General features: G+C 28.7%; 4 protein-coding genes across 4 annotated transcripts; 3 read left to right on the top strand and 1 right to left on the bottom strand.

Annotated features, from left to right (window-relative positions):
• The first annotated feature begins 17,878 nt into the window (after nucleotides 1-17,878).
• On the top strand, nucleotides 17,879-66,140 carry LOC100198978 (pyruvate kinase PKM). Its single transcript, XM_065805576.1, has 9 exons — nucleotides 17,879-18,134; nucleotides 38,061-38,217; nucleotides 61,628-61,719; nucleotides 62,016-62,132; nucleotides 62,470-62,796; nucleotides 62,919-63,197; nucleotides 63,264-63,416; nucleotides 63,490-63,653; nucleotides 65,780-66,140. Exons 2-9 carry the CDS (start codon nucleotides 38,070-38,072, stop codon nucleotides 66,114-66,116), a joined length of 1,617 nt encoding a protein of 538 aa, XP_065661648.1. The 5' UTR covers nucleotides 17,879-18,134; nucleotides 38,061-38,069; the 3' UTR covers nucleotides 66,117-66,140.
• Nucleotides 38,747-39,286, top strand: LOC136084948 (uncharacterized). Its single transcript, XM_065806350.1, has one exon. It carries the CDS (start codon nucleotides 38,747-38,749, stop codon nucleotides 39,284-39,286), a length of 540 nt encoding a protein of 179 aa, XP_065662422.1.
• Nucleotides 53,164-55,521, bottom strand: LOC136084755 (uncharacterized). Its single transcript, XM_065805580.1, has 2 exons — nucleotides 55,387-55,521; nucleotides 53,164-54,935 (listed from the first exon to the last, which is right to left on the bottom strand). The coding sequence occupies exon 2, from the start codon at nucleotides 54,680-54,682 to the stop codon at nucleotides 53,882-53,884; it is 801 nt and encodes a 266-aa protein (XP_065661652.1). The 5' UTR covers nucleotides 54,683-54,935; nucleotides 55,387-55,521; the 3' UTR covers nucleotides 53,164-53,881.
• Nucleotides 66,141-66,312: 172 nt separating the features above from the next.
• On the top strand, nucleotides 66,313-70,408 carry LOC101234414 (uncharacterized). Its single transcript, XM_065805577.1, has 6 exons — nucleotides 66,313-66,443; nucleotides 67,054-67,635; nucleotides 67,707-67,905; nucleotides 69,204-69,533; nucleotides 69,679-69,785; nucleotides 69,969-70,408. Exons 1-6 carry the CDS (start codon nucleotides 66,396-66,398, stop codon nucleotides 70,089-70,091), a joined length of 1,389 nt encoding a protein of 462 aa, XP_065661649.1. The 5' UTR covers nucleotides 66,313-66,395; the 3' UTR covers nucleotides 70,092-70,408.
• Nucleotides 70,409-72,089: the final 1,681 nt, after the last annotated feature.

Genomic DNA, 72,089 nt, shown 5'->3' with positions numbered 1-72,089 from the left:
CGGTTGCTCAAAAAGTTCAAGAGGAATTAGCTGAGCTTTCGAATAACTCAAACTTAAAACTACATTTTCCAAAAAAAACATTGATTCTGGATCGGAACAAGACATAAATTCCCCACAATCGTTGATATGGCGTTAAATGTTCTTCTGCCATTCAACACCACATATTTATGTGAAGTTACTTTCTCAGCTTTAACATATTAAATCCCTATATCGTTCATCTCAATAAATGTTGAGGAGGTCTTACATCCAGAAGTGTCAAACATTTCACCAAGATTTAATTGGTTATGCAATTACAAACAGGCACATCCATCTCATTAAATATTTTCTTTAAATTTTAATTTAATACTTACCACTTAACGACTGCCTTTAAATATATTTGTGCGAACCGAGACGGTTAGAGTTCCCTTTTATTTGTGTTATTGCAAAATATGCAATTTTGATGAAAAATAGATAATAATTGATTAAAAATGCAATTGCAAAATATACAATTTTATAACTTTTTGTGCAATTTTTAATTTTAGATTTTTGTATGTTTCTAAACGAATTCTAAAACTATAGTTTTATATAGTGTATATATATATATATATATATATATATATATATATATATATATATATATATATATATATATATATATATATATATACATATATATATATATATATATATATATATATATATATATATATATATATATATATATATATATATATATATATATATATATATATATATATACAGATATATGCTCAGAGGCGTAGAAAGAATTTTTTGGTGTTCGAGATAGGTAACTTCCAGACATGGAGCAAACTCCAAATATTTTTATGATTATACTTATGTCAAATAATGAGGTTTGCAAAAAATTGCGATGATTGGAGGCTGGGAACAAAAAAGCCCCAAAATTTTCGCCCCCCTGCCCCAAACGTGAGAACAACAATTTGATGAAGTATTTTTTGTACTATTCTTAACTAGACTTATATTCATCGATAAATTTTAGATTTCATTTTAAAATATTTTAGCGTTCAAAAAGAAGATTGTTTGTACTTATGCAGAGATTACGTAAATTGCCAATGTAGCCTACATTTGTAGTCAACGCTTTTGAAGTATTGTAGCCAACGCTTTTGACGCCCACAAGGTATTTAAGGCATTAAGAACCTCAACTGTTTTATAAACGTTATTTGGCCTTTTTAAAAGACACAATAAGACACAACAAAAGTTAGTGAAGTACAAGAACAAAGTAATAAGTGAGCTTTTTGTTACAAATCATCACGTTTCCCACAAGAATGGGTCATTACTTATTATCCACTTTGTACCTTATCAAAAAAACTTGATAATACTTTTGATGAGTAGGGGGGAGCTTTGTCTTAAATTAAATTAAAAATTGTCTTAAATTTGAATTAAAACTGAAGATTTAACAAAAATGAGAATAAGGGTGGCAAAATATTTTTTGCTGGTAATATATGAAAGAGATTCTGGTATACCTTATGCACCTTTTTTTTCAGGAGTGACCTTTAACCCGCGTAATTTTCATTCCGTTATTTTTTTTTTACGATTAAAATGAGAGTTTGTTAAAAGTTGCAATTTTTTTTTGTGGAATTTTTTAATTTTAGACTTGTAGTTAAGTTTTAGAAATGAAAAAATAATTTTCAAGTGCTTGCAATATGTATTAACCCTTTAAAAATAAAGCATATATTTCATTTTAATTGAATTTTTTAAACAATGCACTTTTTTTTGTTTTTGTTTTTATGTCCTCAGTTGCTTAAGATTTTGATTAAGAGTTTCGATTTTTTTCATGAAATAACTGATACTTACAGAATTAAAAGTTTTTTTTTTTTGTTGCACTTATTGAGTTCTTTCGTTTGTTATAGTGGAAAACGTCAGTTATATTAGTAGAAACCATGTCAATAAAATGTCTAAAAAAAAAATTTATTTTTTTTTTTTTTTTTTTTTTTTTTTTTTAGTATTGTATTTGCCGATTGAAAATAATTTACACTCGTAATTTATAAAAACAAATATTTACATGACTGGGGCTTGAAGAAGACAAAATTCATCTTATCATTAAGCCCCCCCCCCCCCCCAAAAAAAAAAAATGCATATTCATCAAATAAAATGTTTTAACAAAATGCAAAAAATAAAATATATAACGTTTAAAATATTTAGTAATTCAAAGAGTATTTATATTTAAGAACTGATTAGTAAAATAAGATGATATATAAGTATTAATATTAACAAAAAGAATTTACAATAACTTTTTTTAATAAAAATTGAAATTATAAAATTTTACAATATTTTTAGTAATTAGTATTTCAAATAATAAAACTTAAAAAAATCGTTTGTAAATTCAAAACTTATAAGATAAGAAATACATTTACAATAGCAGACTATTGTTTAGAATATTAAATATAATATTAAAGAGTAATTAGTAGGTTAATTTTTGTTTTTGTTTGCTAGTTTAAAAAGCTTTTTAGAAGAACTTTAATTCATTTTCATGTATCATCAGTAATTGCTTAAGTTTTGTTTTAAACTGGTTTAAAGAATAATTAGATTTCAGCTCATTATTTAATATTGTATTCCACAGCTTAGGACCTCGGTTAGCAATTGAGAATTTGGTTGCTGAATAATGTGTTTTGGATTGAATGTAATTGTTTTTTGAAAATCTGGTAGGGTATATGTGGTTTATTTTTTCAAAAAGTGAATTAAATAACATTAGTGATATTTTTTTATCAAGTTTAAACATGAAGATAAGAATATGGTAAAGGTTTAGTTTATATACATTTAGAATATTAAGTTTATTAAATAATGTTTGAGTGTGAGAGAAACGGTCTACGTTTGTAATTATCCTTATAGCCTGTTTTTGTTTACTAAACAGTTTTTTTACTTTTGTTGCGTTTGTGCTGCACCAAGCAACGTTTGCATAATTTAAGTAGCAATGAATTAATGAAAAATATAAGTTTTTTAAACAAGATAGATTTAAAAACTGCTTGGCTTTATACAAAACACCTATATTTTTTGATATTTTATTTTCAATTAGACCTATGTGGTCCCTCCAGGTTAAATTTTCATCCAGAACCACACCTAAAAATTTTATTGATTGCTCTCTTTTTAATAATGCGTTATCAATAAAAAGATCAGGAAGTTTTAATGGAATATCTTGTTTTTTATGAAGACAATGGAACAAAGTGTATTTGGATTTATTGATGTTCAAAGATAGTTTGTTTGATTTGAACCATTGGGTTAATTTTTCAAGTTCTTTGTTTACTGTTTGAAATAATTTACTGATATCTTTACTAGAATGAAACAAGTTTGTATCATCTGCAAACAAAATTAAGTTTAAAATGTTAGAAAATTTATATAAGTCGTTAATATAAACGAGAAATAAAAGTGGTCCTAAAATTGATCCTTGAGGAACACCACAGGTGATTGACTTATATTCCGTTTTTCCGCTATCATATGAAATAAACTGCTTTCTATTAGACAAGTAACTATCAAACCAGGACAAATTAGTATTTATTATACCATAACTTTTCAGTTTGGATAGAAGGATTTGATGATTGACAGTGTCAAAAGCTTTACTTAAATCTTACTTTAAAAATGATTTTATTGAGATTTCAATTGTATTTTTTATTTGAGTTTTTCTTTTTACATAAAACTTGAATTGCTGTATTTATTTCAGTAAATCTAGTAAAATACGTTTTAATATTATTTATTAATTCCAGCTTTTGATTTTTTTCTTTTTATTTTTTTGTTTACCGCTTTTAAAAATATATATTTTCTCAAAGTTACTCAAAAATACTTTATTCCAATATTAGTAAATAAATGTGCAAAAAAAAAACAAGTTTCCTTAAAATAATTATGTAACTTAAAAATAAAAAAATATAAAAAATTCTTTTTCAAATCAAATGTAAACTGCTGCAGGTGCTGCAAAATATTTAGTTACTCTAGAGATGTGATCCATTTTTTGGTGTTTGAGATAACTTTCAGACATGGAGCAAGCTCTAAACATTTATATGTTTATACTTATGTCAAATAATGATGCATTGCAAAATTGGAGGATGTTTTTTTTCCCTAGCCTCCAATCATCACAAACAAATTTTGCGATGATTGGAGGCAAGGAAAAAAAAACCTAAAATTTCATCCATCCATCCCTGATTATAATCTGCGTTCAAATACCAGGTACAACTACCACCTAGGAAAAATTAAATCATAGCAGTCAAGTTTTATAATTAAAAACCGTGGTCCGTAAAAATATGGAATTATTTCCATAATAAAATAGTAAAGACCTAAAAAACATTTTATCGTTTTAAAGGCAAACTAAAATGCATCTGCTTAATTCCCAACATATATATATATTATAGTTTACAGTATTTCTTTTCAGATTTTTGAATTTTTTATCTTCTGTTTTTTTTCTTATTTGTTTTAATAGTATTTGTTTTCAATTTTTTACAATAAAAAAAAAGAATAGGCTTTGTTTTATTAAATTATACCTTCTTTGAGTCCCTGATTAATTATAACAGTATATAATTATAACAATTATAACATATATACATACATATATATATATATATATATATATATATATATATATATATATATATATATATATATATATATATATATATATATATATATATATATAATAAAAAAATTAAAAAAATTTTAACAAGGTTTTTTATGTTTACGACGTTATTTATTTTTTACATGATTATATGAAAAATTGTAATATTGTTTAATATTACAATTGTAATATTGCAAAATAAAAGTTATAATAATAATAAAATTTAAATTTCATAGTTTTCATAACCCCCTAGTACAAAAAATAGTTCATTAACTTGTTCCCCTCACAGTTGTGGGAGGGGTGATCAGGGGGGGGGGTGATGAAATTTTAAGGCTTTTTTGTCCACATCCTCCAATCATAGCAAATTTTTGCAAAGCATCATGATTTTACATAAGTATAAACGTACAAATGTTTATGAGTTTGCTCCATGTCTAGACGTTAGCTCAAACACCAAAAAATGCTCAATCCGTTACTGATTAGTTTATACAAGAAAATTTATTTTTAAACTAATCAGATTGCTAGTTTTAAGAGCGAAGAACCAATTAAACTCATCGAATTTTTTCATTTTCTGCAAAAGATAGCATACATTAGAAAGTTTTATAAAATAAGATTTGTAACCTCGGCAAAGCAATACTTTGCAACGGTTACATATATTAGTTTTTCAAAATACATTTTCTAATAAAAATTTAAAGATCGGCAGTCTAATATTATGCAAGTGGTAGACGTCATAATACCAATATTAATATTTATTTAATCAAATTTAAACACCGTCACTTGCGGGAGTTGACGGGGTTTAGATTTGTCTCTGCTCTCAATACAAAATTAGCTCTGGAAAACGGAAAGTAATTCTATTGAATTTTTATTTTTATTTTTTTATCTTATTTTTCTATGTATATTGCAAGGAATAAAGCTTACATAATTGACGTAACCAATTCGTAATTATTTTACCATATTTTCACTACTTTCCTCTGCTAGTGCAGGTTAATACAAAGTCATATATCAATTTACAAAGAAATTTACTAAAGAAATGCTTAGTAATCATTTGAATCATCTGCCAAATAAACTTTAAGCTGTTTTGAAAAATGTTTTCTAAAAATTGGTGATGTATGAAAACTTTCTTATTACAAAATCTGAAAACATTTCAGAAAATGACACAAATATGTTTATCAAAAAGTTGACCATTACAGTTGACTCTTGATATCTCAACTACTCGTTATCTCGAACTTTTTTCCCTGTCCCCTGTGAGTTCGAGATATCGAGAGTCAACTGTAACTTAATGAGATCTGTTGTGTTATTATCTGATAAGCAAAGTTTATGACTCAATTATGACGTTTTGAAGTACCTCCTTTTTAAAATAATTCGTCTTTTATTTTTCTTCCGAACGATACTGGCTAGCTAGTCTGTTTTTTTCATATATTTTTACGATTATGTAGTATTAACAAGGTATAATACTTTTACAACAAATACATTCTCTATTAAAAATTTTTACAGTAAATACATTCTCTACAATAAATTTTTACAATGAATGCATTTAAATATTCTTCTAATATAACAAGAAATAAAAATGCTTACTTAATAAGAAATAAAAAATACTTTTAAGATATTTTCAAAAAACAGCTAATATTATAATTTAGATTGTAAGAAAATAGAAAATAAAAAACTTTAGTAGCGTAGTCATGAGAAATTTGTAGAAAATTGTGACTTTTCATCAAGTTTTTCTTTTTATTTATTTTACAATATGCTTATAATTTTTTTCACTTCTGCCTTGATATTATTTCCAATATAGTTATTTATGTTAAAAGCATTAGATGATATATATGTTTATGATTTTAGTCTTTGTTTATTTGGTTATACATTATTAAGTTGTTGTTGTTTTTTTTAAACATATTTTTAACATTTATTTTTAATAGATTAAAAAAAAATTCAGAAAACTTTCATATAACAGTATCAAAAACAGGATTTTTTGATATTAGTTTTTAGAATTAGTTTTTAGAATTTTCCAGAAAAAATTGCCATGGTATTTTTTTAGAACTAAAGAACAAGGTTAGTTTTCTTTTTTTCAAAGAATGTTTCTAGTTGATCAAAATGTTCAATTTATTTGTTATAAATTTAAAAAAGTTATTTATTAATCTTGGGGCAATTTCTTAGCATAAACATAAACAATATATTTTGATATATGTTGATTTAGTAAAAATTAAATGCGTTAATTTATTTAAGTAATAATTTTTTATGAATAAATTTAGGCAAAAACGAGTTTCTGTTGTCATTGGAGGAATTTTATTTAGTTTTATTGGTATATTAAAGATTTTTGTATTAGCAGCATATATGTGAAAACTTTAAGATAAATTCTCATTGAATGCACATCAGGAAATTTAGATTTAGGTTTCTTTCACTGATTGTTTTTTTCATGCCATGAAGTGGTAGAATTCATTATAACGCATTTTTGGTTGAAGTGCTATAAATTACATTTAGTTTTTTCTGATTTTAATTGAACACATGGTTCAGAGGTAACAAGAACTTGTTAGCTCTGAGCCACGTGTTCAATTTTAAAGTTCTAAATTTGCTCTTAAAAAACATTATGTTAATAGAAATAGACGAATAAAACAGATTTGTGTAAGCTGCAAAAGTTGTGCAATCAAAGTATGATGACACTTTTGGAAGGTTGTGAATGTAAATTAAAAGTAGAAGAAGTACCATAATAGATCCTTGAGGGACACCACCTTCAATTTGTAAATGTTTCAAATAGCTATTATGATCTATAGTATCACGTTGTTGGTCGTAATCTAGAGAATTTGGGGTCAACTTTAATACTTAAATTTTCATTCCGCATTTTCCCCTTTTTTTCAGTAATACTTCACTGTTTACCAAACGCCTTAGTTAGATCAATTAAGACTCTTAATACAAATTTTTTACTATCATAAAATGTACTAATATTATCAATAAGTTCTAAGATGGTTTCGTTTAATGTTGTTTAGAATGACGTTTAAAGTATGCTTTACTAGAGCTAATAGATAAAATAACGCCAAGGCTTTACTATTTGCCAAGGATTCTTTTTTTAAATTCAATTCAATTAGTTAAAAGATTTTTACTATTTTAGACAATATATAAAACAAATGGGTATCCCATCTTCTTTGGCTCTAATGTAAAATAAATTAGTATAACACTAGAGCATAGTACAAATGTCAACTTCGTTTAAAACACACAAGTTTGCCGCCAAATCAAGTGTTGTATCCCCAACTGGTATAAGGAAAACTTTGGGATGTTACAAGAAAGTTTGATTAAGCTAAAAGATTAGTTAGAGAGCAAACATCCAGATTAAATCTAGGTTTATAATTACTCAACAAATTTTTTTCTTACGTGACTTTTACAATAAATTCGTTCTTTACAATAAATTTAGAATATTTTACTGACATAAAAATGATTAAATAAGAAATTTAGTTACAATTGTTTCTACAACCAACAAAAAAGTAGAAACTTAAAAGCTAACAAAAAAAAAGGAATTTTTTTTTTTTAATAGGGGTTATTCAAAAGATATGCCACAAGAAAAATTTTTATAAACCCTTCCTTTCGTTTAAACTGAGTATGACTTATGAGTTGATAGTATGTAATTATCTCTTTAGTGTCTAACGTTTATCATTATACTCTTTAGTATGTAACATTTTTTAAAAAACAACTTTATTTAAAAAATAAACAACATTTTGCAAGAATAGAACAAGGACACAATACTATGGTGTTTGAACAATTAAAGTATATCTCTTTGAAATTATTATTAAATAAATCACATTGAAATACACCTTTATATGAAAAAAAAGGCGTTTTTACTACACCGATGCATCATTTTCATACCTTAGTTATTTCAGCATAAGCCATTGTATCAACATTATAAAACTAAACGTCATCTATTAAAACCCACTCGATTACCTGAAACTTTATCAAGTAAAAGTTCACGTTACTACTGAGCACCAACTTGTACTGTGTATTCACGCTCATTTTTACTTCTGGTATATAAAGTGCCTGTGAAGGGTTTTCATTTTAAGAGAAAAAAAATATGAGCTACAATTGGAACAAATACGTTGCTTAATAACATCTTATTTAAATGTTGAGCAAGAATAATGATGGAATTGTAACATATTCAAAAGTTTTCTAATTCTGATTCTGTTATTTTAATGACATTAATATGTTTTTATCAATTCTCACTTATCGCATCTCAGGTTGATCTAAATCAGAGATTTATATTAACCTGAGAAGCTTTTTACACCAATTTTTTATTAGTTGTTTGATCAATAACTTTAATTTGGTTCTTTCATCTCGTAGCTTTTTTTGAATTTCAGATTGAATACTTTTTTTTAAACCGTTTTTTTGGTCGTTTTAATTCTACTTGACTAGCTGTTAATTTCTTATTAACACATTAACGAGACTTATGATCACATTTAGATCATAAGTCTTTTTTCGATATTGACACAAAGACTTTATCTTTCACATTAATTTTTTTGACTTTAACTTATTTCGCTATAATCGTTTGTAAAGGTTGTTTTATATCTTAGTTGATATTCTTTTATTTTATATTGTATTTACAAATAATAAATTATTGTAAAGTACATTTTTAATTATTTTATTACAGCTTTCTATCCCTTTAAAGGCATTAATTACATTAATGTGCTGGATAGATAGTTTCAGACCTTATACTTTTTTTTTTTTTTTTTAATTTTTTTTTGTTATAAATACCTTTGAGTAATTAATTTGCTTATAAAACAGTTTGATATTCTTACTTTTCAATTAACTAACCCCCTAACTTAATAAAAAAAATGAAGCCTTATTTTATTTAAAGTTTTTGTCGCAACAAACGACAACAACAAAATACTTATTTTTCTCAAAATTTACAATCATATAATTACAATAATATATTAATAATAACAATAATAATAATAATAATAATAATAATAATAATAATAATAATAATAATAACAATAATAACAATAATAACAATAAAAATAATAATCATAACAATAATAACTTTACTCATTAATCGAGCAAAATTAACAGTAAAAATAATACTATTTATAATAATTATAATAATAATAGTAATAATAAAAATAGCAGTATTGAAAATAATAAATAATAATGACAAAAACTATAAGAAGTTAATAATGATAAAAATTAAAATTAAATTTTTTTAGAATTTATTTAAATTTATTTTCTTTTAAATAAAGAAATGAAGATAAACTATTTTGAAGTTTTAATTTTTCAAGCTCATTCACAATGCACACAAGACTTCGATTCCATTCACTGATGCACTGATGTGTAATTAAATACTTACCATACCTCGAAGTTTTATAGGGAGGCACATTTAATTTTCCATGTGAATGTATAAATCGAGTTTCAGCGAAAAAGGTTGTAAAAGAGGAAGGTAAATTTTTATTAAGGGAGTCAAAACAAAAAGAAGATCAGCAAATCTAACTAGTGCTGACAAGGTAGAAAATTTGATCTTTTTGAAGAAGTTTGAAGTTTCTGTATTATGGAGTCGAAAATTTATTATTCGGATTGATTAAAGCTAAGCTGATAATAATCTATTAATATTATAGTAGCCAATTTGTCCCCAAACCTGACAACAGTAGTTGAGATGAGACTGAAAAATTTCAAAGTACAGATTCTTAAGGGTAGTTTTATCAACATAATGGCAAGTTATTGAAAGCATGCCATTAGCTCGATTAAGTTGTAAGTCATGCAATTTTCATAAAGATGCACTCCGTGCATCTTTATGAAAATTCCATGAGAGGTTCGAATCTATAAAAATACCAAGTTATATAACAACGTGAGTTGGATATAAACGTCTATTATTAATTTTAATTTTAGTTATATGATTGTTGCATAAAACTTTTTGTCTTGGAGATGAAAAAAATATTAGTTCAGTTTTTCCAAGTTATATTATAGATAAATTAAGTTTACATTTAGCTAAAGAACTGAACCTTTTAGATCTAAGTTTATATTCTTACACCAGGAATGATGAGACTTATTAATATACAAAACATTAGTATCATCAGCAAACAAATGGACTGATGAGAAGTAGACAGAGTTGTTTAGATCATTAATATAAAACAAAAGCAATAATCGGCCAAGAACAGAACCCTGGGGTACACCACAAACAATGTGTTTTTTATTTGATTTGTAATCATTAATGTTAACAAACTACTTCCGATTTGAGAGATTAGATTGAAACCAATTACAAGGAACTCCTTAGATTCCGTAATGTTCAAGTTTAGAAATTAAAATGGTATGATTAACGTTATCGAAAGCTTTTTGTAAGCCGATAAAAACACCACCAACAAAATGGCCAGTATTCAGTGCCTTATTTATTTTTTCAGTTATACTTATTAAAGTGTGGCAAGTAGAGTGTTTTGATCGAAATCCAAACTGAAATTTATTTAAACAATTAAAGGAACTCAAAAATGAGTATAATTTAGAATACATTAGTTTTTCAGGGAGCTTGCTAATGTTTGGTAGAATTGAAATTGGTCTATAGTTAGTTTATGAGAGTTTTGAGCCATTTTTATATAATGGAATGACATAAGTTTCAAAATGTCAGGAGAAATTCTATTTAAGAAGGATATATTATATAGCTTAGAAAGAATATGAGAAAACTCAGAATTAAAATCAATAAGAATGTTTGTCGGGATACTGTTCGGACCTATTAATTTTCTAGGTTTTAATTTAGATATAAGAGATGAGATTTCAGAATGGTTTGTTGGAGATATTGGTAAACTATGAAGATTTTGATGCTTAAGATACTTTTTAAAGCTAATGTAAGAGTGAATTTTAGAATTAAGTTTATGAGCTACACTTGTGAAAAAGTTGTTGAATCCTTTGCAGATTCGAGTTGGTTCAGTTATGTATGTTTCGTTAACTTGAAAGGAATTTGGAGGTACATTATTGACTTTTTTGACATTTATTAGACTTTTTATGCCTTTCCAGGTTTCACAAAGATTCTTTCCATTTTCTCAAAAGAATTTTTTGAAATGAATTTTTTTACTCAGTTTTATTAGATTAATTATGGTATATTTATAGCGTTTAAAGATAGTTTATCCTTAACATTTATTCCCTGCAATAAGATTATTCCTTTAGTAATTCATGTCTTGAATTGACACTTGTAGCCCTTAATACTAATTTTTTTGAGTGGCACATGACAATCTAACAACAATGTTGTTTGAGAGATAAATGCTTAAAAACAAGAGTTTTTAAGCATTTATCTCTCAAACATCGTTTTTATTGGTAATGTCATTCCAATCAACTTTTAATGATTCAATAATAATTTAATAACTTTTAATAATTCAATAATAATTTAACTGATTCTTTGTTATAATTTTTAAAGTTCCTGCGGTACAAATTATGATTGGGTGGTGTAAATAACTTGTTGAAATTAGGGCATTTAAGAAATTGAGGTAGGTGATCAGAAATAGAAGTTGTTAGATTTTCTGAAATAATTTGGCTATTAATTACATTTGAAAAGATATTGCCAATGATTGAAGTAGAATGGTAAGTAACTCTCGTTGGTAGCGTAATAAATGGGCGAATATTATAAGTAGTAAGTTTAAAAACGCAGAAGTTACAGTCAAAGTTTGACTGTATCAGATCCATGTTAAAATCGTTAAGTAGAAAGATTTATCTTTAGTAGATAATTTTTTGGAGACGGACAGACATTTTATTATTGAAGTTGTTTGCTTCCATGCTTAGGTGTCTATATATACAATCAACAATAACATTTGGTTAATTGGGAAAAAATATTTCAACTAAAGTAGATTCTGAATAGTTTGGTGTGTATATGATCAATCCATCTCTTCTTTTATAAATCACATTTTTTTGATAACAACCACAAAAAGATTCGGTTGGTGTGTGCTCAAAGTTATAGTTTTGAATAATAATTGGATGTTTGGAAGGAGATTCTTTTTTTAACCTTGTTTCTGTAATTCCAATAATGGTAATTTCAAAACTAATTAATGATAATAATATGTTCAAATCTTCAAAGTGCTTTTGTAAAGAGGATATGTTTAAATGGAAAAAGAACATAGAGTTTATGATGTCAAAGTTATGAGAACAAAACTTATTAATGTCATATTATTGAAAATCTACATCCAAAGATGAGCGGTTTTCCTCATCAGAAACTGAAGCATGATGTAATAAATTTATCAAATTATTTATAGATTTTATTCAATCCCGATGCCGGAAAGAGTTAAGTTGATAAAGGCAAGTCATCAGTTATAAAAATTTTACTTAAAGTGAAGAGTAGTTTAAATTCATCATCAGATACATCAGTCAATGGAAAGTACAATTTAAACACAGACATGTTGAGCATTTTGATTGTGTTAAACTGTACCCATGATCATAAAGCCTGCTACATTTTGAATGAGTCCAAAACAAACATACACTACATTGAGTTGCACGGCAACTCATACCATTCTTTTTTTGTACATGCAGTGCATACTTCCCAAAAATTAGAGATCATAGTAAAACTAATGAGAAAGATAAAAGAAAAAAATTTTCCAAATTTTTTTCGTCAGGGTTAGGATTAGGGTTAGGGTTAAGAAAGCTTGAAGTTGTTAAGTTTTAAAGGAAATGAAAAGAAAATAATAATGAATATAACAATGAAAAATAATAACGATACAATATTATAAATAGTAATCATATTAGCAACAATTATAATAGTAATAATAATATTAATATTTGCCGTAAAATATAATGCCACAGCATTAATGAACAAACTTATATAAAATAATAGTCATAATAATAAAATAATAGAATTTCTTTTTTTTTTTGGTTCTTTATTACAATGTTTAAGATACAAATACGCATATATAAGGGAAAAATTACAAGTGAAGATATCGTAAAAATCAATAAATAAAAAATAAATAAAAAACGCAGATGCTCAAAGAAGACCATAAAATCTTGTCACAGAGAAGCGCTGATGAAGAACTTGAAACTTAAAATTTATACAAAGTATAAAAGTTGTTATACAAACAAATTAAATCGTTAAGATTAGAAAACCCTTTTACAACAAGAAAATATTAATGAACAAAAAATATACAAGTATTTGGTTTAATAAATAAAAAGAAAGCAATAATAATAAGTAATAAAGAATAATAAGTAACATATCACTAACCAAAAATAAGAATATATAACTAATTATATAACTAATTATACATTTTTTTAATTCATTTATTTAACCATAAAATATGAAAATTTGCAATAATATTTTATAAATAAGGTTAGGTGTCACTCATATAGTTACATAAATAAAGTTAGGTGTCACTCTATTGACTAGTAAAACTAGTCAATAGAGTGACACCTAAAAAAACAAACAAAAAAAACAAATACAAAAAAAAATAACTATAAAACATATAAAGAATTTAGAATAAAATAAAGAGGGAAAAAAAAAAAAAAAAAATAAAAAAAAATAAAGCACTAATAAATAAAGATAATATTAATGATTGCAATAATAATATAATAAAAATAATTATAATAATATGATTAAAAAAACATTACAAATAGTAACTATAACATGACAACTTTACTTTATAACTAATGATAAAAACTTTAATTATAACTAATGATAAAAACTATGGTAAAAATAATTACAGTAAAGTTTATAACTATGACAGAAATTATTAAAATAAGCATAACATTAGACAAAAATTAGGACAATAACCATAAAATTATTACTAGAATGGAATCACTATCACTATCATTATAAATATTATTAATAAGATTTATAAAACAAAGGTAAATTAATGATAATAGTAATATTAGAAGAGTTAAAAAAAACAGTATAAAATAAAAGTAATAATAGTTTTATAAATACAGTAATATAAAAAAGCAATAATAATAAAAGATAAAATTAATATTCATTAGATATATACTCAAATAAAAATTTCTTAATTTGGTTTTGATTGAGAAGAAGAATGTTGGTAATAAAAGGGTATTTAGTTAAAATCTTTTTTTTATAAATGGTATTAATTGGTTCCAGTGAGAAATACATTGATATTTTATAGAGAGCTTGCCACATTTGATAGCGTTGAAAAAATAAATTTGCAAGTTAAAATTTTCAGTTTGTCGAGTGTAATATTTGTGTGTGTCCCTTGTTTCAATAAAAAAAATTATTAAACAAATTTGGTAGTTTATTTTGAAGAAAATCAAACCAAAAATAATTATAAAGCTTTACAAGATCTTGAAATTTTAGAATTTTTAGTTCAGAAAACCTATTTTTGATACGATGTAAAAGAAAACTTCCTTTTTGACCACAAACAGTGCAACAACAACTTAGATGTGAGGAAAGCAAGGAATAGTAAGTTGATATTAGAATATGTTGGGGAACATAGTGTCGTATTAATGACAACACACTCTTAGCACGTGAGAGTTTTTATTTAAATGAATTAGTTGATAGTACCATGATAGGCTTTTACCAAGAAATAGCCCGAGGTGTTTTATAAATTTAGATGGGAAATTGTCCCTATCAAGCTTGTTTTTGGAGAGTGAAAAATACTAAATTCAGTTTTATTGATATTTAGAGAAAGACGGTTACTATTTAACCAATGACACAAATGGATATCTGAATTAACTTTTTTACAAAGCTGTGCGAGTGATTTATTTATGCAGAGAAGATTAGTGTCGTCAGCGAAATGATGAACAATCGAATTATTTAGAGAGTGAGGCAGATTGTTAATATATATTAAAAGCAGTAAAGGCCCTAGAACAGAACCCTGTGGGACACCATACTAAATAACTTTACTTATGGATTGAAACCCATTAATCGAGACAAAAAGAGTACAATTTTTAACATAGGATGAAAACCAATCATAAGCGATACCCCGTATACCATAGTGTTACAATTTTTCAATTAAAATTTTATGAGTAACTGTATCAAATGCTTTTTGGAGTTCAATAAAAACGCCACAAGCAAATAAACCAATATCAATCGCACCACGAATCATTTTAGTAATGCAAATAAGTGCATGGAAAGTAGAGTGTTTTAAACGAAATCCAAACTGGCAGCCGTAGAGACGCTTAGAATTATCAAGAAAGTGGTAGAGAATTTTGCTAATATTTGATAATAATGATGTTGATATATAGTTATTGCAGTCAAGTTTTGAGTCCTTTTTATGGATTGGTTTAACAGATAGCAGTTTTTAAAATATTAGGTAATATACCAGTAGCGAATGAGAGATTAAATACTTTAGAAAGTACTGAAGAAATATCATTCGCAAGAAGTTTCAAAATAAAGGTTGGAACGCTGTTTGGACCAGAAGCCTTGCCATCATTTAGAGAAAGAATAACTAATATTATTTCATTTTTTTCAGTAGGTTTAATGAAAAGAGAGTCAGGGTTTAATGTTTTTAAATACTTATGGAAGTCAGTATGGGATGAATGAATATTTTTACGCAGTTCTTTATGGATTGAAATAAAAAAGGAGTTGAAAATTTTCGAGATTTTAACTGGATCATTTATAATGGTGTTGTTTGAAGATATACAAGATGGATATGAGATATCATACGAACGTATATTCAATAGAGTTCCGATACCCTTCCGCATAGCTCTCAAACTACTGCCATTGATAGTAAAGTAATTAGAGTAGTGACTCTTTTTGCTTCTTCAAATAAGTGTTACAAGTAAATTTTTATAGGTTTTGAATTTTTTAAAAAAAATTAGTTTGTCATGAAGATTTTTTGTTTTAAGGAACTTCTTAAATATATCGTTATATTATCTTATCGAGGTTAAAATTACTGAAGCAATCCATGGTTTAAGGCTTCGAGTTAAGCCACAATTACAATTAGTTTTTTTTAGCAGTGCGTGTTTGTCTAGAAGAAAGTTAAAGCTAGTGAAGAAATCTTCATATGATTTATTTGTATTACCAATGGAAACTTTGATTACTTTATCCCAGTTGAATTTCAAGTAATCATTCCTGAATTGTTCACTATTTAATTTTTTGAAGTTTCGAAGTAGAATATTGCTGTTACGAGAATTAATCTTTCTTTTTTAAAAGGATAAATAAATTAGAAACTGTGGCAAATGATCCGATATTTTAATAGTTAGATTGTCGGAAATAATATCTTTAGAGGTTGAACTAGAAAATATATTATCAATTAAAGTACTGGAGTGAATGGTAATTCTTGTCGGCAAAGATATAAAAGGAAGAAAGTTGTTTAAAGCAATGGTGTTTAAATACTCCATGATTGAATTATCTGAGTTTGCTTTAATAAGATCTATACTAAAATCACCCATTATAAAGATGGTTTTATTTTTTCCAACAAGTTTTTCAAATAGAATAGCTAGATGTGAAATAATAAATTCATTAATATCTATGTTAGGATGGCGATAAACACAGCCTACTATGTTAGGATGGCGATAAACACAGCCTACTATGTTAGGATGGCGATAAACATAGCCTTCTATGTTAGGATGGCGATAAACACAGCCTATTAAATAGAAAATTGTTTTAAAATTAAATCTAATATTATTAATATATTATAAAAGAAAATAGAAATAACATGAAACAAAATTAAATAAAATTAAAAATAATATATTAACAACTAAATTATGGATAACAGTAATATATTTAACAATAGTATATATATAATAATATATAATAGTAATAAATTAAAATAATAAAATAAAATAAGATATAACAAAACCAAATAAAAATTAGATTTAATCAAATTCTACTTTTTCTTTTTTAATAGGTAATTTTTACCTCTCTTTTTCTTTTTTTTCTTTGTGATTTTTATTGATTATTTTGAATGGTTTAAATGTTTTTCGAATTCGAAATTCTTTTGTTAACTCGTAAAACGTTTTTTCTATATCTTTATTGGAAGTTGTATTTAAGTTGAGTAGTAATTTAAAAGTACTTTTTCCTTATCTGTTTTCCTTTGATACCTTGAATAGTTTGAATTGATTTTAATATTTTATTAATTAGATTAAAATCTAATTAAATAATTAGATATTAACAATTTTATTAATGTTTGTCAATTGTTTTATTATTTTCATTATTTAAACATCTGTACACTTATCTATGCTCTGTTTATTAATATTATCGTCTGGAAGATGTTTAAAATAACTTTTTTAATTTGTTGTAAAAATATGGTTTATTTGATTTTATGATAAACTCATCTAATTTTTGTTTTTCGCTAAAATCAAGTTAAAAAAGTTATTGTTTGTTTAAAAGGAAATTAAACAATTAAATTTTTTTACACATGAGGTAATAGAGAACTGTAAGTTATAAAACCCCTTAATTATTAAATACGCTAAAGTATGGTTTTAAGCTTTATTTCTTAATACTATAGGTTGTATTCCTTTATTTATGGTCAAATAAAAATTGTGTGGAATATAGCAAAAAACAAACAAATGCATTCAAAAAAATCCAAACCACGATCTTTTCTCCAAGTTCTTTTTATCCATTAACTTTGAAAGAAGCTTCTGTATAGAGAGAAGAACCTGCAGCGAGTTAACTCGGCGCATATTAAAAAGTACCTCAAAGTACCTCAAAATAAAATGATTATCGTTTGAAAGTATTTGGTTTGACCTAAGAGTATTTTTGGTAAGTTTGCAAATCAGTAGTTTGACATTACTAATATAAAATATATATATATATATATATATATATATATATATATATATATATATATATATATATATATATATATATATATATACATATATAAATATATATGTATATCGCTCTATTTGAAATATCTTTTTAATATTGAGCACTCTTTTAAGGTTATGAATTTTGTTTTATTATTATAATACAAAACAGCCTTAAATATATATATATATATATATATATATATATATATATATATATATATATATATATACATATATATATATATATATATATATATATATATATATATATATATATATATATATATATATATATATATATATATATATATATATATATATATATATATATATATATATATATATATATATATATATATATATATATATATATATATATATATATACAAGGCCGTAGGCAACTTTTTTCAATGTTTGAGCTAAGCAACTTTGAAACACAATAGAAACTCCATATTTAAGTATGTTCATATATGAGAAATGATGATGCTACGCAAAAAATTGCGGTGATTGGGAACAACAAAAATTAGGAAGACTGGGAACAACAAAACCCCAAAACGTTAGCCCCCCTCAGCCACAAATAGGAGGGCAATGAGTCAAATTTGTTATTTTGTTTTTAATTTTAAACTTTATTTATATTCATCGACAAATTTCAAATTTGATTCAATAATCTTTTGTTGTTCGGCTTTTATTACCTTATAAATTTTAGATCCCCCTCAAATTGAAGGAATGTAAACTTTATAAGAGTATGAACTTTTTTGTTTTACGATTGAAACTTGTGTCACGGAAGGAGCCTATCATTCCTTTCGAGACACAATTTTTGAATGCGTTTAACTATAAATTTAGAATTCTATTAATAATGTCTTTACTCAAAACTAAATAGATATTTATAGGTAGTATGTAAGATATTATTGCCCCCTTCTAAACGTTTTTAGTTTTTTTTGAATTCGCAATTTAGTATATAAAGATCGTTCCTTTTAAAAAACATGACTTTTTAATCATGCGCATCTTGATCTTTAAATATCGGCGAGTGCGATTTAAAAAAGTTGATAATGATATAACCGGTGTTGACTTAAATTTTGGGCCCACAAAACTTGGTTTAGTCACACGTTATCCCCTAGCTTCTTATTCCAAGCTATATTTTAAAAACTTGGTCTCTATATCAATTAAAAACGGCTTGTATTAATTTATTTCTAAGTTTGTTATCGTTGATAATTCTCACTCAACTCACCGAAAATTGACTGGGTAACTAAATAAAAAGTGTTAGTCTATTTTTAACCCTCGCTATAGGTATGGCATGGTATGCATCATTCTGTCCATAAATCAACGCGTAAAAACAATTTTCGATCTTTTTCTAATTACAACTCGTTTTCAAACTTCTGTTAAGTGCTGCAGTGCTACTACCTCTCAGTTCATTTTTCTATAATTAGTGATAATAAATACTGGTTTTTATTGTTAAGAAATTTTTGTGTAAATAAAACTATCTATAAATATTAGTAATAAGTACCAGTCTCAAAAAAAATCATATACTCTTTAAGCGTGTTTATTAAACAATTGATAATAGTTGTTTTAACAATTTTATTACCATCAAGACCTTTAATTTTTTGCTATAGCGAAAAATTAAAGGCCTTAATGCTAATATAATATATTAATATAAACTTTAGAATTTAGATGTTTAAATGCAAACATCATGTTTATATACAAACATCATGTTTATATACAAACATCATGTTTATATACAAACAGTGTGTTTACATTTCTCACCTCATGGCCGTATACAAGTGGGGGCTTGGGGAGAAAGGGGGTGGGGCTGTCGCCCCCTCCCCCCTCCTCATACTTTTCGATTTGTTGCGCCTCTGGTAATATTTTTATAAGCAATTTGAAAACATTTATATAACCTTCGTTATTTAAATATCTATAACTAATTTCTTTAATTGCGAAACAACTATAAAAAAATATTTCGCAATTAAATGAATAATAAAAATAAAAATGACGCAAATAGGTAAACTTAAGTAAATGACTATAAATTTTACGTTACCTTTTGAATAAAAAATAAGAACTCGTTGTATAGAACTTGTTACAACGTGGTATTAAACTTGCTACAGCTAATAAAAAGTTGTTTTGTTCATGTAAGGCGATTTTTTTTTAATAAATTTGCGTTTTCCTTTTTTTTTTTAGAGTTTTAAGTTTCATGAATTTAATAATTAAATTTAAATATTGTATTATTTTAAAAATTAAATATTATATATATATATATATATATATATATATATATATATATATATATATATATATATATATATATATATATATATTTCTGATGAATCTTTGTTGATGAAACACAGTGTTAAATGGAAAAAATTTTTGTTAAGTGATTTTCTACTACTAATATAATTGCTTTGTTCTTTTAAGAACATTGAGTACTCTATTGTGTAGAATAATTTTTAAAGTTGTTTAAATATATATATATATATATATATATATACATATATATATATATATATATATATATATATATATATATATATATATATATATATATATATATATATATATATATATATATATATATATACATATATATATATATATATATATATATATATATATATATATATATATATATATATATATATATATTAATATAAATATATTAATAGATCACTAATATTTATTAAGGCGATTTTTTTTAATAAATTTGCGTTTTCCTTTTTTTTTTTTAGAGTTTTAAGTTTCATGAATTTAATAATTAAATTTAAATATTGTATTATTTTAAAAATTAAATATTATATATATATATATATATATATATATATATATATATATATATATATATATATATATATATATATATATATTTCTGATGAATCTTTGTTGATGAAACACAGTGTTAAATGGAAAAAATTTTTGTTAAGTGATTTTCTACTACTAATATAATTGCTCTGTTCTTTTAAGAACATTGAGCACTCTATTGTGTAGAATACTTTTTAAAGTTGTTTAAATATATATATGTATATATATATATATATATATATATATATATATATATATATATATATATATATATATATATATATATATATATATATATATATATTAATATAAATATATTAATAGATCACTAATATTTATTATCTAATAATTACAGTTTGCAAATTAGATTTAAATAATTTTGTATTAATTATAGTAACATTACGTAACAATCTATTATATGATTTACTTCAGTGGTATGTCTTTAAAACAAAAATTGTCTGGTGCGGAAGGGAGGCGTCGTAAACGGCTGAAGGAAATTTTGGAAGGGGCAGATACAAACCGCACTATTACTTCTTTCTATGCAAGAACTGTCGTCTCATCAATTTCTCCTAACTTTGCCTCTACCTCTAGCCCCGAAATTACAGCTACTAGAGCATTTTTTTTAGATAATACTTCGAATTATAATGGTTTTAACAGTACTTTTACTACTGCATTTCTTGCTAACCCTGATACTGCTGCTACTACTTCTTCTTATGCTGGCTCTGTATCCACTGTTACTTCGGCATCATCTTCTAGTTCTGTCTTCAATTTTTCTTCTTCGATTACTATCTCAGCCAACGATGTTAACTCTACCTCCACTGTTACAGTCTACCAAAAAAAGCATTTAAGTAATAGTCCGCATGAACCTGTGTTAGTTTTTCCAAAACGTACATGTGGTAATCAGAAGCAATCATTTTGTCAGCAATGGTACAAACACTGTTTCCATGGTTGCATTACAACAAATAAAACAATACAGTTTTATGCTACAATTGTATGCTGATGGAAATGCATAATCTATCATCTTCAAAATGCAGCGAGGATGTTTTCACAAAAACTGGATTTCCTAATTGGAAAAAGGTTTACAAAAATTCCAGAAACACCAAAATACTCTTTCTCATCGAGAAGCCATCGAGAATGTTAAAACTATTCCTTCAACAACTAAAGATATTGGCGAACTTCTCAGCAAAACTCATGCATAGGAAAAAATGAAAAGTAGAGCGATGTTAATAGTAATCACGAATAATCAATTTCTCGCCAGACAAGGTATTGCACTGCGTGGTGATTACAATACAGACAAAGATTATAAAGAATTTAATTCGAACTTTTCTCAGTTACTTAATCTCAGAGGCAAAGATAATCCCGCTTTAACTAAATAAATGAGAAAGTCGCAAGATAAATTTACGAGTGTATCCAAATCCAAAGTATCCAAAATAAAATTCTGCAGATAATGTATCTCGCTATACTCAGAAAAATTACATCCAACATTTCTGGAAAATGGTTTACTGTTATGGTAGATGAAACCACAAATCAGGCCAACCCTGAGCAAATGGTGATTTGCTTGCGATATATAGATGAAGATGACTTGGAAGTGCATGAAGTGTTTGTCGGACTTTATAGTATGGAAAACACATCTGCTGAAAGTATTACAGCAACTATCAAAGATGTTCTTATGCGGATGAATCTTTCAATTAATAATTGTCGCGGTCAATGTTATGATTGTGCCAGCATCATGACAAGTTTGAGTTGCAAAGAGAATAAGTGACCTCGAACCCAAAGCACTATATTCCCATTATTATGGTCACGTTTTGAACTTAGCAGTACAAGATACACTTAAAGCTATCAGCATCATGAAAAATGCTCTGAACACTGTTCATGAAATTACAAAGTTGATAAAAAAATCTCCCAAACGTGAATGCCTTTTCAAAAAGTTAAAAGAAAATATTCTCCCTGGGACACCCGGTATTCGTATACTCTGTCCTACACGCTGGGCGGTAAGAGCAGAATTATTTTATTCCAACTCTGAAAACTATGAAGCTCTACAAGTTGCTTGGGAAGAAGCTTAATCTAAGACAAAAGACAGTGAGATCGTCGCTCAAGTAGGTGGAGTTGCAGCACAAATGGAAATATTCCCTTTCTTGTTTGGAATTGAATTGGGCAAGACTATTTTATGCATGGTCGACAATTTATTAAAAAGTTTGCAAAAGGTTACACTTTCGGCTAGTGAAGGTCAGAAAGTTGTTGAAAGAACTTTGATTACATTTAAATCTATCCGGTCTAAAAATTCATTTGAGCTATTTTGAAACCGTATTGAAATCAAAAAAAAATTACTTCAACTAGAAAAACCTGCTTTCCCCCGCCATGCCAAAGTACTTCGTTGTTTTGAAATAGGAGCATCTGCATCAGTATTACCTGAAAATTCTAGTTTTAATTTTTCAAGAAGATATATTTCGAAGCTATAGAAACAAAAATTGGCAGTATTCAATCTAGATTTGAACAACAAGAATAGTTAATGCTTCAAAAGATAGAATCAGTACTTTTAATGTTTCATCTGAAGGTAGTTCAATAAATAACGAAGTTCTTGCTTTCTATGCTACAGATTTGAATGCTTCAAGATTGCATGCACAATTACAAGTTATGCACGAATCCACAACTGAACTATTAGACACTCTACAAAAAGTCCTTAATTTTGTCAGGTAAGATATGAATGGATTTCCTATAAACCTTACTGTTCTTTATTTAATAATTACGACTGTCAGTGTATCTCAAATTGACTAACATATGCACTAAAATGCGTATTTGTATGCTAACATAACACATAAATTTTTGTGTAATAATGAGAAGCAAACGAAGTTGAAAAGGAATCATTATCAGAAAATAGGAAGTTGATAAACTTATCCTTCTGATACCAGCAACAAACGTCACAAGTGAGAGAGCTTTCAGCACACTAAGAAGAATAAAATCTTGGTTAAGAAGCACCATGAACCAAGCACGATTAAACTGGTGTATGCTGTTAAATATACACACACAAAAAACTGATGAACTTAACATCATAGATATAGCCAATGATTTTTGTAGCCGAAGTGAAGGTAGTAAAACTGTATTTGGACAATTTTGAAAAAAAATTTTGAAACTACTGTAATGCTTTTTAAAATTCTTATACTATATAAAACTTGAAGTTTGTAAAAATAGCCAAAATTTGTTTTCAGTTTCTGATCTATATACTAATTTCCGAATCGTACGCATTCGTAAATATTATATTTTAAGGCTGAATTTTACTTCATTTTATTAAAAATATCTTTAAGTAATAAATTACTTCAAAAACCTACAAAATATCACATTTAAAAAAGTTAGTGTAATACATACAGTATAGGCATTACTACAGAGTTCCGCTGAGTTTTATTGTTAAGAGACATGTTATTTGCGCCCCTACTCTTTCTAGTCCCCCAGATTAAAAAAAGTTGTCTACGGCCATGCACCTTATAGATTACCATAAAGTCAAGGTTGGAAGTTCATTATAATATCTAACTCGCATTAATACCAGTGTTCCTAAAAGTATTGTGTTGGATCATTATTCTTGTTATCTAAAATTTAACCACCATAGTTCAAAATTTTGATTTTTCTATAAAAATTTATTCCTATGACATCAAATTATATAGTTCATTTCGCAGGTTCGTCTGCTTTAATGTGTTAATGTATTATTTTGACTAAATGTTAGGAGATTATTTTTAGCCTAGTTTTTCTAACAAAAACATCTCGGTTTAAATTAGGATTGTTATCTTATTTATAAAAACTTGAGGATAACTAATTTTAAAAGTCTCGTATTTTAATAAGAGCTTTCACTAACTCTATGAGACCAATATTAATTGTTCACAAGTTGGTCATTATATTAAAATGAAAATAGATGAAAAATAACTCCTATAGTTATAAAAAGTTTTCTTTGTATGTCTTAAATTAGATTATAGGATTTTTATTTGAGTCAACGATTTTACACTTTTTTTTTAAATCAGCGTGTCCTTTTGAATATGCACCCTTGATCCTAAAATCCAGAGGGGAAAAACAAACCAAATAAAAAATATACGAAGGACAAAATTATAAAACTAATTAAGAACTATCTGTATTTATAGTTCTAGTAAACTTTGATGAAGTATATTTGCTTTTATATTCAATATAAGTTCTACAATTATTATTAATTTAGAAGTCTGTTATTAACAAAAAGCGCCCTGATTTTAGGATCAAGGGTGCATATTCTCCCCTACACCCTTAAATGTATTATACAGTAAAGTAATTTCCTTGTATTTTTAAAAAACTGCTGTCATAATCTGACTAGCTGATAAAGCAGCAACTGCCTTTGGCGGGACCGTCGAGAGCTTTCATGACACCCGGAGCAAAGTATCTATTAGGCGCCCCTTTGAGCGCGCATAATTTAAAAAAAGTTTTAAATAAAAGGGTATGCAATCATGCATATGTTTGTTTGCAGGCTTTTTTAAAATGATTTATTTTTGAATAGTATTTTATTTCAGTTAAAATTATTATGGCAATAATTTCAAAATCTAAATCTTGAAATGTACGACTTTTTTGTAGCAACACAAATATTAAAATACTAAAAAACAGAAAACGGACTATTAAAACACACTCTTCTCGCTTTTTTACCGGCAAAATTTGTTATTATGTCATCATACAAGAAAGACTTAGCCAATTCATTTTTAACTGATAGCATCATTAGATCTGGATAGAGTTCTTGTAAAAAGCAAAGACTTCTTTGAACAATTACGATGCATAATTTCTTTTATATAGTTGTCTTCTTAAACATCATTAGCGTAGAGTTCCACCAATTCACAAGACTTTATCTCTAAAGAATCTGGTTCCTGATTTTTCAACCAGATGAATAAGAACTTTGACTTTGACAGTCTTAACAATATCAAATCTTGATTGAAATTGTGAAATAAAATGATCCAGGGGAATATTGAAGATATTTACTTCAAATTTTTGCTCAGGATTCTCATAAGAGAAAGCTGCATTTGCAGATTCATTGTGGAATCGTTTTTCTCTCTTCCCTCGTTTTGTTAAAAATTCAGCTATAAAGCCAAGAGAACCGGCAATAGCTTTTGCTTTAGCCAAAATATCCATCCATGATGAAAGGATGCGGCCAAGATCACTAAGTAGTTGTTTAATGAGAACAACTTTTTCAACAATAATTAGTGAAGTTAACTGAAACAAATGACGTATCTTGTCAACAACTTGGAGAGTTTTGTATCAAAATGTTAGAAGTACAATAATTTCAAACGTATTTAAAAACTTTATTAACGAGTTAGCTTCATTGAGCATGTCAGCGGTTGGGGACAGCAATAACTTCCCGTAGTTGTTTTGTAACTGTTTAATTGTGGCAATCCAAACTGACTATTTGGTGCCTGAAAGCTTATGAAGAGATATTTCTTTCGATTCTTGCAAAATTTTCGAACTAGCCGTAAAGAGCTTGAATATTACCGAAAAAAGTCTTGATCTCAGCGCAAGTTTCAACTGCATGTACTCAAGCTAAATCGAGATATCCCTCGGTAATTACAGTAATGTATCCTGCTTCTGTAACTTCCTTTAAAAGAGCACACTAAACCAAAGAAGTACACTCATGTATAAACTCATTCTGCGATTGCCGTGAGAGGTAATGGGCCTATATTCCTGCATCCGAGTCTCTTCTATTTGGCAACGAGCTACGTTTTCTAGATAATTGTTCAACGTTTTGTTATAATTTGAAATCAATTTAAGAGCTCCATGAAAATTGCCATTCACATGCTCTCCTATACCATAGGTTTGACTTGTTGCAATAATAATACAAGAATAGATAAATAATTCATTGATGATACAATAAAACGTAATTTTGAAATAAAAAATTTAGTTGATCTTTAAGCGGTATGTTTTTGTGATAAGAAAAACAATATTGCATCTAGAAAACAGCGCAATATTTCACGCAATTTTTCACGCTACATTGCTACCTCAAACTCTAAAGCTTGTTTGACATTCAAATTTTTTTGTATTGTTTGTTTAAACATTATATTTTTCCGCTGAATGAATATTACAACCTACATAAATTTACAACTAAAAATAAATGCCAGATGCAAAAAGAAGACTCTATTTTTGTCTTATTGCGGAGCACCATATTACAATTTATATTTTTTTACAAAAATTTTTCGAAGAGTATAAAGAATTAACTAAGAAATAAGATAAATGTTTTCAAAAATATTAGCATAAAAATAAGATTGTTTCAATTAATAGATAATACCATAAATTTATAAGATAAAACTAAAAACAAACAAAAAACAAAAGAAGAAAGAAAAAGGAAGAAGCAAAAAACAAATTATTATAATGATTTTTGTCAGCAATTATTTAATTTTGTTTTTGAATTTACATGGTAATTAAATCTAAGGTTAACTTAAATTATTTACATCGTTTTTTAGTTGATTTAGTCTTTTAGATGATTTGATTTTATTGATTTATTTTGAAAGAAACACTTATTGCACCATTCCAGACTAGAAGACATCAATCTCCGGCTAATCTGTGACTTTTGCAAATCTCTATATAATATTTCTTTTTAGCGAATCTCTATATAAATAATGCTGAATCTAATAGTAACAGTTGTTCTCACTCGTTACCTAATAATAGTAACAGTAGTTCCCAATCGTTACCTGATAATAATAACAGTAATTCCCACTCGTTACCTGATAATAGTAACAGTAGTTCCCACTCGTTACCTGATCACAGTTTGTAGATTTTTGACCTAACCTCAACGAAAACACCCAGAAAAATTCTTTTGAGGGATGATAGTACATACCAATAGGAGTTCATAGCAATAAATCTTAAAATCAGGGATTACCGTCCGTGGGACTTTTTTGCGTTTAAAGTTCTATATTAGAGTGAAAGTTAGTTTTCTTTATTTTCCGAATTCAATAATTAGTTTTACAAAAAACTTTATAAAACAAAAAATGTTCTACATAAAATTCTAAACAACTCTTATCTTATTCATATTTTCGAAAATTTGATTAGTTTTCCTTGAAAAAACACTTTTCTATAAGTTCGAATATTCTTCTTCAACTTCATTGGGTTTGGCTCGTTCTCACTTGATTCTTTGACATTTTTGTTCTTTCTTGTTACCTTTCCTTTAGTTCTAGAGGAAACTGAAAAAAAAGCTTTGGATTATTCTTTGAAATCATTTTTGATCTGGGTTTTCCCCCAAACTTACGTTTTTTTTTAAGATGCAACTTAGCAATCTGTAGCTATAACTTACCATTGACTTGCTGAGACTAGATTTTTTTGCTATTGTATTCAATGACACAAGAGAGGAGATGCTTGGAATAATCAAGATTCTCTGGATTTCTTTTGTATCTGTCCCAGAAGGGCTTGAAACTTGAGTGAAGAGCCTCAGTTTCTTGTTCGCTGAAAAGTCCTAGTCCCATATTTTTTCTCTTGATGAACTGAGGAACATGATGAAAGACAGCACGTACTTTGGGAGTAATAGAGACTGGAAGATTAATGTAGCTCTGTTTAAAACTTTCAATTTTTGCTTCAAAATCAGGATCCAAAGTGGTTCCAAAACAAGATGTAACAACATCTTTGAACAGAGACAAAGTTTGAATAAATCCATCGGCCTGTTTGAAGTGCTTTTGCTCTGCAATTTGCTTCAGGTAATCTAATCCTCTCAGCAGCTTAAGGCAATCATTTCCTTTAAAATGGCCCCCATGGAATGGTTGAATAGAAAGGTGCAGTGTGGTTGGTCATTGCTTTTCATCTGGCCAAAGATCGCAGAGATTTTTGAAGAGATGGTTGACCACACCAAGAAGTAGATGAAGCTCCATAGGTGGGATGGCTTCCAGCACAAGCATGTCATCATGAAAATCAAGCAAGGGCAGATGAACAACATTTTTGAAATCTCTCGACTTGCAAATGTCACCGCCTGATTTCATGAACTCTGCGAATTGCGTCCGAATTTGACCGAAGGTTCTTGGATGGCCACATCTGATGAGGTTTGTGTTCTCTGCCTCACACCAGCAGCAAGGGTGTTTGCTACTATGTGATTGAATTCCACAGAGAATGTTAGCAAGCTTCAAATCACAGGAAATAACCAAAGAGTCTAACAAAGACTTCTTATGGATTTTGATGAGACCAAAAATCTGCTTGACATTCTGGTAAGTTTCAGGTGTGTCTTGAGAGAGAGCAACAAGCATTTGCTGCTTGACACTTGTTACTTTGGCTGAAAGTGGAGAAGTTAGTTTCATGTTTTTTTGAACAGGACTTTGTGGCTCCAACTCATTCTTTTCCAGTTCAATGTGAGTGAAACTGACCTTCAAAAATGATCCACCTCCATCTATTCCCAGCTTCAAGATGACTGAATCTCCCAAGTTTCTTGAAACTTGTACGTTGACACTGAGGTCAATGAGACTATGGCAGTGCACAACCTCCCTGGTCAGGTTGTCTTCTGACAGGTTCATGCTGTTAATTGTAAAGTGGTCTGCTACTTTTTGTCCTGCCTTAGCAAATTTCAGTTGAAAGTTGGGTTCTACCAACCGTAAGGGACTGATTTGATTCAAAGTGGAGTCGAGCTTTCGCATACCATTATTGGAGAGTCCAGTGTTTTGCTGAATGTGAACCATATCCTGAGTAGAAAGCGGGGTTTTGAACAGCTGTTGTGCTACTGATGCCCCTCTTCGCAGCGGAATGGCTTTGCCTCCAGCTTGTTGAGTTAGACGAATTGTTCCATTAGGAGATGAATCTTTTGAAGCAATAACTGCTGAAGCTACTAGCTCTGTGCCCTTTCCATCAGCTTCAGCAATTTTTTTCAAATTTTCATGGCGAGTCCCCAGTGTGCAGTTGTGAGGGAGTCCACGACCAATTAATGAAAAACATTTGGTGCATCTCTTTTCAACGCTCTGGTTTTCAGGCTTGATTGATTTTTCAGAGGAGTCCTCAAGTTTGTTCAGAGGATGCTGCTTCTTTCCTCTCAGTTTACCTATTTGGCAGATCAAACAATCACAAATAAGTGATGAGCGAGTTGAAGGCTTTTTTGAGATGTTCTGAAAGTTGAAAAGTGTTGGAACTTTTTTCATGGAGCCATCCAATTTTCCAAGTTAAAATCTGCAGTTGACACAAATTCCTAATGGAACCCTTGTCATCATTGAAGTCTAAATTAGGTTCAATGAATTGAAGAATCTTTTACTTTGCTGCAACTGTCAGTTCTCTATCACTTTTTGTCATGCACACAACACATACAGATTTTCTGCATTTATCATGTGTTTTTGATGCAATAGGCATTTTGGTCGTAATGAGTCAAAAGTTAAAGCTTAGTCAAGCTTTTCAAGTGCTATTTCCCAAAACAAAGCGTTGTTTTTCCGTGCGACTAGATGAGATCCTCAAAAAATCGTTTTTCAGTGTGACACGATGGTTGTAAAAGATATTTTTTCAGCGTGACATTATGGTAGACAAAATGCCGATTTTTTGTCTCGAATTTTGAAGGTTAAAAACGCGTTTTTGTGAAAATATGAATAAGATAAGAGTTGTTTAGAATTTTATGTAGAACATTTTTTGTTTTATAAAGTTTTTTGTAAAACTAATTATTGAATTCGGAAAATAAAGAAAACTAACTTTCACTCTAATATAGAACTTTAAACAAAAAAGTCCCACGGACGGTAATCCCTGATTTTAAAATTTATTGCTATGAACTCCTATTGGTATGTACTATCATCCCTCAAAAGGATTTTTCCGGGTGTTTTCGTTGGGATTAGGTCAAAAATCTACAAACTGTGTGATAATAGAAACAGTAGTTTGCACTCGTTGCATGATGTAATAATCCTTTTTTTAAAAACTGCAGTGTATAAGTTATGCTTGATTATTTATAGATACCTGATTCATTCACAATAGACTAATTATTGTTAAGTAGCATTTCCCTTGTAGGGAGACGTGGTTTCTCATAACTGCTTCTCTCATCATAATTGACAACTTTAATTTTAATAAATCTCCCAAAAAAGATTAATATATGAAAAAGGGGTTTATCAAAACTTTATCAAAATTAATTAAGAAAAAAGGTTACGAAAAAATCATTGCAAATATCATTGTAAAGTGTCGCATCCTTATACCATTGATAAATACATTTGATGTAAGACAAAACACATGAACTTTTACAAATTATATTCAAGTTTGTGTAAGCACTATTGCTCTCTAATTTATCAACAAAAAATTTTATTGATTATATGTCCTGTAGAAATATTTCATCGCTTTTTCTTTAATAAATTGTGCTTGTTCTACGCTATTTATTCTTGATATCGGTATGAGGCTAAAATCAATATCTTTATCATTACCCGATAAACAAAGTATTTTTGCGTTTGATAGCAAGTTAAAGGTAAAGTTACATGTTTTTGCATCAGTATATTATTCAACATTTTGTATTCTAAGTCAATAATCAAACAATAATAATATACTTTTTATAATGTAATTTTAAAATTGTGTATAAAATATATAAAAAAATGTTATTGATTTAACACTTTAAAGAGACACTGTTGCTATATGAAAGCAAATAAAATGAGCTTATTTATATATTTTTTATTTGTTTTCATATAGCTCATTAAAGAGTTTAACACTAATATAAAGTAAAGACACAAGAAAAAACACAGACAATTTGTGAAACTTATTTTTTAATATATTGTAGCGCATTTATAAATTTTTCTTTGTCTTCTGGCACCCCTAATATTTTTCCGCACAGGTTCTAATAGTTGTTGCCGTCTGGTAACCTATTAATATTAAAATAAATATTTTTTAACATACGGTAGCGCTTTAATAAAATTTTCTTCGTCATTTGGCGCCTCTAATATTTTGGCGTTCGGGCTACGTATGTCCCTTTTTACCCCTCCCTCTCGGCGGTCCTGACCTTTGGTGCATTTAGACTACCTTCAGTTTACTGTTTTGAATTTAGTATATCGTGCTAAAGTTTTTATTCAAAAAATTAATGTTATAGTGTTAATGATATTTAATAAGAAAAAAGTAGAAACCTAGATCGTTCTTATAAAAAAATTGCTTTTAAAGATAATACCTCATCAAAAATTTGTCAACTCTACATTTTCACAAAATGCAAAAAAAGGTGAAGAATTGATTAAGACGGAAAATTGTTTTAAAAAAAAATTGATTAAGACGGAAAATTATTTTCATCGGTAAGGAAGGAGACGTGAACTACCTTGTTAAATACTCTTCCGCGGTGCTCTTTGATAAGAGTGTAAGAACTTCAACCACAAAAAAAAAAGAAAAAAAAAGGAAAATAACTATTTTTAACTGATCATAACTACAGGCAATTTATATAGTAAGACATTATTATCTCGAATAAAAGATAAAATTTTAAACTTTTTTTCTATACTCATTTGCGTACTTTTGTATACTCTCGTTTACTTATTTTTGTTAGTAAAGAATTATATTTGCATATTTTTTGCATAAAGTTCACGACTTAAAGTTGCCATTCTTCTTTCTACTCAACTAAAGCGATTCTTCCTGGTGCGTTCGCTGCCAAAAATATCCTATCACCATTATGCTCAAGAATATAATGAAATGCTTCGTCAATTACCTTAAAAAAACATTTGAAGTTAGAATGGGATTAACTTTGCCAATAGCATTTATTTACACGTAAAAAAAGTTTTTTTGATAACGAGGGTTTTCATCTACCTAAAGGGTAGATGATGTCATCTTAGGTGTAGACTACCATCTACACCTAAGATGACATCATCTACCCTTTAGATGACACCATTTACACCTAATATGACAACTGGTTTAATGTTATCTCTTTAAGATGCCTGCTAGTTTCTGTGCAGAATTTCCCATCAATAAGTTGTCCATCTTTAGCGTTTTGCGATCTGATCAACTTAACTGCAGCAGTTTTTAAAAAGTTCTTTCCTTGTAGCGTTGTACTGTTTTTTGAATTCAATCAAAGATAAGTTCCACTTCTACTATATTAAAACGCGTGTTATTGTATCAATAGTTTATGAATAGATAAAATTTAAATATCTACTTGACAACAAAAATTGAAATAGAAATGGAAACAACAATATCGATATCTGTGAATTAATTTTGATATTTAAAAATTTTCTCCTTACTACCATACTGTATTGTCAAGTTATTTTTTTTTTATATTAAAATACTTTCTAGTTACTACCATCCTATATTGTCAAGTTATTTATTTTGGTGTTAAAGTTAAACATAACTTTTGGTCAATTCACTTGAGACTTTTTTTTATTTCTAATAATAGCATCATTTCTTTTTTCTTGAGCCGCTGACCAGTTGGCTGACCGCTCCCGGTTGTTCAAACTAGCAATTATTCAAATTACCCGCTTATTCAAAGAAATTTTTATTTTTCGTAAATTTTCTTTTACAAACTCATGCAAATATCCATCAATTCTTCGAACCTGCAGTTATACGATATTTAGTTTATTTGAAGTGATTTTTTGCTCCCATTATCATCCCGTCAGTTATTCGAAAATAATTCGGACCTAACTTCCAGACATGGAGCAAACATTTATATGTTTATACTTATGTCAAATAAGGATGCTTTGCAAAAAAATGCAATGATTGGAGGCTGGGAACAAAAAAGCCCCAATTTTTGTCCTCCCCTGCCCCAAACGTGAGAGCAACAAGTTGATGAAATATTTTTTGTATCGTTCTCACCTAGACTTATGAATATTAGTCTGTTTTTAACTAGACTAATATTCATCGATAAATTTTAAGTTTCATAGTATTATCTTTCAGCGTTCCAAAATAATGACCATATAAAATTTATAACCCCCTCAAATTGAGGGGGATTTATACTTTATATGGTCAAAATTTTTGAAAGCTAAAATATTTTACCATGAAATTCAAAATTTATCGATGAATATTAGTCTAGTTAAAAACAGTATAAAAAATATTTCATCAACTTGTTGCTCTCACGTTTGGGGCTGGGGGGCACAAAATTTGGGACTTTTTTGTTCCCAGCCTCCAATCATCGCAATTTTTTTGCAAAGCATCCTTATTTGACATAAGTATAAACATATAAATGTTATAATATAATATATATATATATATAAATATATATATATATATATATATATATATATATATATATATATTATATATATATATATATATATATATATATATATATATATATATATATATATATATATATATATATATATATATATATAATATATATATATATATATATATATATATATATATATATATATATATATATATATATATATATATATATATTAATTATTTATAAGAGTTTTCATATAAAGCATACAAGTAAATTAGAAAAAGTTGTTTCTTGATTAATTTATCTGAAATTTACATTTTTAATAAAATATTTGTAACTTTTTTTTTTCCAATCACATGTTATTTTAGTTATGAATATAACTTTGAAATTAGATATTTTATAAACTAAAAGCGATTATTTTCTAATTTTTTTAAATAGAAATACATTTAGTAATCACAAAATAAGTTTGTTATAAAGTAATAAAAATTAAAAAAATTAAAAACTAAAATAATGAAATTAAAGTAAGTGTTCATTTGTATCAACAAAAAAAAAAAGTGGCAAAAATAAACTAACCATATAAACAAAATTAATAAACCTTAATAAAAAATTACTTACAAAACATAAAAAAAAAGAATTAACATTTTGTTGACAATACTTTTGCTTTAAACATTCATTGGTATGATTCGGCATGGAGTTTACTATATTCTCAGTGAACACTTTTGGATCACTATTAAGTAAATTTGTTATTAATTCTTTCAGTTGGTTAGATCGTTGATTTTAATCCAACCAAGATTGTGGTTTAACAAGTTCTCTTTGTAATTAAGATCTAAAGTATTGGCAGGTTTTAATGACATGGTTTTAATGTTGTTTTCCTCAAACAACGGCTTGCAAATCTTAGCAGCATGTAGAATATTCCCATTTCTTTTGGGAAAATGTCAATAGAAGGCATCAAATAATTATCCAATATGTCTAAATATCTTAGAGAACTTAGCCTTCTATCCAATTATTTGAAACGACCAACACCTTCATAATTCATAGAGGCCCAGATGTGTTAAAAGTGGCATGTGTTGTGTTAAAAGTGGCATGTGTTGTGTTAAAAGTGGCATGTGTTGTGTTAAAAGTGGCATGTGTTGTGTTAAAAGTGGCATGCGTTGTGTTAAAATATTTTGCAGTTTCTCTCATTAAGATGTTTTGTCCATTCATTACTATGATTTTACATTTTGTTATATTATCAATAACTTTTCCAGTTAATTTGATAGTTTTATTGCTGTATTGTATTAGATACTGATTTTTCTATTTCATTTTACGCAAATTTTTCAAATATTTATAACAATTTAAATAAAAAATTATAACAATTTAAATAAAAATTCTCAAATAATTATGAATAGTTTACATAAAAGATTTTTAATCAAAGACAAATTTTGAAGGCTTCAAATAATACAGTGGATCGTTAATTTTGGCCATAAAAACTATTTTAAATTATAATATTTATGTCAAAATAGAGCAATATAATATATATATATATATATATATATATATATATATATATATATATATATATATATATATATATATATATATATATATATATATTAATCGTATGTCGATTTTTATTTTTTTTCCATTTCAAAAACGATAAGGTTACTTTTGGTGAAGAATTTTAAGGACCCTACGCCCATACCCTCCTTGGGACGGCCTTGAGTATGAGTCTGATTAATTTGGAGCAAAGAGATAATAGTTGATTTTTGGGAAGCATGGTTATATTGATAAAATTGTATATAAATGGTTTATGAACACATATGAATAGAATGTACCAATTGGTGGACACGTCAGAAAATGTTTAAGATTTTGTAAAAAAAACTAGTCATAACGGATTTTAAGGCTTCAGGGGGGGAGGGGGGGCTAAATTAGTAAAAAAATAAACATAACGTTTTTTGAACTATTTTTGGCAAGGAAAGGTCGTGCTCAGAGGAAATGAAAGCAAGTTGGGAGCAGATTCATTTGCTCACGATCCTCTCAAGGTATGAGTTGAGGAATATTTACAACGCGGATAAGTTTGGTTTATTTAATCAACAATTTTGACAAAAACCTTTCATTTAATAGGTGAATGATGTGCAAAGCCTGTTTAACAGGTCTAGCAGCAGGAAATGGGGTTAGCAAAAAGCTGTCTATATTGATAATTGGAAAGGCAGAAAAACCACGATGTTTCAAAGGTGTTAAAAGCCTAAATCGTAGACGGACTCTAAAATCTTTACTGATTATTAATTATATACTGACTAAAAAGTCTTGGCTCGAAGTTCAATGCTGAGGATAGGAAGGTTGAGGAAAGGAAAGCTCTAATCATAAATAACTGCGCAGCTCATCCTAATCTTGACTACCTCGTAGGAATTGAATTAGTATTTTTACCACCCAACACAACCTCCAGCAATGGACCAGGGAATAAGAGCATTGAAGATTTTTTTATTTCACGAATGTTATGAGGCGTTAGATTATATTTATCGATGGTAAAACGACCCCAAAGATCAAAATTCTTAAAGCTAAGAGCATGTCGGACAGGTCATGGGATGCTGTGTCGACAAACAATGTAAAGTATTGTTTTGGAAAAGCAAACATCTTGCAGGAAATTTGTCTGATTTCTGACATAAATGGTGAAGCTGATCCTTTCAAATTGCTTAAAGAGAACTTCAACGAGCAAAGATCACGTGGTTTATTAGATGAAGAATTAACTGTTGACGTCAATATTTTGAGATCTATAAAAGAGAAATAGCTGATATCACAAATAAGTTCTGGATGTTATTTTAATCAACAATTGTAATGAGGTAAAAGAGGAGATGTCAATCAATTTGCCTGAAAAGCCAAAGTTATCAGAGGTTGCACGTGCAATGGAGGTATGCTGATCTCTTTTTGACAATAATAGCGTTGAAATCCGACAACCACTAAGCCTCGTATTAAAGATGTTTAATAAACACTCTTTAGAAATAAAAAAAGCAATCAAAAATAGATAATTTTTTCAAAAAATTGTAATAAATTTGTTATTTTAAAAACTAAAATGTTATGGATAATGGACGACATTTTCAAAAATTTGTAAAAAGTTATTATTTTACAAATAAAAAACATAGTATGCTATTCCATCTTATTTCATTTTTCATCCTTTTAACTCTCTATTTTCGTTAAAATTGAAATTTAGCAGACGTGGCGCAATAGTTAGCGTGCTTGTCTCAGAAACAAGCGGTCCAGGGTTTAACGCGAGCTTGGGCATGTTTTCCGCCATCGGTAAAGAAGATGGCATGAACTTCGTTGTTAAATGCTACTCTTTAGTGCTCCGTAACAAGACTCCGTAAACATAAATTAAAAATTATATAAAATGTTGATTTTGATATGAAATAAGTTACTTTAAAGAGGATTTTCAGTTATTCAAAATTTCGGTTATTCGAAGTAAATTCTTATTTCTTTAGGAGGTTGGATCAACCGGGAGTTTATTAAATAAAGAATTAAAATAGTCAATAACCGTATTGCATGTATCAGTTTGTGTACAACATTTAATAAGGTTTTTTACTAAAAATAAGGTGTATGTTTTTCCAATTTTTTAAAAATAGTATTGGAAAATACTACTTTTATAAAGCTCTTCGTAAAACTAAGTTTACGCTTAGTATTTAGTATTTCAGCACTTAAGTGGTTTGAAGCCGGCTCTTGCCATGTATGCATAATTGGTAGGCAAGGAGGTGCTCTGCGATAAGGCCGTGAGGACTTCTTGGAGCACCTAAATAACTAAAAAAAAAAATTTAGAACATTTTAGTAAAAAATTTTTTTATAAAGAAAAAAAATATTATTCCAAATATGTTGCATCATACTATGTTCCCTCTTGCTTATGTAAAGGTTTTGGATCCAGAGTCTAGCTGGATTGATTTGTCATTTCATATAATAATCATATAATAAACTTATTTAACGTTTAACATGCTAAAATTGTTTTATAATAAAAATAAATATATGTTTATTAACACAAACCAACATAAGTTATACGTTTATGATTATATTTTTTATTTAAAGTCTGCAACAATGTCTGGTTCTAAAGCTCGTCTAGAGTATAAAGAAGAAGTACCTGTAACATACCCTTTTGCTATGACTAGAGGAGAATATTTAAGCCTGTTGAACATTGACCAACCTCCGACAGTAATTCGCGGAACAGGAATAATTTGTACAATCGGTAATTTTATATACTATTTACTAAATCTTTCTTTAATGATTTATTCTATTATTATAAAACTTTTTTAAAAAACCTGAGCTTTCAATATACGAAAGCCATTTTTGTAAAATTAGAAAAATTATACATTATACATTTAAATGCTATAGTTATAGTTATAATAATAAATTATACATTTAAATGCTAAAACTTATAAACAAAATTTATTTTTTTGAATTAGCTTGAATTTCTTGCTATATTTTGGTATAAAATGCTCTTACATGGCCTACTTAAATTACACGGCCTGATTTGTTGCATTTTCCGTAAAAAATTATAAGGCCAATATTTTTATGGCTTATGTATAAAAGCTAGAGTTATTGTTATTGTTAAGAGCCGTGTTTGCACTATAAATGTTTTATTCTTATTTTAAATAATAAATAATAGTTAGATATTTTATGAGTAATTACTTTCTGTTTTACTGGAGTTTCAGTTTATTCCAATAACACAGAATACTGAAATAGGCTTTCAGATAGCTATATCAACCTATATCAACATGTATCAACATATATCAACATATATCAACATGTATCAACATGTGTCAACATATATCAACATAAATCAACATATATCAACATATATCAACATATATCAACATATATCAACATATATCAACATATATCAACATGTATCAACATGTGTCAACATATATCAACATAAATCAACATATATCAACATATATCAACATATATCAACATATATCAACATATATCAACATGTATCAACATATATCAACATATATCAACATATATCAACATATATCAACATATATCAACATATATCAACATATATCAACATGTATCAACATATATCAACATATATCAACATGTATCAACATGTGTCAACATATATCAACATAAATCAACATATATCAACATATATCAACATATATCAACATATATCAACATATATCAACATATATCAACATGTATCAACATGTGTCAACATATATCAACATAAATCAACATATATCAACATATATCAACATATATCAACATGTATCAACATATATCAACATATATCAACATGCTACTAAAAGATCTTGTTGCTAAAACTACCAACAACTCTTCATTGAAAATAAAATCAAAGGTTTGTAGTTTTGTTTTTCTTATAATTGCAATTATTAGAAATAATAGATGAATTTTCTTAGTAATATTTACACTGCAAAACAATATTTTGCAATGTAAACAATTATGCCGCATGTTTCAAACACGCAGCAATGAAAACGCAACAAATTAGGCCATTTAATTACGTTTTATGAATGCTAGCATATTTCTTAACCTAAATGGTTTCGCAGTGATGAAAATTTCAAATTAAAAAACTGTGGTGTGTTAGAAAAAATCTTAGACAAAAATTGTAAGATGTAAGATGTATTTGCACAAAGCAGCCCAATATCAAAGTGGTAAATAATTTTCTGAAGATTGAAAAAATATTCTTTATAAAGAAATTGTTTTTGTTTTTATGATCCTAGGGCTTCAAAAATTTATTCATATGTTGTGAAATCCTCACCTAAAGTTTGCATAATAGATTATTACCTCAGTTATTGAGATTACTACCTCAATGCACCAATCAAAACTTAAAGTAAGAGCTATTGTTACCGAAAACCATTCTACCAATGTTATGCATTTTTATATTTTCATAAAGTGTATACTGGATATGGAAAATTATTTATTTATCATCCAGTTTATAAAAAGAGGGTTTAAAACATAATTAATATTAGATATTCTCCGTTTTATAAAAAATGTAAGAAACAACTTGTTGAATGCAAAAAAATGTTTTTTCCTTCTTTTTCATTTGATTTTTTCAGAGAGTAAGTTGAAGTAACTGCTGATTACATTGCAGGGAACATATTTCAAAAGGTTTATTATGAGATCAATTACTAAACAGGAAAGAAAAAGCAATAAAAATTAATTATCAAGTCACTTATCTTGGAAACAACAAACAAGTTGTCAACCTTAAATTGGCAATATTTGACAAAATGTTGAGTTATTTTCCTGAAAGAAATAATGCTTATTGTTACATAACTTAAAATAACATAAAATAATGCTCATTGTTACATAACTTATTTATACACTTAATTCAAAACAGAAACTCAATTTACCTAATCAACTCAGCAATGGTGCTGTGAAAGGTGATAACAAACCCATACTTTATAGAGAAATTGCTAACTGTATTGAAATTCAATCAAGTAAACATTTTGCATTAACCAAACAAACTTCTCATGCTCTAATTACAACACTACAAGCTACTGTACCTCTTATGAACGATTTGCTTAAAGAGGGCTATACATTTGTTCTTACTTTAAGTTTACAAAATGATCCTTTGGAGCTAGGTTTTAGAAATTATAGTTAAATGACCAGTGGTAGACTTTTTGTGATTCTTTTAGAAATACAAAATAGCGAAAAGATTTTGGCAGAAGTATGCTCTATAACATTTTCTGAGAAGGAAATATTTATCAGACATTTGATAATCCTTAAAAAATATTATGCAAGATATTGCTTAGTTATCTGCATAAACTGACTAATGTCAGCTTTCTGAAGGTAGCATAGATACATATACTATAGCAAGTTAGTAAGTGGTAAAAAATAAAAAAAAAGATTTTGATGTTGAACTTATGCTAAATGTTGTTTTATGAAGAGGAGAACCTATATATTCAATTCAACCTCTGTCTGATTTTATTTTTTATCATTTTAGTATTCTATATGTTATTTCTCCTATTTTAATCAAACATTGCAGTCATTCTTTTTCAATCAAAAGTTTGAAGAACAAATTTTTAAGATTTGTTATAGCAGTGTTGGTTTTACTTGTGAAAATCACTAAAAAGGGTAAAGAAATATAGATCTCGTATTGTTAATAATATTTTTTATAATAATTTTCAAAAAAAAGTAAAAAAATTAAAAAAAAAAACCGAATAAATATTTCAAGTAAAAAGGTATTTCTTATTTTAATTTCAATTATAATAAATACAAATTTACAAACCTTTGATTTTATTTTTAATGGAGAGTTTTTAGGCAATCTTAGCAACATGTAAATTTGATCAATAAACTACTTAGGGATAAAGGTAGTGAGTGTACATATATCTGCTGATTTAGGGATAGGCGCAGTGGAGTGTACGTACAACGACTATTTTAGGGATAGGCACAGTAAAGTGAACACACATCGACTAAGAGTTTCAATTTAGAGAGGAACCATTCTAGTCCACTATTTCATTGTTCGGTAAAATACTATTACCATAAAATCATTACGAGTAAGGATACAATCTAGACACAACCTTAAAAAAACTGGCCTCTTAATTTTAAAATATCATACTTGTTATATAAATATCGCCTTAAATACTTTTATTATTTTAAGAAAAAACCATTAAAAAAAAATTGAAAATTTTGAAATTTAAAAAGTGGCAAGAATAATACCTCAACGTATAATAAGCCAGAAATTATGTTTTGTTAGATAATAATTTTGCGATAAAATCTCATATTTGTTATTTAAATATCAACTAAAATACTTCATATCAAAAAAAATTTGCGTTTTATATATTTAACAAAGAAAACATTAATTCTAAGTAAAAAAAAAAATCAAACATTTTTAAAACGAACGGATCAACCTGTATCTACCGCCTTAATTTATATATCATTAAAAACCAGTATGGTGCTGATCACGTGGTTTAAAAATTGACTGCCTATAGCTGCCTGAACAAATTCACTTTTAAATTGAATTAACTACGTTCAATTTTAAGAGAGTTTAATATAAAAAAAACTGAAGTTTGACTCAATATTTTTATAGACTTAAGTTTTAAAACAACATTTTATTTTGATACATTTTATGTAAATTTTTTTTTTGTTTTAAAGAGAATTTTTTACATTATATAAATGTATAAGAATTAAGAAAAAATATTTGAAAATCTTTAAAAAAATCGATTTTTATGAAGGAATAAAAGTTTAATTTTTAATAACAATTTTTTAAGATATTAAGAAAATTAAAACTATATAAAGATATTAAGAAAATCAAGCAAAATTAATTAAAAATAAAATGAAAACTAATCTTATTAGAAGTTAAGTTTACAAAAAACTATTTTAATCAAATATACGAAAAAAACTATTAATTAAAAAAAAAGTTGTTTCATCGGCAGGAGCAGGTTCGCGGCATTTTTTCATGCAAATAAGCTCTATTTGTTTTTTGGGTAAACACAATCGACAAACCCAAGACTTGCAACTAAAAGCTTCACATTGATACCACATTTGTTTTGAGATGGCAATGCTTCTTCCCAAACTCTGCGACACTATTTGCACCTCTTGATGTCTTTGTCTTGTCTCTGTTTTTTTGAACGTTGCACTTGCTGAGTTTCATTTAAAGCTTTACTGAAGTGAACTTTGTGTTTCTTTAATTACTTTGACTTTTTGGCCTCATTGTATTGCTTTAATTTCTCGAGCACCTCAGATGTACTTAGACACTGGCCTTCATCTCTCGGAATGCTGACTCTTTTGGGTTTTTTTGCCTATCAATATGGTGGCGCTTTAAAACATTTTTCAAATTGCCTTGAGTCTTTCTGTGAAGTGTTGCAACATTTGATACGTTTGAGCAGGAGTCACTGGTGTTGTTGTTAAATTTTGAAGTTGGCGAATTGTTGGAGTTTGATGCTGACTAATGTTAGATGATGGTATAGGCTGGGATAAGGATAATGAAGTGTATTGAAATAACTTGTTATTTTTTCTTCGGTACAAGAGGAAGCTCTGAGAAACTTTTTGGTTTGTCCTATTGCAAGTTGCAATTGCTCTTCATTGTAATTTGTTAGCGCTTTACGAATGTAAGTACGAGTCATTCTGTTTTAAAACTTTTTAGATAAATAGCAAAAGCTACCATATTTGTTTACGTTTTAAATAATTTAATCGTTTACTCTTACCCCAGTTTACTTTGTCTTATGAAATAATGGAAAATAACTGCATAATGATGATGATTTACACGCGAAGATTTTAAGTTTGTTTCCGAAACCAATTTTGAAGAATCTAGTAATAATTCATAAATTTTTTCAAAATTCATTTACCAAGCTAAAAAAAAGTAAATAAAATAATCAAATAAAACAACTTTTCAAATGCGTATTTGAAAAAAGAATATACAATGTTTGGTTAGACGAAATCATATTAGACTGGAAAAAACAAAAACTTGAAACGAAAACCTGCTGTATGTTTAATAAAACTATGTATTTAATTTATTAGGTTCTTTATTAATTCATTCATTATTAATTCCAAGCCCCTTAGACTATATCGTAAATATAAGACAACAAAAATTAAAAAACGTAGCACTATATAATATAAGACTTAATAAAATAAAAATAATCGGTCCTAAAGTCCTACTTTAACTTTTTGTTTTTGTGTTGGTTAAGAAAAATTTAAAAAAAGAAAAAAAAAAGAAAAAAAGGAATTTGTACAAAGAAACTATATTACTAAAAAGCAAGCAAGCAAATACGCATAATCCTGAAGCTTTCCTTTTACACCAGCATATACCTTTAAATACGTGAATAATTCTTATAAACCATAATTTTATATATATATATATATATATATATATATATATATATATTTAAATAAATAAAAAAAAAGAATAAAAAAAAAAAAGAAGAATTTAAGCAATAACAAGTGGCACAATCCTTTTCTAAGATCGTCAAACCCATAATGACAAGCCTTTAATTGTTAGGTAAATTTAACAATAGCAATCATTAAAACTTCAGAAAAAGCTGAGCGCTACGTCGATCATCAGTAGTTTTTGCTTTAATTTATTCTTAAATTCATTAAGCGTAGAAATTGTTTTAAATTCATTAGTTAATATTTTATTACATAGTTTCGGCCCTCTAGTAGAGATTGAAAATTCGGTCGCCGCAAAATAACTTTTGGGTTGAATATAACTGTTATTTGAAAATCTGGTGAGATATCTATTTTGATTTATTTTGAATAATGGATAAAATATTTTAGGAGATATATTTTTATTAATTTTGAACATAAATATAAGAACTTGATAGACATTTAATTGATAAACATTCATTATACTTAAGTTAACAAATAATGCTTGGGAGTGTGTATAACGGCCCACATTAGAAATGATTCTGATTGCATGCTTTTGTTAATTAAATAGTTTTTTTATTTTATTTTTATTTGTACTGCACCAAGCAATATTTGCATAATTAAGATGGCAATGTATGAACGAGAAATATAAAAGCTTTAAGCAAGTTGGATTTAAAAAAGGCTTAGCTCTGCATAGCAGGCCTATGTTCCTTGAGTTTGTATTTTCGAGATATTGTATGTGATCTCTCCACGTCACATTTTCATCAAGAAGCACGCCGAGAAATTTTAAAGTGGTTTCTCTTTTTATGTCCTGATTGGCAATACAAAGTTTTGGAAGTTTCAAGGGAATTTTATCTCGGTCATGAAAACGATGGAAAAAAGTATATTTTGTTTTGGTTACATTTAGAGATAATTTGTTTGCATTAAACCATTCAGTAAGATTTAATAGCTCTTTGTTTACTGTTTTATTAGATATGCTTTCTGAAAAGCCTTAAGAGACTACCAGTAAGTTTTCAAAGATCTTTCGTCAAAATTTTATAAATTCAATAAAAAAAAATTTAGACTTTTTGTACTGTCTTTTATGTGTTATTAAGGTACTCCAAGAAGTCCTTACGGTCTTATCACAGAGCACCGTGGAAGTGCATTTAACTAGGCAGTTCACACTCTTTCCTTACCAATGTAGCTTATTGGGTTAGAATCAGCGCCGAACCTTGGTTGTGTTTTTTAATATAATTAACTGTTTTTAATAGAAAAAAGGTTATACATTTTTTTTGAGTATTTCAACTAAAAAATGTCGTTTTTGTCTGCTCACAATGCACAGTGTATCATTGTGCAAAAAAAAAAAAATTTTGTCAACTTTATAACAAAACGTAACAGTAAAATATAATTTTTTTTAAAGTGAAAAAATTAAAAAAAAATTATTGTGATAGTACATTTTTATTTTATTAATTTTTTAAAATATGTACAAGAAACCAAAGAGGCTAGATGACAAAACTATCGTTTTCTACCTGCTTCAATCTTAAATGACAATAAACTGAAAAAAAAAATTATTATTACTTTTAAAACTGGTAGACTTTCTTTTCAAACTCCTACTTTGACGATTTCCTTAAGATCCAAAAATATGAAAAAGTTTTTTTTGCTAGACTACCTGCCCAAACCCAAAACGTCAGTCGATTGTATGTACACTTTTTTTTTTTTTTTCAATTCATTTTATTTAGCCGTACAAATATTTACAAGTTGGCAAGGACGAGAAGAAGACAGATTTGTCTTATCATCAAGTCCCTTGTTTTTTCTAGACATTTATATAAATACGTTGTAACAAAAAAGAAAAATGAGAAAAAAAAAAACAAAATGTTTCAAAGAAGTTTATGTCAAATGCAAAATAGTTTAATAGTGCCTTTTAAAGTTATTTTTGATAAAAGTTAAGGAAGTAATTTAATCACAACAACATGAAGGTTAACTTACGGTCATCAAATGCTATATATATTCAAATTCCAAAGTTATTCAATAAAAGAAAACTCTCTTGAACACTTACCACGCCTTTCTATATTTAAGTCAGTTGATGTATGTATGCTTCGCTGCACCTTTCCATATATATCCCAATTCACATAATATACCTATAAGTTTGAGTTTGTTGACCAGAGATACGTTCAACGTTAGAAAGAGTTTGAGTTGATGAGCCTAGTTGTAAAGCTTGAAGTATTAGTAAATTTTACTTTAAAAACTATTTAGTAAATAAAACTTTCCAATATTTTCTCCTAATATAAATTGAGAATACTAATTTTCTGTGTGCGCGTATGCACATTTAAACGACCGTGGAGCAGTGGTTAGAGCGCTTGCTTTAGAAGCAAAAAATTCAGAGTTCGGAGCGAACTCTGGGCATAATTTACGCTAGCGGTAAGAAAGGAGGCGTGAACTTCCTAGTTAAATCCTCTTCCGCGGAGCTCTGTGACCGTTAGGTCTTCTTGGGACACCGAAAACAAAAAATTAAAAAAAAAAAGTGCGTTTGTTGGCGCGTCCGCGCGTGGTTTGTGACACGATCTATAAATTTCAGAGTGAATGCTTACCGTTATTCCTTTGAAAATCTTTTTAAGTACAAATATATACATAGAATGGATTATTAGGCAAAGTATAAAAATCTATTTGTTTTGTTCAAGAGAGTTATTCAATTTTTAGTACGTTTATAAAAAAAAACCTTTAATTAAGTTTAATTATAGTTACATTCATCTCCCACCAGTTCTTGCAGGTGGTCGTTATTAACAAACTGCTTTAATTTTACAAGAGCTAAAATAGACAATAAGGACTAAAACACTTCCCTTTTCCGCTTTTATTACCTTATTAATTGGAAAAGTTGAATTAACCAGTGCACAATGTGTTAATGTCTGAATTCTTGAAATAACAAGTACAAAAAGATATTTATATAAATAATTTTTTTAAATTTTTCTAATACTTTTCTAGTAGTCGTTTTAGTATGCTTAAAATCTAGAGAAACAAAAATTTTTAGAAAGTAAGAAAACAGGTAACTCGTTATCAGATTTCTAGTTAATAAATCTAGTTTTTTAACATATTAAGAATTGTGCTTTGCTCAATTGTAATATGTTAAGAATTGGTTCAACTTATATTAATTCTTCTGCTTGAAATACTGTAAAAGTTTGATTTCCTATAATCCAAGAAAACAATAAGAAAAAAATTGTACATGTTTATCATCAAGATACCAAACTGAAAAAAGATGTGCAAAGTAATCCATTGATCAAGGTTGAAGTCTACTGCTTGGCTGAAAAAATGCATTCCAGTTTGCAAGTATTGATTTTAAATGAACCAATTGAATCTGAACACATTGTATCATTATTCTGTCACAAAGAAAAATTGAATAATGGTACAATAAGACTGAGTCAAGTTACCTGTCGCAAATAATTTCCAGTAACTCCATGAAACAAACTTTTTAAATATATATATATATATATATATATATATATATATATATATATATATATATATATATATATATATATTTATATATATATATATATATATATATATATATATATATATATATATGTATGTATATATATATGTATATATGTGTATATATATATATATATATATATATATATATATATATATATATATATATATATATATATATATATATATATATATATATATATATATATATATATATATATATATATATATATATATATATATATATATATATATATATGTATATATATATACAGTATTGGACAAAACATTTGCAACCAACATCGAACAATGCTAAAAAGTGTTCCTAATTTTACATGTCTTAAAAACGAAACGAACTATACTACCACAGCAAACAGTTCAGGAGTCTAGAGTCATAGCATGCTATGACATGAGCAATCAGCTGACAGGTGACAGCACACAGGCAGAATTTTGTTGACAAGTGCCGTTTTGCAGCGGACAAAACAAGTGCAACTTTTTGGTTTGTTTCATTTTCTTAAGTCTGGTCCGTGTCAACATCACGGAAGTTTTTTAATAATTAAAGGAAGTATCCAGAAGTTTCCAGAAGTTTCCAGAAGCATGCAGAAGCATGCAGAAGCTTCCAGAAGTTTCCAGAAGAAGCATCTGGAAGCATCCAGTAGCATCCAGAAGTACCCAGAAACATTCAGAAGCATCCAGACGCATCCAGAAGCTTCCAGAAGCATCAAAAAGAAGAATCTAGAATCTTCCAGAACAGGTTTACACAGGTTCATTTTACTATATAAGAGACATGTAAATCGACATGTAATTCAGTCAGTATATGGAAGTCAATCAGTCAGTATTATCAAGACAGTTTATCGAAGTGAGTTTTATCAAAGTGTTTTATCGAAGAACGTCAATACAAGAAGTGAAATACAACGTGTGTTTCATAACATCAATACAGTCCACATCCAACCAAGACGTTGTGTTCCACAGAGCATTATTGTATCATCACAAGGTAAATGTAACACGGTAAGCCTTGAGAAGCGTGATTATTTATTTTTATTATTTTTATGACTTCAAGTGCAAAAATGGCTCCCGACAGTCTTGGATTGGAACTAAGAAAGAAAATTCTTGGCGATTACGTAAGTGGAATGCTACAAAAAAGTATTTGTGATAAATATCGCGTGAAAAAATGGACCGTATCAAGACTATGTTCCAAATATCGTTCTACGGGGAAGTTGGCAGCATATAACAAAGGTGGAAGACCGCGTTCCACCACTTCTAGAGAGGATTCTTTGACCGTCAGATCCGTCAAGAAGGATCCCTGGATATCATCAGTCAAGATACAAAAGCAATTAGAGCTGCCTGTATTGGACCGAACAATAAGACAACGTGCTGCTGAAGCCGGATTGTTTTCTCGACGCCCTGCAAATAAACCGCTGATTTCACTAAAAAACAAGAAGAAAAGACTCCTGTGTGCTACATCTCATATTGACAGGAATGCGCAGAAATGGCAAACTGTCCTGTTCAGTGATGAATCGAAGTTCAACATCATTGGGAGCGATGGCATTTGCCGTGTACGTCGACCGGCCGGAAAACGCCTCAATTTAGGTTACTGCCATAAGACCGTGAAGCATGGTGGAGGCAATGTAATGGTCTGGGGGTATTTTTCTGCTAACAGTCTAGGTCCAATACATCGAAACGATGGAATAATGGACCATTTCATGTATAAAATATCCTGAAAGATGTTATGTTACCTCATGCTGAATGGAATATGCCAATAAAATGGGTTTTTCAGCAAGACAACGATCCGAAACACACTGCAAAAGTAGTCAAGCAGTGGTTTCAAGACAACCACCTATCGGTGATGGATTGGCTGCCTCAATCTCCGGATCTTAACCCTATTGAGAGCCTGTGGGAGATCGTCAACCGCAGAATTATTCGTGAAGGTGTTCGTAATAAGGATCAACTGTTTGAACAAATCCAAAAGGCCTGGGCAGCGATTCCACAAAGTTTTATTGATCACCTGATCGAATCTATGCCTCGAAGATGCAAGGCTGTGATCGACAACAAAGGATTCGCCACGAAATATTGATAGCGAAATACAGCTTGGTAAACATTTTGTCGAGTTGCACTTGTTTTGTCCAGAAGGAAATCAACTTTTTTTAATACTTTTGATTAATTTATTAATTTTCGTGTACAAATAATGAACTTTGTGATGAATAAAACTTAAAGAACTTTGTCTCTCAACAGTTACATAGTTATTTCTCTAAATTGAAAAAATGCAGCACTTTTATATAAAGAAACTAAATTAGCATTATTTGGTTGCACTCGTTTTGTCCGATACTGTATATATATACATGTGTGTGTGTGTGTGTGTGTGTGTGTGTGTGTGTGTGTGTGTGTGTGTGTGTGTGTGTGTGTGTGTGTGTGTGTGTGTGTATACATATATATTAGGGTGGTCCAAAAAAAAATGAAGTTTAAAAATTCTGTTCTCCACAAGGCTTATCTTGTTTCATATAGTATTAGAGAATTTCTGTAAAAATTTGAAGCAAATCGGACAATACTTAGGGGTCAATAAAATTTTGTCTTTTCATGCATGCGGTCAAAAAAGTAAAAATTTCATTTGATATATTCATATTTTAATATTTAAAATTTTAAATGAAAAATTGTTATAATACTGATTTCAAAAGTATGACATATAAGTAATACCCAATCAAATATCATCTACTGTGATCATGGCTGCCTTAGAGGAGGATGGGTAAATCTGGCGATGTCGCTGGTCAAAACAAAGCAGAAACTGTTTTTGGTCCTGGTCTTTGGTGAAGGTTTCATTATATTTCTGGATAAGAGCAATGCCACGCTCTGCGCTATCATTGACAACCTTCATCATGTCGACTCGATCCTTCAAATTTTGGTAGCAAGCATCCGATTTCCATGCTTCTGGATCTTTCAACAAGAAACTCTTGGCGTCCTTCTTTCCAGTGATACTAAGTACTTTGAAGAGACAAAATATTCTTTGGGTCACAAACTTTTCAAGATGATTGAAGTCTGTGCCACACGTGCTTATTCTCTTCGGAGCTGACTGAGTCTTCGGAAGCTGGAGGTTGGCTATCATGGCTCTTTTAACATCTAGAGGGACTCGGTTCTCAAAAAAAGCTAAGCTACGAGGTGTTCTAAGAAGAACTAGAGATGTTGAGTAAATGCAGTGTAAGCCGCATCAGCAATGATACAGTTTGAATATTTCTTCAGAAGCCCGATTATCATTCAGAGGAGTGTATGAAGCCAGTGGAGCCTCGTGCCAGAAACATCCATAAATGAGAGAAACAAAGAGTGCCAGCTCCTTCAGACCTCCCTTTTCTTTAGCAGTCAATTCCAACTGACCTTCAAATAGCACCATTTTTAGAAAATAGATGACCTTTGACATCCATTGAGCATGATGATTGCTCCTGGAGCTCGGAACTGAAACTCCAAATTAAAACTGCCTCCACCGAGGAAGACAAGAAATAGCAGAAGGAGCTTGAGATAATCCTCCCGAGGCTGCTAATGTCTTATGGCTTTGGTGTAGTAGACAACTATCTCCGTCCAAAGAGTTTCAGTATCCTCATTGAAGATTTGTCTCTAGCTGGCAAATACTCTGTTTGCTTGATGTATGGCCATTTCTTCTGAAACCTCTTAAAAAGACCAACTTCTGGTCCACCCGTCCCACCAAAAACAACTGCGAAGGCACCGCTCAGAACAACTTTCAGGACATAATGACGACATCCAATGTTTACAAGTTCATGGGCAATGGCTTTCTCAATAAGAACGCATGCCCCTCGATGGATGCCTGAGTTGGAGGAAGTTGTATCAAATACCAGACCTTGAACTTTTTCTTGTAGATTCCAGTCATCTAGTACTTTTAAGCATGCAGCAGCCTGTTCTTCTCCAGTTCTTCCTACAATTTTTGGGACTGCCAACAACTTCTCGATACCATTCCCAGTGACGATCACAACAATTCGATCGACGGTTTCTTTTGCACTAGCAATGTCCAGAAGCAGTTTCCCATCCCAATGGAGAGGAATGGGAAATTCTGTTGAAAAAGAACTCCTTAGGTTCAGCTACTTTTTTTCTGGTAGCCATCCGTGACCTTTTGATAGTGCTCCTAGACAGTGTCAGATTGTCAAGAGGATGGCCTTAAGCTACTGATGCAACAACATACATTGCTCCACGATCAGAAAAATTTTCTCTATCTAAAGCCCCTGCAACTTCTAGAGTTACCATCACGCTTTTCAATTGTTTAGGCTTTGAGGAAGGAGTTTGATAAGATGATGATGGAACTCTGAAGTTTTTATCGTCGACGTCGTCCTCGACTTCATACTTAGAGGAAGAACTGATATCCAAGGCAGGACCAGATGTTTCTATTTGCTGCAACTTTTCTGTCTCTTTCAGTCTTCGATTTTTATTACCTTTTATACGACCTCTCTTCTTCGTCTCTTTCTCTGCAAGATTGCGATGCACTCCAGCCACGTTGAACTGGTGGCTCTCTGCATCGCTAGCAATTGTCTGTCTTCATTGTTTGTCACGATGTCCAAAGAAATCTTTGTTGCAACATTTGCTTTTTAAAACTGTAGCTTTCATATGCTTTTGTCCTATTTGTCCTTTTGTCACCTTCAGCAGTTGATATTTACCATACAACTTCTTCAGTTTTCTTTCTCGAGAACTAATCTTCTGAGTCGGAATTCTTGCTTTGCTCCAAATCATATTGATATCTTTAATTGTGCGATTTATACTGTCCTTCACAGTGAGGTGTTCTTTGAGGTGGTAAAAAAGGAGGCCACAGATGGCATCACCGTTCGTAGCCAATCCACAGTGGGCCAGTGACTGGACAAAAGTATAAAAACAAAAGTCAGAATTTTGATGACTAAATGGTTTCAAACCATGACATAGATAATAAAAACATTAAAAACAGTTATATACACTTAAAGTTTTAATGAATTTACTAACGATGTGGTGGAAGTAGACGCGAATGTAAATGAGAAAAAAAAAATTGTAAAGAGAAAAACAATGTTTAAAAAAGCGATGGAAATAAATAACATTTACATAAAATATTGCGCTTATCAAAATATTTTATTATAACTCTATAAGTTATCTGGACTAAAATTGGTTAGTAATTAACATATTTATAGCAATTTTATATATGCCTAATATGTTATATTTTATTGTCTAACTTTTGATTTTAAATGACAAAGTATTTTTTTTAATGCTACATTTTGCTTTTATACTCAGATATTTTTAAGCTTATATATGTTTGCTTTAATAATTTCATAAATCTGGCTGCCACTGGATGCCACTTTGGTTTTCTTTTACGTTTGAACTCTTTTAACTAACAAAAAATCTGTGATCGCGCTCAAAAATTTTTATTTGCACAAAATTTTAAAAAACGCGGAAACAAAAAATACGGTCCTACCCATTCTCAACGTATTAGTGAACAATAATATATATATATATATATATATATATATATATATATATATATATATATATATATATATATATATATATATATATATATATATATATATATATATATATATATATATATATATATATATATATATATATATAGGGGAGAGTTGCCTTAATTGGAACACTTTAGGAAAAAATATTTATTAACCAAAGATGGCTTAACTATGAAAACATTTATGAATTAAATAATATAGATATACAACCCTACTATGCTTTTATTAATGATTCGACTCTATTGATCGCACCCTTATTGGATATAAACTTTGATTTTTCAAGGCACCATTTTGTTCCAATAAAGGCAACTGGTCTCCTTGAATGGAACACATATATTCTTTAATTAGAACAGTTCTAATATTTGAATAAATTACAGCTATAAAACTTATGGCTCAAAGGAAAAATTAATTGATTAGCTTTTTAATAAAAGATATTTAAAAGATATAATAACAAATAAAAATTACAACAAATATTTAATCCTTTTTTCGCAATTCATAAGTCTTTTTTTCTTGCAGCTTCTGCACTTGGGATGGTAGTGGTGATATGTGGTGTGCTGTGGTGGCGATGGTGATTTTATTTGATGTGCTCAATTTCATTTGGTCCATGGTGATTGAGTCAAGTGCTACTTTGCTTTCCTGTGGTTTTTGCAATAGTTTGGCAGTTATTGGATTTAGTGTGAGCTTTTTTTTTGTAGATTTTTTAATTTGTTTGGAAGCTATTTGATTTAGTGTGTGCTTTTGATTTCTTGGTGTAATTTCTAGAGCACGTCTATATGGGGAGCTTGTAAGATCAGCCGCCTGAGTTGTTCGTGATCTTCTTTTTTTGTTTTTTACTTCAAGTGAAACCAGTGGCAAAAGAGACAAAGTTGAAACTGAAACATGACATTTTAATTTTTTTTCACTTGATTTATCTGTAGATGGTTTTGTCATCCCATCTATACTTTCAGATGACTGAAGATTGTTTGAAGGACCAACATCAGTAAATGAAGAGGCTGTAAAATCAGAATCAGTGAATACATTTATGTCCAAAGGCCACAACCCACTAGCCTGAAATCCTTTCAAAGCAATTCTCAATGATGCTGCCTGACTATATGCGTCACCAAATAATTCTGCAACTTGCCAAGTTGTTACTGGTTATGATATATGTGACCGCATCCATTTTCGCATAGCTTCATCATAGTATGTACCAAGTGGTCCAAAGAATGCAACGTCTATTGGTTGCAGTCTGTGTGTAGTATGGGGAGGTAGTGATACCATACGCACTCCAGCATTTCGTGCTAGATATATCGCTGCCAAATTTTTTGAATGTGTAACATGACCATCAAGTATCAACAAAACTTTTGATTGTTTTAAAGGTTTAACAACTTTAATGAAATGATTGAGCCAATCTAAAAAACCTTCATTTGACATCCATCCTTTTTCTTGAGTACTAAATACAGTTCCTGGAGGTGCACCATTTGTTATTTCTGGCTTCATTCTTTTGCGTTTATATATTAACATTGGTGGAACATAAAATCCTGCTGCAGATACACAAACTACAGCTGTTACTGAATTTCCTCGTTCACTACTAGTCATAATTCCAAATCGTTTTTTGCCCCTTGCACTAATAATTTTTATCTGACCATCTTGTACTGTTGATAAACTAGTTTCATCCATATTATAAAGTCTGTCTGGAGTTAACTTTTCTTCCATGTATAACTTTGAAAGTAAATTAAAGAAAGATTGCACTCGCTCTTTATTAAAACCTTGTGCACGTGCAATTGATGTTGATTCAGGCCCACGAAGCGACAGTTGGAGGTGCCTTTGCATAAATGCATAATACCACTTTTTTCCTGCCATTCGTGTTTGTTTGTTAAAATTATGTGTGATGTTGTTAGCTTCCGCAATATCAAATGCTAGACGATGAAGATTATCAATCCTTAATCCAAAGTACATCGATTCTAATAATAAACAGTGATCAGCTAGTTCTGTTTCAATTTCATTAGGTAAGGTGGTAAGTCGACCATGAAATTTCACATTTGCAACAGCAACTTTGTTTTTTTTATTTATATGCCTTGACAAAGTTGCTTTTGGAATACAAAATTCATAAGCGGCTTCATTTAAGCTGATTTCTCCTTGTTTTATTGCTTCAACAGCCTTTTTTTTAGTTTTCTACTTTCCATTTTCCATATTTTCGTGGTGTTTGCATCTAAAATAAAAGCAAATTACTATGAAGATACATAAGGAGAGTTTTATAATCTTATTACAGGCTTATTTTTTCATATATTTATTTGTTATTCATATATGATTAAGTTAATTATATACTCATTATATAATCATTATTTTTCATCATTTTTGTTTAGTTAATCATTAACTATATAAATCTAAATCTATATAAACTATATAAAGTTTGCAACTTTATATATTAACTTCTATATACAGTAAAAAACTTATGCTGGGTATATACTTTATGTTGTCTTACAAGTTTATCCGTTAAATAGAAAAGTATAACTTTTGTAAAACTTTTACATTTTATTTTTTACTAAAAGATAAAATGATTTGTTAATTAAAGTATACGATGTTTACAATCAACTTTATATCCTTAGACTATGACTAGACTTTAGACTATGAAAAAAATTTTGTGAAAAATCATTTCATACTTTAAAGCAAGACTAAATACCAATTCCAAAAAAGCAACAAATGTCTAACAATATGTCTATAAAAGAAATTCGCTTTAAAAAATATTATACAGTCGGACTAATGAAATTTTCTGATAATTCGGACGTCAACAAGCTTGTTATGAGATGACATCGTTTCAATTACGGCAACTTTTGAAGTTCCATTCTGGGCAACATAGGACCATGGTGTTGTAGCAAAATATTTACATACAAGTAACAACTTACGATATAAGCTCTTAATATCACATAGACTTGAAACCCTTAAAATTTAAAATTTAAAAAAAATTATCATCAAACTCAATATCGTTAAGCTTCTGTAATCGTTTAAATGCAACGATAAAATTTGATCGCAAAAATTTTTTTCTTTAAAAAAAAGTAATTTTATTCACATACGTGCAGTTTTTAAGTTTAAATACTAGAAGTTTCAAAAAATAAAGAAAATTATTTTCTTTACAAGAAAAAATATTCATGAAAGTAGAATAAGTTCCAGTTTCTAAATAAAGCTAAGTGTTCCAATTAAGGAGCTGTTCCAATTTCGGCAACTCTCCCCTATATATATATATATATATATATATATATATATATATATATATATCCTAATTTAAATTTTGTTCTTATTAATTTAGCGCTTGTCAAATTAAATGGTTTAATAATCTATTTTGGTTGGTTAGGTTATGTTTACTTATTTTAAATGTTGAAATAGTGTTTTTATCAAATAGTGTTTTTATTAAATTTATAAGTGTCAAAAGAAACAAGGTTCACTAATTTATTCGACTCAACAGTCTGTCAATACATAAAAAAGAAGACAGTATACTTGTATACAACTTTATTAAAGAACAAGATTTGGAGTTTCAAGGCAAAAAGTTTGAGTGTAAATTTCGTTTATTTATTTTGATTATGGAAAGACATGGATTCAAAGTAAACTAACCGGTGCAAAGTTTATAAGGAAAAATTCAGCTTGGCTTGAAAATGATTTCAATAGCACATTAATGAAGGATAGCAAAATATAAACAACTCGGCAGACCTACATTATGATTTCAAGAATCATGATTTGTTGTGAATATTTCTTTGTTTTTAACTGATTAAGGAAGATCGACTCAACGCATTTTTTGTAACTTGTTTTTATATATTCTTATTAAGAAAACAGCGTTATTTATACTAAATCTGACATAGTTGGCAATTATCAGTAACTAAAATTAAGATAATAATTACCAACTTTCTACCATATATTAATTACTGTAAAAATACTAGACGTCATCGCGTGATTTAACAAATGTTTATGACCCATCCCTCAATTTGTAGAGAATATCTACAAATTCTCATCGAAATGTTCATCAAGTGCTGTTTCTTCAATAAGTTCCTCAGCCTTTAATTTCGCCATTCGTGAAAGTCTTTGCTTCGGAGTTTTTTTTTGCTCTGCTGATATGTTTTCGCTAGGTTTAGAATCATTTAGGAATTTCTTAATCTCAGTAGGATCTTGGCAAATTTCCAACGGATAAAGCATCTGAATCGGTCTTTCCACTACTTGATTATTTCCCGTTCTTAATTTAGCACCGCGGATTATATTATCTTCTCCGCGTACAAGTTTCGTTACCATACCAGTTTTCCACTCACCTCTATTCTTTTCTTCTCTTTTAAGTAAGAAAATCTCTCCCACTGCTACGATCTTTTGGTTATAGCCTTTGCACTGGTGATTTTCTCGTAATGATCTTAAGTACTCGTTTGTCCACCTTTTCCACGCTAAGTTCTTGCATTTCGTGATATACCGCATTGTTCGTGTAGTCGTTTTGTTGTTAAAATCATTGTTATCTTCTGCATTTTTGGAAGGGATCGTAATGCCTTTCCCATGTAAAATCATGTTTGGTGTTGATATCGAAAGTTGAATATCGTTCTCGATATATCCTAATGGTCGGTTATTCAACGTATTTTCAATATCAATCAAAACTTCTTTAAGTCGTTCGAAAGTCAGACGAATCCTTCCAGCTGCTTTGTGTAATGATCTTTTTACTAACCCCACCATTCTTTCAAACAAACCTCTCCGCCATGGGCTTCTTGCTAAATTAAACTTCTATTTTATGTTCATTTCACCTAAGTATTCGTTTATCAGCGGGTCTCTCTGCAATCGTCAGAGCCACCTTGCAGTACTTACAAATCTTTTAGCATTGTCGCTTATTATGAGTGCAGGTGTGCCCCTTCTTGCAATCATTTCTTTTATACTTCTTCGAAAATCTTCATTTTTCATTGTTTTTAGTAGATCCAAATGGATTGCTCTTGAAGTTGCACAAGTATTTAGTGCAATGTACGATTTTTTGTAACACTCTTTGCTTACTTTATATTCGATTGGGCCAGCAAAATCGTTGCTTACTTTATATTCGATTGGGCCAGCGAAAAATAGTTTCAAAGGGGTATTTACTTTTAGTTCGATACTTTGGCAAATCAGCTGTTAATGGAGCTAGTAATGGTTTGCACCTGAATCTTTTACACCAATTGCAATTGTATATTATTGTTTTTACTTGGCTACGTAAGGTATCTATCCAATAATGTTCACGAAACTTGGACATTGTTAGACCAACCATCCTATGGTGAGTCTGTGCATGTGCTCTTTGAATAACCAAGTTTGTAAAGGGATGTTTGCGAGGTAAAAATGTTGGGTGCTCACCTTGTATACGACCCATGCAAACTAATAGCCCATCGTGATTTCTATGTACTCGTAATCTTTCTGAAGTTTCTTTTTATTGTTCGGATTTTTCAAATTCGTATTGAACAATTTTGATCAGCTTCTGCATTGCGTTGTTCCTTTCAGTAGCTGATAGCACACCTCGACATTTTCTTTTACTTTTGAGATTGATAATGATTCTTAAGATCCATGCCATTATTTTATCTTATAACTTTTGAGAGTTGATATTTGTTCATAAGTTCAAAGTAGTTAAATCTCTCGACTGTGGCAAGGTTATGCATTTTTGTTGGATTAACATCTTTCATTACTTCTTCCATTTGTGTATGAGCTATATTGGGTGGCCACTCATTCTTTTTGGTAAGTCATGTTGGAACGTTGGAACATACGATTTGATACAAACTGCTTCCATTTACAATTGTCATTAAGGATCCAATACAGTGCTACTGAACTATCAAGCCAGCCGTATATCTCCATAACTGGGTGTCCTTCAAGTGCCAATTTAACGTTTGTGAGAGCATTAGCTACCATGTGTCCCGAAATCAATTCAAGTCTGGGAATAGAATAACCTTGCTTTGATATGCGTGATTTGGCTGTAAACAATCCTAGACTACTTTGACCTAGTTACTTTGTTTCCTTGATGTACTACTACATATATTGCACTGCAGCAGCCATCTTTGCTTGCATCACCAAATCCATCGATTTCAATCTTTTTTATTATATGATTCAAAACAGTTATACTTTTTGGTATTGGTGTAAGGTCTTGTAAAGTATTTTTCCAAAGCATCCATTCCTTTGATAGTTCAGGTGTTTTTCGTCCCAAGCAAACTTTAAATAACAAGTTTTTCTATATATAAGTTTTGCTGTTAGTGTTATTAGGGAAATCGCACCAAGTGGATCAAAAACTCTGGCCAAACTTTCTAAAATTCCTCTTTTGGTTGTGATGTTTGTTTGGCGAGTTGGTCTACAATCCATTAATAAAGTGTCCTCATTTTTGTCCCACAACAAACCAAGATTTTTTGAATAACGTTTATTTTGTTCATTGATGGTAACTTCATGATAGTTCTCTTTTGAATCATTCGTTTCCAATTCAGGAAAGTTCGAGTGCCATTTGTAAACCTGGAATCCTCCCTTTTTGAACAAATAAATTGCTGTTTGTTTCAATTTTTCGACACATTCCAGGTCAACTCCCCCAGTGATTATATCATCAACATATATGCCCTTGTTGATTATCTGAACTTCATTCTTTTTATGCGGATAATGTTTTTCTTATGTCAATAAATAATGCTTGGTTACTCCTCCAAGAATAAAGGGACTAAATGCACAGCCAAACGGGATTCGAGTAAATCTTAGAGTTATTACTTCTTTACTTTTCCGATATCCAATAGAAACGGAAAACATCACGATCTTTACTATCAACTCTTATTTGTAGAAAGGCTTGTTTAATGTCTCCAGTAAGACAAACAGGTTGCAATCTGTTTTGTAAAATAACATTGAGTAGTAAGGGTTGCAATAGAGGACCAGTATGTAAACAGTCGTTAAGTGAGGGTGATCCGTACTCTTTAGCTGACGCGTCAAAAACAATCCTTAGCTTGGTTGTTTCGGAGTCCTCTTTTATCACTGCTTGATGAGGCATGTAGAATATTCGCTTGCTAATTGGTTTGTTCGGTGCATACTCAATTATCCCATCCTTGAATTGTTCTTGAATAATAGCGTTATACTTTATGAGATCATTTGGTTTCTTTTCCAGTTTCCTTAGTAAACTATGCAACCTTGAGATGCTCCCATCTGAAATTAAAAAATGTTTATGGCAGATTAAAAACAAAAAAAAAAAAGAAAATTTGCAACTTTGTTAGCTTTAAATTCTTATGAGTTATTGTTTGCAAAGCTTGTACTACTAGTAGCATGCATTGTTAAAGATTTTTGGTGATTGTGAATGCATGGGAACAATATACTCATACAAATTCATAAAATTCTCTAGACGCTCGTAAAATTAGAAATGCAAATTAGAAAGACTAATTAATTAAGCTAGAATATAATTTTTTTTACAGGAAAACAAGTTTATCTAGCAACGTGAAACAGCACGTGTAATTAAACTAGTTTATCATATTAAACTTAAATAAGTTTTGCTTTCCACGAGCGAGGATCTAAGCGAGGATCTCATAATAAAACATATGCAACTAATAAAAATTAGTTGTTGCTAAGCAATTTTAGGTTCAAAAATAGCATAGATAAATCTTTCAAAAGATTTATTTATGCTATTTTTTTGCTCAAGTAAATTTTAATAGTTGGTTTCTCGCTAATAGTTTAATAATTGTTTTAAATTGTTGATATTTTGAAATGTAAATGAAAAGGAAACCGGAATTGTTTATTGAAAAACGATCTGCAATATTCACATTATGGCAAGAAAAATATTCTGTGTCAAATAAATAAAAAAATTCAAAATTTCGACTTCATCAGTTTAGAATATTATAAAAAAGAAAAATGAAAATCGAAGTGTAACCAATCGAAAACGATCGGGACGCCGTTCAATTACGTCTGCTGCCAAAGACAGAAGATATACCATCACTAGTAAAAGAAATAGATTATCAACTGCTCGGAAAATAACCCATTCATTAAATAGTTCTAGAGGAGCTTCGGTATCAGTGACAACGGTGAAGAGACGATTGATGGAAGAAGGACTTAGAGGCAGAATAACTGCAAGGAAACCATTCCTTTGGGTCCAAAATAAAAAAAAGAGACTAGATTAGACAAAATACACGAAAAATGGACGATCAATGACTGGAAACGTGTTCTTTAGAACGACGAGTCAAAGTTTCAAATCTTCGATTCTAGAAATCTTCGTTTGTTCGAAGAAAGGTTAGTGAACGGATGAAAAAACAGTGTGTAATACCTACTGTGAAACATGGTGGTTATAGTGTTATGGTTTGGGGCTGTTTTGATGGTAATACCACAGGTGAAATTGTAAAAATAAAGGTGAAAATGACGAAGGAAGTGTATTTAGGCGTTTTAAAAAATCATGTCATACCTTCGGGAAGTTGGATATTTCGGAAGCCATTCATTTTTCAAGAAGATAACGATCCAAAGCATTCTTCAAAACTTTGTAGAAACTATATGAGTGAGTTAGAAAACAATCAAATATTAAAATGAATGATTTAGCCTAAACAACCACTAGATCTTTCTCCTATCGAATTTTTATTAATGCCTAACTGTGGCAAAAAATTAATGCCTAAAGGTGCAGCGGTGTAAAAGATATGTGGAAAAAAATTAATATTGAGTGGCATAAAATTGACTTCGAAGAATTGGAAAAGTTGCTAAGCAGAATGCCAAGAATATGTAAAGCCGTTATTGCCGCGAAGGGGGTTACATAAATGAAAATAAACTATAACTTAATTTAATGGAATTTTTAAATTTTTTCTATGTAAACTTAATAAATAGAAAAATAGCAAATATTTCAGGTAATTTTTGTTTTCAGTTTCTCTCATAAAGTAAAACTTTGATAACTTTGAGTTATATAATATATATAATAACTATATATATAATATATAGGTCCATCAAGCCAAGAAGTGAGTGTACTAGAAGAGCTTATTGCAAATGGACTAAACATTGCGCGAATAAACTTTTCTCACGGTTCTTACGAGGTTATAATAAACTTTTTTTTTACTACACCAATATTTAAAGTTCCAATATTAAATTACAGAGTTATAAAGTTGAATTATTATTCTGTTATGTATAGACGATAATTCGTCTGACTTTTTTTCCCGTGAACTTCGGGAAGTTCTTTTTTTCCCGTGAACTTCGTGACTTCCCAAAGTTCACGGGGAAAAAAAAGTCAGATGAAACATCGTCTATGTTATGTAGAGAGTGGAACATGCAACGAATGATATTAATTATATAAAATGTAAGAAAATATAAAATAATAGTAGTCTTTTTTTAGTACCACCAAAAAACTATCGATAATATTCGCATCGCGGCAAAAAAAATATTTCCACATGTTGTTGGATTGGCGTTGGATACAAAAGGAGCTGAAATTCGAACTGGAAACATAAAGAATGTCCGTAATGTTTTTTAAATTTGTTTTTGGCAGTTTCTTCTTCTGTAGGTTCATCAAGAAAAATAACTAAATATCAAAAAGTTCAAACTGTAGGGAAAATATTTCTTTTTTAATTTTAATAATAACACTACCCTAGGAGTTAGGACTACCCAAAGGAAGTTGGGAATTGTTATAATTAATATTATAATAACTGTTGTTATTTTGCAATCAGGAAGAGCTTTAGCTACATTATTTTTTCAAAAAATTGATTTTGAAAAGAATTCATTAAAATTAATGTGTGTGTGTGACTGAAAATAAACTGTTTATAAAACAAACAAAAATTATTCCTGTTGTACAGGGTGGCGAAGTTACGTATGTCAAAGGACAAGAACTGAAAGTATCTTCTGATCCATATTTTAAAAACCAGTGTTCGGAAAGCCTACTGTTCCTAGATTATCCTGATCTTATTCATTCGGTAAAACGTGGTAGCAAAATTGTAATCGCGGACGGAAACTTTTTGCTTGAAGTGAAAGATATAATTGACAATAATAACCTTTTGGCCGTGGTGCTTAACGACGCAACAATCGGTAACCGAAAAAATTGCAACTTGCCGGGAGCGGTAGTTGTTTTACCTGCGGTTTCAGAAAAAGATAAGCAAGACTTATTGTTTGGTGTAAAAAACAAAGTAACCTTTAGATAAAATATATATTTATATATAAATGATAAAATGAATTAAAAAATAAGGCTGTTATAATTTTCAAACAAAAAGATTAACTCTTAAGAAAATGTTTAAGTTGTTTTTAAAAGGTTGACATGGTTTTTGCTTCATTTATTCGCAAAGCGTCAGATGTCGCAGATGTACGAAATGCTCTAGGTGAGGAAGGAAAATCTATTAAAGTAATTGCGAAAATTGAAAATTACGAAGGCGTTGTCAATATTGATGAAATTATTGCTGCAGCAGATGGAATAATGGTAGCTCGAGGTGATATGGGTATGGAAATGCCAGCTGAAAAAGTTTTTTTGGCACAAAAAATCTTAATTACCCGCGGCAACAGAGCTGGAAAGCCGGTTATTTGTGCAACACAGGTAGTTGACTCATCCTTTAAATTAGAAATTTCTAGAATAAATAACTTAGTTATATCTTTTTTTTAGATGTTGGAATCAATGATTAAAAACCCCCGTCCAACACGCGCTGAGATTACCGATGTTGGGAACGCTGTTGTTGATGGAGCCGATTGTGTAATGCTGTCCGGTGAAACTACAAATGGTGCTTATCCTATAGAGGCTGTAGCTGTTATGCATAAAGTAGATCTGTTATTATATATTTGATTTGTCTGAGTGTGTGTTTTGAAAACTATTTAAAGTTGAATTTTTTTAGATATGCCGACAAGCAGCTACCGTTCAATTTTATAAGGAATCATTTTCGGAACATTTAAACAAAAACCACGTCACAGATGCTACGGAAACAACTTGCATTGCAGCAGTGGCTGCTTCTTTTAAAGCTCTTGCAAGTGCAATTATTGTGCTTACAACGTCTGGGAGGTTAGCTTGTGAAAAATATCTTTAAAAATATTTGGAAGTTCTCGCGCATAATACATACATACATTCCTAGTAATCAAAAGCTACACTCTCCAAAAAAATTTTGAGGCATATACATATTTATCTTCCAACTTTAAAATTATTTTAACCAAAAAATATTTAGTTATGCAGTTAAGTAAAATTTTATTACAATAAACTCAACAAAATAATAGACTTGTTTAGCATACTTTTATTAATTGTGTTTAATTAATTTTATAAAGATAAAAAATTCGCAAAATCAATCGTGCATAAACGGCCAACTAAATTCATCAGGGTTCATTAAAGCTTCCGGTGCTGTTTCCATTTTTCAATTAACAATTAAAATATGGTTGCTGATATTGATATTGTTTAAAGACTATTATTATTTATAGTTTTTAGTGTTTTGTGTTGTTGCCTTGTTGAAACATCCATATAAGAGGCGTATTGTTATTAGCATGAGGAATCATCTTTTTCTAAAGAATATAAGAGTAAACGAGTCAATCCATAAAGTTAATATCTATCACGAATTGTTATGTCAGGTTTCATTGTGCAAATTTTATTCTTAAAGAAAATTAAAGACAATCTAACTTTACAAAAACCAGAAAATAAAACCAAACAACTGCACCTTTTTCATCACCGTAATTTACCTTTTGTCTTTTGTATTTAGGATCCATATGTTTATCTTTATCATGTTGTGGCATTAAGTAGAGTTACAGTTGGAGTACGAGTGGCTGTGATTCAATCTTTGCATTGTGTTTATTTTACTAGATTTGCATTTCGTTTGGTTGATATAAGCGTTATGCTGTGGCCTAAATTAGAATCACGAGTGGCTGTTATTCAATCTTTGAACTTTTTTAATTTACTTGATTAACGCTACGTTGGGCCACTGTTAGTGTTAAGTATGTAGGTGTAACGTAGCATGACAACCATAATGCAGCGTTATCATCAGCACACACAAATACATGCGCCTTTCAGTATTAATTAGTATATGCACTTTAATAATTATATTATAGATTTTGATATAACTTTGGTTTGTTCTCTTTCAGGAAATGGATTGTACAGAAAAATATAAATATCAAATTTATTTTGTTTACAGTCTCTTTTTACGACTTAAAATACAGTAACGTTGTTTTAAAGTTAGCAAAGTGTAATATTTTACGTTAATTCAACTTTGTATTTTTAGTTGGCACAGCGTTGTATTTATCAAAATTAAACTTTTTTTTCTCTTCTCTTCTTAGAAGAACAGAGAAATAATAAATTAGTAGAAAATCAATTGTCAAACTTTTTTTCATTTTACATTGTGTTGCATCAATTAAGACTCATCAGAAATAAAATATATTTACATTTTACATTGTGTTGCATCAATTAAGACTCATCAGAAATCTATATATATAAATTACACCAGGTAACGTTTGATCAAACAAGTCCATCATTTAACTAGCATTTTGACTTATTCCATTATTTCTGTTATCTCTAATTTTTTTTTTGCAATCCTGTTTATTGCTCACTAAGTAAAAAGTGCATTTTTTACTACATAAAGTTGAATGTTCAACTGAGCACTGAACATTCTAATTCAGGAATGAGGCTGCTAGCATTAACAATAAACAAATCAACCTACAGGACATACAATGTTTTGTAATAAAGAGATTAGTCCCATTAGCATTTAGTGATGCTGGAAGTTAATGGAGGTTTATTTCTAAAAATTGGTTTTGGCATTTAACTCAATCGTTTTAAATACGCATTAAAATTTAAAAAAAGGAAATTGTGCCAAACTCATATAGAACATAATTCAGGTTTCATAGTGCAAATTTTAATCTTAAAGAAAATTAAAGACAACTAAAAAAGTAAACTTTTAACGTATTAAACAATACCCCCAAAAAGTGTTTTTTTCTCTCTCTCAAAAAAAATAATAAGATTCAATATTTACGGATTGTGAATTTACAATCTAGTATTTTCAATACTAATTTTAAATATTTTTTAGCTTGAACTATTCTTTTATTAACTAATTTTTTTGCACATATGCATACGATGCATATGCATAAAAATAGTTTTATGCATTATGCATATTAAATACATAATGCATTTTACAATTATATTTTATTCTCATTTAGAACTTCTTGGATTATGTCAAAATATAGACCTCAATGCCCAATAATCGTGATAACTAGAAATGAACAAGTTGCCAGACTTTGTCACTTATACAGAGGGTTGTTTCCTTTAGTCTACTCGACTCCGCGAATCAAAACATGGCACGAAGACATGTTTGACAGACTTGAATTTGCAATAACTTATGGAAAAGATATGGGTTTTATTAAGACAGGTTCAAGTGTGGTATTTGTCAGCGGATGTCAGCCTGGGACCAATTCAACAAACACCGTACAAATTATACAAGTAGACGAGAAACCAATTTCTGGAATTCGATATAATACAAACTTTTGCTTAATTTGAGTAAAATGAAATATTGTTTTCAAATTGTTGTTTTTACTTAAGCGTAGTGAACTTCATATAATATTAAAAAGATGAAGGTTATTTAAAAACAAACAAATAGTTATGAGTTCGATACTAAAACCAATACGGATTAAATGAGAGCACTTTTGAATTATGCTAATGTTTACTTTTATACGTTTTGTTTACTCGGTCTCCATGACAAACTACTAAATTTGCGATAGTGAGTAAAGCTTAGACGAATAACAAAAAAAAAAAAAATTAAAAACAACATTAAAAAAAATGGGATGTTCGCCTTCAAAAAACCAAGTAATTCAAGCACCATCAACGGTCAGTGTTTCATATTTTAAAAACATTGTAAAAATAAACTCTTAACTAGATATAAATTAGATATGGCAGTATTAAATATCGTAAGTTAAAGAGAATTAAATTAAAACAAGTAAATATTACATTTGTCAAACTTTAATTATAAATATGGTTACGGTAAGTTTATTCATTTTTTGAACTGAGGAGCATTTTTACAGTATTTTTTACATAAATTTAAATAAAATTACTTTCAAATTAAAACTTCAATTAAAACACGATACAACCCTATGGGCATTAGATTTTGAAAATTACATTCTAAATCGCTTTTAAACGTATTTTAAACGTGCTTTACGTTTGCTACGAATGTTAAGAAGACATTTAAAACACATTTAAAAGACATTTAGAACATAACTTTTAAAAACAAATGCTGGTTGGGAAGTATTTTATGAGTAAACATTATTTTATAGTGTACAGCTAATAGACCTTTAATAAACTGTTTCCAACTTTTTTTTTTTTTTTTTTTACATTCGCTAAATTTGATCATCAATTAAATAAACTATTAGTTGCGAATGTTTTTATTTTGTTCAAGTACCAATTTCTTGTTTTAAAATATTTTGCTCACTCGTCAATATAGAGTCTAGAAAATAATGGTACATTCAAAAGTGGACCAAATGATGAAACTAAAGTAATAAACGTACACGAGAACAAAGAAACTCCTCAAGGTGCGTCACTTGATCATAATTTAAACAATGAAAACGAGAAATGCTTCATCCATAATAATGAAAGCCAACATTCCGATAAAAATAATAAAAACGAAACATTGAAAAACACTCCATCTCACAACACATCAATTAAAGTAACACCAGAGATAAATATTCCAACTACCGATAGTACCAAAATGCATACACATTGCGTGGATTCCGCAGCTGTGGCAAGCAATTCCTTACTCGATGTGCCTCAATCTATAACCAACGATAAAATATATCCTAATATTAATGCAGTCACGCCGTTATTGGATCCAAAGGATCTAAGCGATGCTTTATATTACGACAGTTTTGTGGAAACAGACGAGCAAGCAACACTTGATGTTGTTACTTTAAATGAAATTTTACAACAGTTTAATATTGATGAAAATCAGCTAATAAATTTAATTGTTCCAAGAAGCTATTCTTACAGACTGTTGCTTCGAGAAAAGTATAATAGCAGTTACGAACAGGTATAACTTTTATTGTGAGCCTGTTGTCAAACATAAAAATTTTCTAATCAAGTATACAACTTATTGTTTAGGATGTAGTAAAAGTAATTCTTCGAAAAACTTCAAGTTCAATTCAATACTTGATTTCAAACTTGTTAATTACCACTGAAGAATTTCTTTCTACTCTATTGCGGAGTTGCATTATTACATCTAACTATCTTTTAGCTACTGAGTTACTCACAGCTTGGGAGACTTCTATTGTAGAAAAAGCAAAAGAAATCTATTTTAAAGGTATTTTAAAGTAATTTTAATGTTACTAATTTTGTTCTCACATTTCATTTCGTTGGAACCAATTAAATACGAAGTGTTAAAATTTGAAGTTTTATCTGAAGTTAAAAAAGTTTTATAAACACGCTTTATGTATATTAGTTTTAGGGCTGATGACACGGATTTCGAAGTGGAGGGGGACAGTTGTCAATTTCTAAAAAAAAGTCCTCTATATCTAAAAATTTCTAGACGAAAAAAAAAAGATTCTTTAGAAAAAAAGTGGTGGCTAGTGCCCCCTGGTCTCCGGTGTCTTTTGCCCTGAGTTTTTATATAACTATCATTTCTATAAAGTTTCATGGAAATTTTTTTCGCAAAATAGCATAATATTTTCCTTTCATAAGTTACTCTGGTATTAGGCACTTTTTGAGTTAATTTACGGTAGTATAACTTATGTTTTATCCTAATTAATTACAATGTAGAGGAGAATTGCCTAAAACGGGCCCCTTTTCAAAAAATAAAAAAACAACAACTGCAAACAACTATACTTTCCAGAAAACTTAATCTACCCTCTTCAATTTAAAAAGTGTCTTCTACCAACAAGAAACAAGTTTTTTTGGCTTTGAAAATACTAAAATTTATCTTAAGTTATTTGTGGCTTTTTTTCTTTATCGTAAATTTTTGCATAAAATGTTTTATATTCATAGATGTATAACTTTTTTGATATTCTGCCTTTAATTAAAACCAGTGAACAATGTACGTGTGTGCATGCGTGCGTGCGTGTGTATAACAATTCAAAACAATAGTATTTAATTTAGTTTTATCAAAACAGCAAAACTATTTTGATAAAACTTTTAAAAAATATAAATAAAAATCATGCGAATTTAGTATTATCTTGTTTTATTTGGGTTTCGAGACAAAACGAACAAAACGATTAAACGGGACAATATGAACAAAGAGAAAAACTTAAAATGTTTTTTTTATTACTTATATCTTTTCCAACTTTAATTCCTTTTTAAAATAAAATAAAATAAAAGTTTTCAATATTTTTCTTGTTAATGTTACTTTTCATAAATAGTAAAACCTGAAACAAATTACTTTAGTAGTTGTATTTAAAAAAAAGGAAAAATTAACTAAGTTCTTAACAATTGTTGCATTTGAAAAGCCATTGCTTATTTTTTCCATCATTTACCAACACGAAAACACTTACAGAAAAGAAATACGTTACATTAATCGTGTTATTAAAATCATTTGTTAAAATTATTTTTTTTTTATTATTATTACAAAAACTATTTAGAAACTGTGATTAGCATACATATTTTTAGCATATGATACAACATTTGCTGATGATCTTTATGGAACGCTTAGCAGCTACGTAGCCGTAAGTATGAAAAACATAATGATACCGCTCTCTCGCTTAAAACGCGAGGAGAATATGGAAAGTTCTGAAAATAATGAGACAACTCTCCAAATAGAAAACAGTTTTATGAACCAAAGTCCAGAATATATTTCTAGTTTGCTGACAACGCAACCTTATAATACCGCCACTCTAGATGCTATAATTCGTAGCTACGGTTTGAAATATGGATTTCCAATAACGGAAAGTATTGATATCGAGTTCCACGACGACACAAAACTGGCTTTAAAAAAAATAGGTACGAAGAAAATTTTCTTTTAAAATCATATTTAAGGTTGTATTTGAGCATTTGCTGTTTAAAGAGAATTCGAACTCAAAACTTGTACTTAAAATATTTAAAATTAAAACTATTTTAAGTAATTTAGTTTATTTGAAACATTTAGTATCAATATGCGAAGACAGTGCAGCCTACTTTAGCAATGAACTAATAACTGCAATTAGCAATAGACAAGAAAAAAGAGTCATGGATATATTTATAAGTCGTAGTGAGGTAATAATTTTTTTAATATATTTTTATTAAGGAGTATGTTCATAGATATATAAGTTATATATATATATATATATATATATATATATATATATATATATATATATATATATATATATATATATATATATATATATATATATATATATGTATATATGTATATATGTATTTTTTCTTTTTTTACAGGTCGACTTGTCAAAAATTGTTTTCAACCGCAAAAGGAATGGAACTAATTTACTTGCACAAATTTCTGAGATGTTTACCTCTAATACAACTGACGCAATTAGAATTATGTTTCGCAAAGTGTGAAAATTACTCTTTTGTCACTCAAAATATAAATAAATTTCAATAATAACAAATTATTAATTTAAATTGGCCCAAACAAACTGTTTACAGCATATCGTTTTGATCTACTTTGTAGTTCATTTTTTAAAAGCAACGCTTAATCGTATATTTCAGTTAGGAATGCTTGTCGATAAAACGTATTATATAAGTAATAATTCAAAAAGCTCTAGATATCCTCAAACGGTTGAGTTTATAAAATGTTTGGATTTTAGTTACAATTGATAACTTGTATTAAAAAAACTGTTCTATAAAATAAATGTTTAATATAAGTGTTCTCAAAATCTTTATTATTATTTTTTTTTTTAATTATACATAGTTTAATAAAAATAAATTGTTTAACTGACAAAAATAAATTTAATGCAAAAGTTTAATAAGATGCAGTGAAGTGTGACAGGTGTATCGGTATGAAGTGAGCGTTATTTCTGTGAAAATGAAACACTAGTTTTGAATGATAAAGTAAAAACATTTATCAAAGTGTTCATCATTGCTTTCTATTCATTTTAACCACCTTTCTGGCAATTTGTGGATACTACGTCAGTAGAAATGTTCGTCTTTTGAAACACACCAATCAGACACCCAATTTTTTTTAGTTTACATTTGTTGTCATATTAAATAAATTATTTTCACAAACACAAACAATGTTTCTGAAAGAAAAATATACCGATCATATCAGAACCCTTTACAAGTGTGTGTATATAAACCACATCGATACATAATCAACATAATAAAACGTATTTTGTAATGAAAGTTCCAAGCAAAATACATAGTTACAATTAAATGTACATCATATATTAAGAGAATTAAGTTTTTCAGTTTATATTTGAAAATGAGAAAAGTATAAAGCATATAGATATTGAATTAAATAATTTCATTCCAAAAATGTAGTGCGCAATATCAAATACAAAACTGATTAAACTTAATTCGGCAAAAAGATTCATATATAAAAATATTATTTCTAAGTGTATATTTATTTATTGGTTTTAAATAAAATAGATCTTTAATAATGGGTAAAGAAAAGTCATTTTTCCATAAACCATACAACATTAAAAACATTAAGCCTCATATATTGAGAACTTTCATTTCAACAAAAAAAAGGTTTGGAGCGAGTGAATGGATACGCAAAACTTGTTTGGGAATTGGAATTGTAAAATTACTTTTTTAAACATTCAACAGTGCTTTATTACAGCTTTTTTTTACAGTTCAAGGCATTGTAACTTATTTTTTTCAGTGCTTCCCCACGTAATATTAGCATAATTTTAATAACCATGAATAAATAAGTAACATGTTCTGGCTTTATACAAAATTCAAATATTTTAAAAAACTTTTGTAGGGGAGAACGGGGTGAGATGGGACATGGGGTATTAAATATTTATGTGTTGTTTTCATATATTTTTATGTTTATGTTTTTTAATTATTCACAATTGTTTTATTTAACTACTGAAGAAATATGATTAGCATATGGCTACGAAAACTATATAAAATAAAGGTTTTCTCACACCTACTAGTGATGGGGTGACTTGGGACAGGAGAATTGGGGTGAAATGGGACACTGTTCAATTTTATCATTTTTTTAAATTTACTGTACTTTACCTTTTATAATCAATATTTTTGTAAAAAAGCAAGTGAACAGAAAATTATGTTTATGTTTATGATAAGATTTCAATGTTTACTTTATAGTAAAGTGTTTTTTATCATAGAAAATAATAATAACTATATTGGATTTCTTTATTACTTTGTCTTGAAGACATCTTTCACAGTAAGTATTGTTTTAATGCCAATCATTTTTGTATTTTAAATTCAGTTTAAATAAAGTTCTTCACTATTAGCCTTATTAATTTAATCACATTATAAGTTTTATAAGGTTGTGATACTATTTTATTTTCATTAAAATAGATTTAAAATTTATAGCCTAATATGGATTTTGGTTATTGCAATTAAAAAGAGCATAATTTTTTTAAATAA

Source organism: Hydra vulgaris, chromosome 09 (genome assembly GCF_038396675.1).
Source record: "Hydra vulgaris chromosome 09, alternate assembly HydraT2T_AEP".
Lineage (NCBI taxonomy): Eukaryota > Metazoa > Cnidaria > Hydrozoa > Anthoathecata > Hydridae > Hydra > Hydra vulgaris.
The sequence above is the reverse complement of the archived record's forward strand: the minus strand, read 5'-3'. Positions and strand labels throughout refer to the sequence as shown.

What these genes read in the sequence shown, in the direction of transcription:
- LOC100198978 (XM_065805576.1), top strand. Translation starts at nt 38,070, where the DNA reads ATGTCTGGTTCTAAAGCTCGTCTAGAGTATAAAGAAGAAGTACCTGTA. An exon ending in AGGAATAATTTGTACAATCG is followed by an intron (nt 38,218 to 61,627) that starts GTAATTTTATAT and finishes TATAATATATAG; the next exon opens with GTCCATCAAGCCAAGAAGTG. An exon ending in TGTTTGGTGTAAAAAACAAA is followed by an intron (nt 62,797 to 62,918) that starts GTAACCTTTAGA and finishes TGTTTTTAAAAG; the next exon opens with GTTGACATGGTTTTTGCTTC.
- LOC136084948 (XM_065806350.1), top strand. Translation starts at nt 38,747, where the DNA reads ATGTATCAACATATATCAACATATATCAACATGTATCAACATGTGTCA.
- LOC136084755 (XM_065805580.1), bottom strand. Translation starts at nt 54,682, where the DNA reads ATGTACTTTGGATTAAGGATTGATAATCTTCATCGTCTAGCATTTGAT.
- LOC101234414 (XM_065805577.1), top strand. Translation starts at nt 66,396, where the DNA reads ATGGGATGTTCGCCTTCAAAAAACCAAGTAATTCAAGCACCATCAACG. An exon ending in AAAAGAAATCTATTTTAAAG is followed by an intron (nt 67,906 to 69,203) that starts GTATTTTAAAGT and finishes ACATATTTTTAG; the next exon opens with CATATGATACAACATTTGCT. An exon ending in ACTGGCTTTAAAAAAAATAG is followed by an intron (nt 69,534 to 69,678) that starts GTACGAAGAAAA and finishes TGAAACATTTAG; the next exon opens with TATCAATATGCGAAGACAGT.